Source organism: Vicia villosa, linkage group LG5, assembly GCF_029867415.1.
Source record: "Vicia villosa cultivar HV-30 ecotype Madison, WI linkage group LG5, Vvil1.0, whole genome shotgun sequence".
Lineage (NCBI taxonomy): Eukaryota > Viridiplantae > Streptophyta > Magnoliopsida > Fabales > Fabaceae > Vicia > Vicia villosa.
This window is the reverse complement of record NC_081184.1, coordinates 12,454,629-12,526,717: the sequence shown is the minus strand read 5'-3', so window position 1 is coordinate 12,526,717 and position 72,089 is coordinate 12,454,629. Positions and strand designations below refer to the sequence as shown.

Below are 72,089 nucleotides of genomic sequence, written 5' to 3'. Positions count from 1 at the left end.
AATAATAACAAGAATCCCCGGCAACGGTGCCAATTTGATCCGCTGTCGCGCACAGATCAAAAACGAGTATTTTGAAAACGTAGTTTAGCGGTAACGACAACTCGAATATCGTTCTCACAAGGATTCTTGATTTTATTAACTAACACTAAAAACGATAATGGGGGTTTGTTTTAGAATCAATTTATAAAACAGAGTAAATTAAGTGATTATCAAAATAAGCTAAACAATTAATCTACTGATTTTGGTTCCGACTTATCATTGATTATTATAATTTCAATCTCCTAATCCATTCCTATTCGACTACAAAACTCACTGACAAGCGCAACAAATTTTATGCGATTTAAGTTCCTATGATCCGAATTAAGCAAACGGATTTAAGCCCTCGCGGATTAAGCAAACGCGAATTAATCAAACACGATAACGAATTAAGCAAACGCTAACGTGATTATAGTTAAGGATCATACATCAATCGAATTAAATCAATATACTCTATGAAAATTGAATTAAGCAAACAATAATCACATAATATAATTGAACGGAATAGAAACTTGATTAAAATTATTATAACCTCAAAGTATGATGGAACCCGTAATCAGCAGATGTTGCCTTGTAATTAGTTCTCCATTACAAACGTACAAAGCTTTCCAAATTATTTCGTGAATAGTGAAAAGTGAATAGTGTTTCGGCTGCTGCCCTAGGTACTAGAGAGAACCAAACAGTTTACAACCCAACTGGGTCAAAAACACAACCCAGGCCCAAAACTAACGACCCAAAACTTAAATAAACTAGTGCTGCAACTTCAACGAATTTTTTAGCCCTGCTACAGTCCGATTTTGACTTCGACTCCAATATAAGAATTGTAGCTCTTTCTCTTAGCTTTCCGTCGATTATTAGAACGCCTCAATCGGACTCCTGGAACTCCATATATGATCGTTTCCGTGCAGACTGCTAATGCTGAAAAATTAAAACGAAAAACAATTAAGTGCAAAAATAAAATAAAATATAAAAACATATTAAAACATAAAAATAAATAAAACAAACCGAAGAAATGCTTGAGTACAAACATGGAAGAACGTGCATCAAAATGCACTGATCAATAACCAATGCCAATGCCAATGCCATAACAGAATATCATAAGCACATTATAACAGAATAGCCAATGCCAATGCCAATGATTATAACAGAATAGTTTACTAATCAGCATAATAGAATAACCAATGCCAATGCCAATGATTATAACAGAATAGTTTACTAATCAGCATAACAGAATAACCAATGCCAATGACAATGATTATAACAGAATAGTTTACTAATAAGCATAACAGAATATCATAACATTAGACAATCAATAATACCATAACAGAACACCTTGTTCAAAATATACTTAGAAATCCTAAAAGATAACATAACATTAGAAACCCAAAATATACTTGTTCATTACAATAGATAACCAAACTACATCAACATCTACTTGTTCATTGCAAAAAATAACCACACTACATCAAAATATACTTTTTCATTACAAAAATGACCACACTAATTATAGAACACTACTCCTGAGATGGTTGTGTAGATGGAGGTGCTTGTGATAAGTTTCCAATCTCAACTTGGTTTGTTTTACTCTTCTTCCCTTGTCCACCTTTGCTATTGCCTCCTTTTGGAATGGCTCTTTCAGCAGCCCTCTTTCCCTTACAGCTTCTTTTATTGTGCCCCATTGCGCCACACTTATGACAAGTAACAGTTGCCAATTTTCTAGGTAGGACATGTGGATTCTTTGGTTCATCGTTAGACTTGTTTCTCATTTTCTTGGGACGACCTATGGCCCTTCTCATAGCTGGAGGATTCATAGTGGACTCATCATCCAAAGGCCACAACTGTGGACCATTAGTAGGGTAAATTATATGGGAGTAGATGTTGTTGAAATTACTCTTCCAGTTAAATCCCATATCCTACATTTGATATTTATATATCCCTCATCCTTAATCGAAGCTTCTAAATCCATGTACGACATGTAGTCCGTATCCCATTCCCAATCCAGTTCAGACACCAAACCATTAACATACCATTTACATGGACTCTCTACTAACTGTCCCCTATGATGAAGCCTTATCTTAACGTAGTTGCTTTTAGATGGTCTGAACAAATAACAAAGGATGAACATTCAGAATACTTTACCACAGTAAACAATGTTATTTAAGCCTAACGAATAAAGAGAACAAACCTCATACAGAAACGAACATCCTCTTTGCAAGTTGATGATGGTGGAATGTTGCGCGTCGTCTTTGATGATGATGGTGGAATGCTGCTCATCTTCTCCGATGCTTGGGCGAATGGATGAGAACTGATTAGAGCGACAATGGAAGACTGCTCATCGACGAAGAGAGGTCACGAAAACGAAGACGAAATTTTTCTGGGTTACGTTACAATTTGGGGATGAAGTTCTGGGTTAGGTTAGGAATTGTTTTTGATTTATAAAAAGAGAATTAATGTTATTTAGGATATTCAGAAGTTGTTTTCTATTTAAAATTATAAATTAAATAAATGAAATGACATGGCATAAGTAATTTTAGACAGCTCAGCAAATTACATGTGCCACATATGTAATTTTGGAGGGGGACTTAAAAATTGCCAAAATAATGAATGTTTGGGGATCAAAATAACGAATTTGGTAAAAGGGGGATCAAAAGTTCATAAAACTGAAAATAGGGGGGTCAAAAGTGCATTTAAGCCTATTAATTTTAATTTCACATAGTATAAAATATAACATATCCCTTTAAGGTAGTTTTTGTTAGGTCTTTATTGAAGATATGTAATAATATTAATGGTAATCATCACGAAGTGTTCAAACAGCAAGACAAAACAAAATCCTACATGACTGTGTAATTAAAAAAAAGTATACCTATTTCAGCCTGCACATTAGTCCTATTTTATTTGTTTACTACTCATCTATGAGTAATAGACCTAAAGATAAGTCTAGCAAAAGTGACAAGACATTAAATTGGAAATGGTAAAAGTGCATTGTAAAGCAAAAGTTAAAGCATAATTGTTGACTTACCGTGTAATGAAGCACCATGCATTTAAGGTTGAAGTGACATCAATCTCTATGTTTTCCCTAAATGATGCTATATGTACAATGAAGCAGGTCATATGTCGCAGCAGCTTACACAATGGAGGCAATGGAGGCAGTTTCCAAGAAAGAAATCAGTCTAGTATAAACTGTGACAGGCCCCAGATTTCTTGACAGACTGCTTTACACAAAAGATAAAGATAAGAACCAAACAGTTTCGTAATAGGTACATTGGTAGATACTAAGTATACAGATTATAGACAATTGAAAGTCATCATGATAAATAGGTAGAGTCCTTTCAATAAGTAAAATAAAAAACATGGAAACATTGCATACGAATATTAGAAAAGTGTAATTTATAACTAATGCAATTTTGAACTTAACATTCTACCAAACATGTATATTGTTGACAATTAAGTTATGATTAAGCTAATAGTTTTTCTGGCGGGAAAAAGTTATCATCATGCATTGTAGTGTTTGAATAACTCTAGTTTTTAAAAAATTGAATCTTCACATAAACCGAATTCTATTTCAATAAAATGTAGACAATAAGCTAGAAGATTGGTTTGTATTGATTAAATATAGTGTTGCCAATGTATGATAGTTCTCCAAGTGATAAATGAATAAATAAATTTGAAGAACTTTTCAAAAAAAATAAATTCATGTGTTTGAAGTCTGATCTCATTTCAGGTGCACTATATTTCTAAATTCTTAATGAAGATATGCAGCTGTCTTAGGTCTGCCATAATTCTAGTATCACATTGAAGGCTAGGAGCTGCTACATTCTAACATAAATCATGCAAACATGCAACACATGAAAGAAATCTCAGCAGCAGGTACTAATTTCAGGCAACATGGTCTTAAAGCAGGATACTGCATTGTGTATCATTTGGAGAACTGTCTTATATAGGTATGCAGCCTTATAGACTATTCAATAACTTATGGTATGTAGCAAAGATTTTTCAATTATTTTGTCCTATTGCATGAACACATTAATCTCTTACAACATGCATTACTTTCCTGGCCTCATATAGAAACCTCATAATGCTATATGCATTAATTAGTTGGTGATAAAGCAAAAAATGTAGTGGATTATAAACAGAATGTGATACACTTAGGCATTATAAATAGAAGACTATGGACTAAATAGCAGCATACAATAGGCATTAATCAATTAAGAATCATTACAAAAGTATCTTAAATATGAGTTCAGGAGTTTAGAACCAATAGACATGGGATGTTCAAATTCAAATAGACATTGGCCAACAAAATAATGTTTTAATAGTTGGATTGTAACCTAACAAAAGATGGTATGCTGGTTAAGCATCAAAATAAGAGGAAAACTTCTGAAATAAACCCACCATATTAATCATTTTTTAGCTGCTTTGTCTTTTTTCCATTCTTGGACTTAGTGGCCGATTGTTTAGGTGTGAGCTCTTCAGCCTAGATGAGATCGTTAATTGAGGTTGACGTAGCGACCCTCTTGGCAAGAGTACTACTGCAGCTTGTAGAAGGACTCCCCTTATGGTTAGTAGCAGAGTCTGGTTGAGCAACGCTCAATTGATCGCAAGTTTGTGTGACCTAAATTATGCAATATAAAATGGAGTTACGAAGGAGTTACCAAGGAGAAGCAGATAAGGTTGTGTTTTTTTAAATGAACCAAAGTCAAATGCCATAAACCTACCTGGTCTGGATTTTGAGATGGAGAAGTTGTGTCCATTTCCAAATCAGCAGCAGTTGTTACCTTAGAAACACATAATGGTAAAGTGTACATATAAATATGATTTAAGTAATTGAATAAAAAAAAGTACATTTAAATAGAAACATATATTGGTAGGTTAACAATATGCAGGAAAAGTATTTTCATTGATAAAAGATAGGACATAGGTCTGCTTTGTATCAACAGTGGATACATTTTAGAGATTAACTGGAAATAATGATTTAAAAAATGCTGCTCACCTCATTTGTTGTGAGGTACGTGTCTGAAATTCTGGACTCAGACACGCGATGTCGAACAGGATGTCACGACATTACTATCTGAATGCTTTTAAACAAATGAACAAGGAGTAAACAGAATAACAACACAAGAAAGTTGTTAACCCAGTTCGGTGCAATCACACCTACATCTGGGGGCTACCAAGCCAGGGAGGAAGTCCACTATAAGTAATATCAATTAAAGGTAATACAGATCAAGATTACTCCTTTCACTTAATATCTACCCAATGCAACTTCAATCTAAACAACTTAGATCAGAGATCCTACTCACTCCCCCTCAATCACAGCAGTGATGAAAAACACTCAATGAATAGCAAAGAAGACACACTTCAAAGACACAACTTGATCTTGCTTAAAAGCTTTAATCAAGTACAATAGTACTCTGGCTTAAAAGCTTTGAGTACTTCTTACAACTCAAAACAAAACACCTAGACCAAGACAATCATCATGATGATTGTTTGGCTTACAAGAAGGCTAGAACGAAAACTTAAAACAAAGAACTCTTAAAGCTTCTCAAACAAAAACCCTAACATGATCAGCAGCTTCTTCGTAGAATATATAGCCTTCATAAAACACAGCAGCTGGGCCTTGGATCCAAATTAGTTTTAACCCTAATAAAACTAATTTCCATAAATCAAGGAACTAAAAATAATAACCATCAAAGACGTCCTTGAATCAGATCAGAATCCAACATTACCAAGTAAAGCGCATAGGATCTTATCAGATCACATAACCATAAATAGTAATAGAAAAGAACGTAACAGCTGCGAATGTCATGACATCGGCCTTGACATCAGGTAAAGGCCTGCATAGGAAAAATTCACAACAGTAGAATGCATGTCATGACACCAGATTTGACAAGATAGAAACACAATGAGTTTTACCAAAAATTACAGCCAATCAACAACATCTACAAACTCCCCCTTTGGCAAATTTTTTGGCTAAAACACTAATTGATGTAACCAAACAGATATCAGAGCATACACAGCAGCCAACAACAGAAAAATAAATTTTGTAAGCAAACAACAGCAGCCAACAACAGAAAAATAAATTCTGTAAGCAAACAACAGCAGCCAACAACAGAAAAATAAATTATGTAAGCAAACAACAGCATCTTGATTAATCACCAGAAAACCAGAAAACATCTACTTAATCAACTGTTACAGAAACCATTTGTCATTGTCAGGGAGAACCAGGGAACACCCAAAATAAAGAAAACAACAAAAAACAACCATGTCCATCAACCAACAAGAAAAACCAAAAGACCACCAAAACAACAAAACCACCACCATTACTCCCCCTTTTTAGCCACAAAAGGAGCCAAAACACAATCAGAATCAGAGCTAATCATCAGACCCATCACTGTCTTCATCACTAGAGCCACCAGGATTGTCATCACTTGAGCTACTAGTCTCTTCAGCAGCATCACTACTCCCACTTTCAGCACCCTCAGCCTCAGCATCCTCAGCCTCTTCCTCAGCCTCTTCCTCAGCACCTTTGTCTTCATCCATATTGTCACCATCCCTCTCACCAGCAAGGTCATCATCTGTAGACTACTCAAGACTTTGGATGAGCTTTTCAAGTTTCAGCTTCCTGTTGTCCAACTCTTGACAAGTCTCTTTCAGCTCAGCAATAAGAAGGGCTTTGTTCACAGACTTGTTGGGTTGTGATGTCCCAGCAGATGTCATGTCATCAGACCTCTGAAGCAGCTTGTAGTGAAAAGACAAAGCACTCTCCCTCTTACATACAGAATCTTTACTTTTCAGAATTCCAGGGTGTTGCTTGAGGATTATCCCACATATCAGAGATGGGAAAGCAATGGGAAGCTTGGTAGCAGAGGTACCAACATGCCTCATAGTTTGATCAAATATGTAAGTCCCATAGTCAAATTTTGTCTTGGTTCCCATAGCATATATGAATCTTCCTAGGCCAACAGCAATGGTAGAAGTGTGATTGGTAGGCACCCAGTTAGCAGCACCAATTTTGTGCAGCAATGCATACCTGACATTAAGAGAACTAGCAGACAGTTTGCTCTTTATGGGCCACTTCTTAACCTTACCACCAGTGATTACCTTGCACACCTCATTATCAGTCACTTCAAGCTCAGGTTGAGCCTCAGCATCTCTACCTAGATATAGGTTGATAACAGCAGGGGAAAAATCTATACACTTTCTTCTAACATACACCTTATGAAAATCATCAGTTCTTCCATCACCACAATCTTGAGACAAATTCACAATAAATTCCTTCACAAGCATTTCATAACATTTTGAAAAATGAGTAACAGTTTTAATCAAACCTGCAGACTTGATGAGCTTCATGACCTCTTGACATTCCAGAGCATCATTAGCTAATTCTCTTTCTAGAGCCAGCCTTCTTTGATAAACAAACTTCCACTGGATAGCATTTGAAGCATAGTGCAAGTAAATGTTGTCCAAAGGAACATCACGAACCTTTGTGGAGGATTTTGTGACAGCAATCTTCTTCTTTGATGGGATGTCAGGGACATCACTTAAGACATCATCTTCAGGGGCAGAAACACTTCTTTCCTTCCTCTTCTTCACTGCAGTCTTGCTCCCAGTGGTTGAAGGTTCAGCAGGGACCTTCTTGATCTTCTTTATAGTGACCTTCTTTTGAGGAGTAACTTGAGGAGTAGCTTGAGGTTTGGAAAAATCTTGATCACAAACCTGTTTGCCCTTACGAGTCTTGACTCTATGAGAGATGCTAGAGATGAGCTCATCATCAGCAATGTCAATAGAATCATCCAGATCATCCAGATTCACCACATCATGCACAGTAGGGCCTTCATTAAGGGTTTCTTTAGAAGGAGCAACAGGAACCTCTTCACCTTTCTCAGGTTCAAGAATCTCAGCATCTTTAGTACCAGATGTTTCAACATTGATAGCTTCAGATGTCTCAACATCTTTGGCACCAGGGGTCTTCTCATCATTGTTGTCAACAGATGTCTCAACATCACCCTGATCTTTGCTAGCATCATCTTGACCATCTTGATCATCTTTGCTGTTCTCAGAGGCAGGAATTTGGGCTAGAGGAACAGATATTCCATCAACCTGGTGCCCTTCATTCAAGATTCTTGTGACAATATCTGCGATCGCATTGTGAACATAAGCAGAGCCCTCTCTACCTTGAACAGAAAAAGTTTCTGGAACAGATCCACCAGTTGATTTTCTTGCATGCATCTTTCTTGGTGGATTACGAACAGGATCGGTAGCAGGAACAGAGTTCAATGGCACAACATTCAACACAACATCTTGATCACTTACCACATTGGGTGCCCTAGATCCTGATGCTGTTTTAGAGGAAGGAGACGATTTCTTTGAGGGAGAACTCTGAGACATGATGAGAGAAAATAGAATGCTGGGTAAAGGTTTGTGAATGCAGAGACACAGAGAGGTAGCGTGAGTGTTGAGGATAGGTTTTGGGGGAATGGAAACCGTTTGGGCAAATTGTAAAAGGGGGGGAAAATACACTTTAATGTGTAATGATAGCAAATATTTGGAGAGAGAAATAATGTTGGCCCCACACCCAATTAATTGCTATAATCCTTCACAAAGACAAATGCCTAGTTTACTTCTTAGATTTTCAAATTGATTTGCATCCAAGGCTTTTGTGAAAACATCAGCCAGTTGAAGATTTGTAGCAACATGTTCCAAGGCAATTATTTTATCCTCAACAAGATCTCTAATGTAGTGGTGCCTAATATCAATGTGCTTGGTCCTGCTGTGCTGAATGGGATTCTTTGAAATGTTAATGGCACTTAAGTTGTCACAATATAATGTCATGACATCTTGTGTGACATTGTATTCTGTTAACATTTGTTTCATCCAAACAAGCTGAGAGCAACTACTACCTGCTGCAATGTATTCTGCCTCTGCAGTGGATAAAGACACACAATTTTGTTTCTTGCTGAACCATGAAATAAGATTATTCCCCAAGAAGAAACATCCTCCTGAAGTACTTTTTCTGTCATCAGCACTTCCAGCCCAATCTGCATCACAATATCCAGTGAGAATAGGTTCACACCCATGAGAGTAGAGCATTCCATACTCACAAGTACCATTCACATATTTCAGGATCCTCTTGACTTGGTTGATATGACTGATCTTGGGATCTGCTTGATACCTAGCACACACTCCAACAGCAAAAGCAATATCAGGTCTACTGGCTGTGAGATACAGCAGGCTTCCTATCATGCTTCTGTATAAACTTTGATCAACACTGGTTCCCTTTTCATCTTTGGACAATTTTAAGTGAGTAGGAGCTGGTGTTCTTTTGTGAGTAGCATTTTCCATTCCAAACTTTTTAACAATGTTTTTAGCATACTTACTCTGAGAGAGAAAGATTGAGTCTTCCATCTGTTTAACTTGCAGCCCAAGAAAATAAGTTAATTCTCCAACTAGGCTCATTTCAAATTCTGATTGCATCTGATCAACAAAATGTCTAGTCATCTTGTCTGACATCCCACCAAACACAATATCATCCACATAGATTTGAGCAATCAGGATCTTCCCTCCTTCATCTTTAACAAAAAGAGTTTTATCTATCCCTCCTTTCCTGTACCCATTACTAGTAAGAAACTCAGTTAGTCTCTCATACCAAGCTCTAGGGGCTTGTTTCAGGCCATAAAGAGCTTTTCTTAGTTTGTACACATAGTCAGGATGGTTTGGATCAGCAAAACCTTTAGGTTGCTCCACATAAACTTCCTCATTCAAGTATCCATTCAAAAAGGCACTCTTCACATCCATCTGGTATAATTTGAATTTTAGAATACAAGCAACTCCTAGCAGTAATCTAATTGACTCAAGTCTAGCAACAGGAGCAAAGGTTTCATCAAAGTCAATTCCTTCAACTTGAGTGTATCCTTGAGCAACTAGCCTTGCTTTGTTTCGGATAACAGTTCCCAGTTCCTCTGACTTGTTCTTGTAAACCCATTTTGTTCCAATGACATTAGTACCTTTAGGTCTTGGTACCAGCTCCCATACTTCATTCCTTTCAAACTGACCTAATTCTTCCTGCATGGCATTAATCCAGAACTCATCTGTTAATGCTTCCTTAACATTCTTAGGTTCGATTTTTGACACAAAACAAGAGTTTGAAGCTAGTTCTCTTGACCTTTTAGTAACTCCACTGTTGAGATCTCCTATAATAAGTTCACTAGGATGATCTTTTTGAACTCTTATAGATGGACTCTTGTTAGGAGGTTCAGTCTCAGACTCTGTGATAGTAGGACTGCAATCATCTTCTCTTGTAGATCCTTCAGCTGTGATATCCCAGAATGTTCCGACATCTTTGTGACATCTGCTTGATTGTGGACATCATCAACCACAACATTTATGGACTCCATTATTACTTTGGTTCTTGAGTTGAACACTCTATAGGCTCTACTGTTTGTAGAGTAGCCCAGAAAGATCCCTTCATCACTCTTGGAATCCATCTTCCTTCTGTGATCTCTATCAGCAAGAATGTAACACTTACTACCAAACACATGGAAGTATTTGACAGTGGGTTTTCTTCCCTTCCAGATCTCATATAGTGTGGTAGAGGTTCCTTTTCTTAAGGTAACTCTATTATGGACATAACAAGCAGTATTCATGGCTTCAGCCCAGAAGTAGATAGGAAGATTCTTAGCATGGATCATAGCTCTGGCTGATTCTTGAATGGTTCTATTTTTTCTTCCAACAACCCCATTTTGCTGTGGAGTAATAGGTGATGAAAATTCATGATGTATTCCTTCAGAGGAGCAGAACTCAGCAAACTTTTGATTCTCAAATTCCTTTCCATGATCACTTCTAATTCTCACAACACCATTTTCTTTTTCTCTTTGAATTCTTTGACACAGGTCCTTGAAAACATCAAACACATCTGACTTTTCTCTGATGAAGTTTACCCAAGTGTATCTGGAGTAGTCATCCACAACCACATAAGCATATTTCTTTCCTCCAAGACTTTCCATTTGCATTGGTCCCATCAAGTCCATATGGAGCAGTTCAAGAACTCTGGAAGTGGTCAGATGTTTAACCTTTGGATGTGACATCCTGGTTTGTTTTCCTACCTGACATTCACCACATATTCTCCCTTCATCAATTTGTAGATTAGGAATTCCTCTCACAGCTTCCAGAGAAATAATCCTTTTCATACCTCTTAGATGAAGGTGGCCAAGTTTTTGGTGCCACAGCTTTGCTTCTTCTTCTTTAGAACATACAGTTAAGTAGCTGGATTCATGGGACACCCACAAGTAGCAGTTATATTTGGATCTGACTCCCCTCATTACTACTTCCTTTTCTTCATTAGTAACCACACACTCAGCTTTAGTGAAGTTGACTTGGTATCCTTGGTCACAGAGTTGACTGATGCTTATGAGGTTAGCAGTCAGGCCTTTGACCAACAAAACACCTTCTAAATTTGGCACTCCTGAACAGTCTAGTTTTCCAACTCCTTTGATTTCTCCTTTAGCTCCATCACCAAAGGTTACATAGCTAGTAGAATGATTCTTGATATCAACAAGCAGATTCTTGATTCCAGTCATGTGTCTGGAACATCCACTGTCAAAATACCAATCTTCTTTGGTTGAAACTCTAAGAGATGTATGGGCTATTAAAGCCATATTTTTAGGTTTTCATTGTTGCTTCTGGATGGGCATGATCTGCTTAGGTTTGTAGTAAGGAGCTTGATCTGGGTATCCATATAATCTGAAGCAAAAGGGCTTAATGTGCCCAAATCTTCCACAGTAATGACATCTCCATCTTTGAAACTTTCTCTTCATTTCACTTTTCTCGTGATGTTGAGTCACATGTTTTGACATTGGTTTCAACATCTCAGCTTCAGGTTTAGTTCTGCTACTATCTTGGGAATGTTTCTTTGCACCAACAAATCCTATACCAGACATATCTCCTGAACTTTTTCCAATCTGCAAAATCTCCTCCAACATATCCGAGCCACTGTTCAACATTTTTACAGATTTTGACATCTGATCAAGTTTGGATTGTAACATGATAATTTCATTGTTTAGTTCAGATATAGTTTTACTAAGCCCTTTGTTATCAGCTTCCAACTGAACTATGTATTTCTTCTGCTTTTCACCTTGTTGACAAACTTCAGCACTTCTGATACACAACTTTCTGTAGGAGGTTGCCAGTTCTTCAAAGGTTAGCTCATCTTCACTAGAATCTTCATCAGAATTGCAAACCCCAGTAAGGGCTGTGACATGTTTGGCTGATTCTTCTTCAAAATCACTCTCAGAATCTTCATCAGACCAGGAGACTGACAATCCTTTCTTTTGTTTCTTGAGATAAGTAGGACATTCAGCTCTAACATGTCCATACCCTTCACATCCATGACATTGAATCCCTTTGCTGTGATTGTACTTTTCTTCTAGTTTTGCTCTTCTGCCAGAGTCATAAGATCTACTGATGTCAGATGAGATGTTCTTGGCATTAGGTCTTGGCTTCTGATCCATTCTTCTCATAATTTTGTTGAATTGTTTACCAAGCATAGCTATAGATTCAGATAGATTCTCTTCTCTACTTTCCTCTGCTTCTTCTTGAGAGTTGGACACAAAAGCTATGCTTTTGTTCTTCTTTTCAGAATTTTCACTGATCCCCATCTCAAAGGTTTGAAGAGATCCAATTAACTCTTCTACCTTCATTTTGCTGATGTCCTGTGCCTCTTCTATAGCTGTAACTTTCATATCAAATCTCTTAGGTAGGGATCTAAGGATTTTTCTCACCAGCTTTTCATCAGACATTTTCTCTCCCAAAGCTCCTGAGGTATTAGCAATATCAAGTATATTCATATGAAAATCCTTAATACTTTCATCATCTCTCATCCTTAGATTTTCAAACTTCGTAGTTAGCAGTTGAAGTCTTGACATCTTCACTTTGGAGGTGCCCTCATGAGTAGTCTTGAGGGTATCCCAGACATCTTTGGCTAGTTCACACTGGTGTACTAGTCTGAATATATTTCTGTCAATTCCATTGAATAAAGCATTTAAGGCTTTAGAGTTGCCAAGCGCCAATGCCTCTTCATCTTTGTCCCATTCTTCCTCTGGTTTAAGAGTTTTCTTGCCATCTTTATCAGTAATGACAGGATGTTCCCATCCTTTGTTCACAGCTCTCCATGCTTTACTATCCACGGATTTCAGAAAAGCCACCATGCGAGGTTTCCAATAATCATAATTAGAACCATCCAGAATGGGTGGTCTAATCACAAATCCACCACCTTCTTTGTCCATAGTACCAGAAAATACTGTCCCTAGATATCACCCAGTAAAAACAGGCAAGGTGCCTGCTCTGATGCCAATTGAAATTCTGGACTCAGACACGCGATGTCGAACAGGATGTCACGACATTACTATCTGAATGCTTTTAAACAAATGAACAAGGAGTAAACAGAATAACAACACAAGAAAGTTGTTAACCCAGTTCGGTGCAATCACACCTACATCTGGGGGCTACCAAGCCAGGGAGGAAGTCCACTATAAGTAATATCAATTAAAGGTAATACAGATCAAGATTACTCCTTTCACTTAATATCTACTCAATGCAACTTCAATCTAAACAACTTAGATCAGAGATCCTACTCACTCCCCCTCAATCACAGCAGTGATGAAAAACACTCAACGAATAGCAAAGAAGACACACTTCAAAGACACAACTTGATCTTGCTTAAAAGCTTTAATCAAGTACAATAGTACTCTGGCTTAAAAGCTTTGAGTACTTCTTACAACTCAAAACAAAACACCTAGACCAAGACAATCATCATGATGATTGTTTGGCTTACAAGAAGGCTAGAACGAAAACTTAAAACAAAGAACTCTTAAAGCTTCTCAAACAAAAACCCTAACATGATCAGCAGCTTCTTCGTAGAATATATAGCCTTCATAAAACACAGCAGCTGGGCCTTGGATCCAAATTAGTTTTAACCCTAATAAAACTAATTTCCATAAATCAAGGAACTAAAAATAATAACCATCAAAGATGTCCTTGAATCAGATCAGAATCCAACATTACCAAATAAAGCGCATAGGATCTTATCAGATCACATAACCATAAATAGTAATAGAAAAGAACGTAACAGCTGCGAATGTCATGACATCGGCCTTGACATCAGGTAAAGGCCTGCATAAGAAAAACTTCACAACAGTAGAATGCATGTCATGACACCAGATTAGACAAGATAGAAACACAATGAGTTTTACCAAAAATTACAGCCAATCAACAACATCTACAGTGTCAAACTTATTGTAAAGGCCGTCTTCGTTAAGTATCTTCACAATAGAGAATCGTCGAAATTGTGATTGATATTTGATACGAAACACCATCTGTCTATTCAACAACGCATCCAGGTGAGTAGGCCAAATCTTAGGATTGTCCTCTCCAGCCTATAGTAAACAACACAACATCAGCAGAGATGTAACATTATATTAATGATATAATGTAAGACAAAAAAACTCCTAACTGAAACTCACCTTCTTCATGATTTCTCTTAATTCAGTAGCAGTGTGTTTAGTATAAGGAATAGCATCCTTATCCCAAAAAACAAATATCCCCTTATGGTTATCATATTCCACCTCAACTTCAAGTTTGAATCTAAAAGAAAGGCTAAAAATCAATTTTGATACAAAGCGACAATAGAAAGGTTAAGCATTTAATGGAAGGGCAAGGCATGGCACTCACTTAGTAACGCGTTCAGCATCCGTATTTCCATTTGATTCAAAATACCATCCAAACCTGGAGGCATTAAAACCAGTGGTAGTTCCAATGGTGGTTGCAAAACAGTCCTATTGTGGGAAAGAATATACAAAACACATTGTCATTAACAATTTAAACAATGCATTGTGATAGAAGTGTAATACAAATAGAAATAATTATTCAAACAATGTATTAAAAGTCACACCCTTCCAAATTTAGATACTGCACGGATACTCTTGACCTCAGACAATTTGGTCCAAAAATTGTTTTGCGATTGAACAGATGAATCGCAAGTCAATGATTGGGAAGCAACAGGTAGGTTGGATCCAAAACTGAAAAAACATTAGAGGAAAGCATGATTCATGTATGTAACAGATTGTACACAGTTCTTAAATAGTTGTAGGTTAAAAGCATAATACCTAGCTTTGAATTCATCAACTTGTGGATGCTCCAAGTTGATGTAAAGTTTAGAACCGCTCCATGCGTTCGAAAGACAGGGTAAACCAGAAACTAAAATATATAGTGTTGAAAATTTGGTGAATATATGAAACAGCATGGATCAAAAATGGAAACAACAAACATTCACTAAATAGCAAAAACACAAAATGTAAATTTATGAAACCTGTATTAGTCTTGCACCATGAATGTGTCAAAACAATAATAGTAGGACCGACAAAGTTATTAGGGGTAGTGTAGGCGACGAACTGTTTGGCGTAATCCTCCCATAACACCAGCTCGATCACATTGCCTTCTACATCACGCAAAGTTATATTGACGCAAGATTTTCTACCGCCACCTCCCATCTGGGTTTTCAAAACATCTTGTAATACACCAATGACATCTGTAAATGACAAAATATAAATATGCATAGTTAATCAATGAAAAAAAATAAATGTATATGCACAGAAGTAAATAACAGAAAGTGGAGAGGTGAAACTGATATCTTACCATACAACATGTCATGCTTGAAGTCTCCTTTGAGAAATCTCTCAATAGGGTGAAAAGTCTAGCTGTGAGTTGGTATTTCCGGTATCGCCACTTTTGTCATGGTAGTCCCTCCATTGAATATGAGTTTAAGTGGGTTAAAACAGACTTTGAAAGGGCCATCATTGTCAACTGGCTCTCCATTATAAAGGTAATACGTCTCATGCTCCTTGACCACTTCAATCCAATCTTGGAAGTCTCTAGCCCGAGTGGTGATATGAATCTTGTCACCCTGATAAATGCACTATTATTTTAGTAAGAACTAAGTAAATGATGAACATGAAAAAGGGCAGAAAAATCCAGGAAATGCTAAAAAAAATGGGGAAAAGGCAACCTTTACATCCACCATAACTGCTTCAAGGTGTTGTTGCCCAGTTTTCTCACTAACAACCCACAAATCAACCACCCTAATGTGCATTTTCCAGAGCTGATTTCCCTTGACCAAATCTTTAATCAAAATGGGAAGTCTTGACATTTTCGCTGCTATAGATGGAAAGTATAAGATAACAGAGATAAAAGAAAACTTTTCAGATCATAGTTTATAGACATATTTCCAGATCAGAGCATTTAAAAACATAAAATGATAGAAAAACTATATTTTGCAGACATAAAACAAAAAACATAGAGGACATAAAACATAAAGTATAACATATGTGCTGCAGCATCTGGGTGTTCCACAGAACCTAACACATAAGAAGCAGTAGCATCAACTATATGTTGTTTGGAGAAAAAATGCAGAAGAACTCAAATGTAAGTATAATGTTCTTTGGAGAAACTCTGATGAATAAACACTTTAAACAGGCAAACGAAAGCTAAGAGAAGGTGGTACATTCATACCTGAGGAAGGGAAAATGCGGAGAGTTCTAGAAACGGCGGATGAAGGAAGTGTTCAAGCCGATACTCACGGTAAACCGAGTGGAGCAGTGTTTGGTTTATGCTTTGGGTTTGTCCCTTTCTCTAAATCAAAAGTGACTTTTGCAGAGTAGTAAAATATAATTTGTTTGGGAGGGAAACGAAAATGGCGAGTTTCCAAATGTTAGTACAGATTTTTGGAATGGACCAATGAGATCAGTACAATTGGCATATTTGATTTTTTCATTTGCTAATTACCTAGATAACCTTTGTGCAGTATAAATAATTTGGGGGGGAAGGTTAAATAAGTAAATTTGGGCAACATTTTATTAATGGGTAGATAGTAGATGAAAAACCACGTAATTGATAAACGGCATGATCAATAATTGAAAAATCACTAATTGCTTTTTAAATTAAATCAATCTTCGGTGATTCAAAAAATAATAATTTTATTTGTTTATATAGTATTAGTTAGTAAACTTTAATTTTTTTTAAAGTATAGAAGTATTTATATTTAAAAAAATATGTTTTTATTTTAATTATATAAATTTTATTTCCGTCAACAATTTTTTTATAATAGACAGAGAAACAGTGTTTACAGTAATTTTTTTTATACTAAATAGTAACATATTTGATAGTTATGTTTTATTGCTTAAATTTTTATTTATTTATTTTTAGTTTATAGTTTTTATTTCATTTGAATCTATTGTGACATATTTATTTTTTATTGTAGAGCATTATTAACATTTAAGTTTAAAAGTTAAAAAATTTAAAAATAAAATAGTTGAAGTTTTTGAAGTCTGGCAATGAAGATTAAAGAATTAATAATCTATTTATCGAATCCAAAAATATTAAATGAAATCAATTGCAGTAATAAATAAATAATGTTGAGTATAAGCAAATCGACACTTTTACAACACATACCCATTTAAAAAAAGCGAAATGCTAACCAATGTCTTTAAGACACTTTTTAAGTGATTAAAGTGGGAGTAAGTTTTTATTAAAATGCGTGTATTTAATGCATTAAAATTGTATTTAAAATTGTAATGTTTACTTTTATAAAAAATATTTTTCTTATTTAGTATGCTTAAAAAGTATCTGAAGACACTGATTATAAAGACCCTTTAAAAAAAAAAAAGTAAATTTGTCTTTTAGATAATTTTAGATTTTTCATTAAATTTTTTTCTCAAAGTCACTTTAAATTTATTGATTAATAACAAAAGACAAAGATAAACTTATTTACCTGATTTACCAATTCCGCTCATACCCAAAACTGTTCCAGATCCTTAACAGTCATTGAACACTTCTCCTCATAGTTAGTGCTTGAACGGTGCTGTATTATCAACCTAGTTGCAAGACTCTCCATATTTGAAGAGTCTCATATGTCTCCTACAAAACTGAAAAGAGATAAGTATATATATACATGCTTTAAAAAAAATGGAAATGAGTGGTGGTAGTGAGAGAGAAACCTCAACGAGCTGGATGGAAGGCTACTACTTTGTTGAAGATGGAAAAAAAAGTAGTTTGAAAAGGATGATAGGAGAATCGAGGTGGTGATGAAAATCCAAAGTGTGTTAGTTTGTTTAAATAGAAAGTAAAAAAAAATGAAAATCAAAGTAAAAATTAGTAACTATGATAAAGCGAAGTTGGTGAGATGAAATAAATGAAGTTGTTGGAAAAAGACAATTGAGATTAATAAGTGAAGTGTGTGAGTGTGATAAACAAAGCTAAAAGAATTGATTTGGATTTGACCACTCTTTGCATGATACATGAGTAAATGCAGTAGATGGGTGGCTCATTTCAAGTGCCAACAAACAATCAATTATAGATAATAAAGGTTATTTCATAAATATATTAAAAGGTTTTGAACATGAAATCTAAAGAGATGTGTAGGTCTATTTAAATAGATAGTAAAATAATTAATTATTTTAGTCAGTGTTTTAAAAATTAGATTCAACCGGTCGTTCGGATTGATGAGACCGAAAATTGAAGGGGTCATCAGTTTAGTCTGATTATTGAATCAGATATGCTATTAAATCGGTGAGAACCGACTAAACCGATCAAATATAAATATAAATATATATTTTTTTTAATAAGCAATTTGTATCTAACAGGATTCAAACTTGAGACTTTGAGAGAAACACACTTAATTAATCATTAAATTATAAATATTACTAATTAATTCATTTTAATATACTTTAATTATTATTTTAATAATATAATAAAAATATAAATAATTTATTTTTAATTTTTTTCTATTAAGATACAAAAGGGGAAAATTCTTAGGTGGACACGAACCTAAGAAATTGTTTTACACACAACCAATCACATAATTTTAAATTAATTAAAAAATAAATTAAAAATTTTCTCTCTCCTTCATAATCTCAACCACCCCATGAATCCAATTAAAAACAAAATTAAAACAAAAATAAATTAAAAATTACTCTTTTCTTATTGGTTGTGCCTAAGAATATAGATTTATAACCGTGTCCATGCAAAAATTGCTCTACAAAAGGTATTAAAAATTGTGTAACTAGAAGGTATTTACACTCATTTTTTTGTACTAGTGAAGACAATTCACCAAACGATGAACGCAAGTTGGGCAAGGGGTGTCGGAACAAAAAATCTACCTGTTGTCACACTGGAACGCATTTTGACAAGTCAAAGAAAAAATATTTGTTTTTTTTTTTAAAATTGTTTATGTCTCTTAATAAAAAAAATTAAAAATAAATTGTTTATATTTTTATGGGTTAAATTTAAATAAACTTTAAATCAAGTCTAATTGCAAATAGAGTAAAATTTGTTTTAAATAAGGGTTGAATGAAGCCTAATTATAATTTAATGATATATAATTTTTAAAAATCATGAAAACGTTTTGTGTAGAAAAAATCATGCATTTGAACCAAAGTTTTCTAAAACCGTCAGTTCACCAATTTTTTTGGTTTTAACCAGTTTTCGCCGGTTCTCATAGGTTGAATAGCATACTTGATCCAACAATCAGACTAGACAGATAACTCCTCCCGTTTCCTATCTCCTCAGTCCAATCAACCGGTTCGGTCTGATTTTTAAAACACTGATTAAAATTAAATATTATTTATTAATTCAAAATAAATAAATAAATAAAACGGAAAAAAACTTTTACAGGTCGGCTAAGGATTGGCCGAACCCCAACTAAAAAAAACTTCACATGGTCGTCCAACTATTAGACGAATCTTTACTTAAAAAAAAGTGGCACATTGGAATTGTTTCTCCAACTTATGATATATTAGTACATTGTTTTCATATATGTCGCATAGTAAAAAAATCGAAAATTAAGTAAAAATTGAATGTAATAAATGAGTTTGTGGGAATATAGTAAATGAATTGTAGGTGTTTTGTGGTGAAGGTTTAAGTGTTGTAGGGGAGGTACTGATGTATTCATTTTCTAGTTATGTTATATCTGTACTGACTCTTCCTAGCATGTCTTCTCATGCTATGCTTTTAATTCAATAGAGCCATAGAGGTATTCACTTGGTTTTCAGTCTAATTGAACTTTATCATGCATAATAAAATACTAAAAATTAATAAAATAAAATTATTAGTAGTAATAAAATAGTAAGTGAAGTGAATTAGGTTGGGAGATTAACCTTAAAGTACTAGATTTTGACCAACTTTTAGAGTAAGTAGTAACTCAAACAGTATGAATTAAATAGGCTCTTCGTTCCATCAAATCAATGACTGAGTTAGAAGAAAGAAAATAAAGTATACTCCTTCCATTCTCTTTTATAGATAAATTTTCCTTTTTCAAGTTCATTCATTAAATTATGTATTTGAACTACATATAAACTAGATACATCATTTATTGAATCAAACTAAAAATTAAAATTTACTTATAAGAGAGAATGGAGGGAGTATTTATTAAATATTAAAGAAAACATATAAATAATTGAAAAACATATAAATAAAAAGATAACAAAATTTGCATTCAAATGTCTTTATCATAAATATTGTTACATTTAAATATGATACAAAATACTTCAGATAAAATGTAACACAAATAATGTAAATATAAAAATACAATTCAAAAGTTAATATGGAAAAGAATTTTTTTTTAAGTCAAATATATAGAAAGAAAAAAGAAGTACATAATATTGGGGGACAAAAACCAAAACCAGTAGAAACCACAAATACAATAAAAGTGGTATTTTAAAGAAACTAAAGCAAAAACACACATGACCGACTATCCGGCTAACCTGCTTACCGGCACGAAATCAAATAGCAAAATAAATAGTCTTGTGTGAGCACTCACTTTTTAATATGGTGTATGAATCAACTGCCAATACGAACCTACAACTTCTAGAAAAAAACCAACGAGCAATACAATTCTTTCAAGACAAACAATCCATCATCAAATAAAATGAGATGGATAAGAGATCAATCCGACAACAATCACTAAAACGGATAATACATAGTATCACGTTAGTGCATATAAACTCTTTCAATTAAATGATTTATCTCCTATCGATATGAAATTTGGATCTTTTCCAATACTTGAAAAAGACAAGACAATTGTAAAAAAATAATAATTGATAGTAACTGAAAGTAATAAGTGACGAGGTTTGTGGGTTGATAAAAATGTAGGTGGAGTGAATAAAATCCACAAACACTTTGAACCACACAGATATAGTAGGTGGGTGTGACACTCCGGCTGATTTTCTTACAAATAAAACGGTAAAAACTAGAGATTATTTCATAAATATTAAAAAATATATATAAATCAAAAGTAAAATATATTAATAAATTTTAAAAAAATATTTTACTTAAAAGTCTTTATAGGAAATATTATTTCATTTAAATAGAAAATAAAATATATCAAAATAAAAGTTACAAAAAGAAATTAATATTATGATGTTAATTTTCGAACGTACTCTGGCAGGGAAACTGTGGACGGAAAATAGCTTCAACTCCAGGGCCTTTGTCTCTACCATGATAGGAGCTTGGAGACTAAGGAGCCCCGTTGAAACACAAGAGCTAAACAAGAATTTATTCCTATTCCGCTTTAGCACAAAGAGGGATCTGGAAAATGTTCTGCGCAATGGACCATGGAGCTTCGACAGAAACCTTCTAGTTCTAGAACGAGTTTCCGGAGAGGAACAACCCTCAGATCTCAACATGCATTATGGGGTTTTCTGGGTTCGGATCTATGATCTACCATTGATGCTGCGATCTGAAACAATAGCGAAGAAGATGGGTGATATCCTGGGGGAATTCCAGGAAATGGACCACCGGGAAGCATTTAGGAACGGCAGGTTTCTCAGAGTCAAAACTAAAATAGATCTCAAGAACCCTCTCAAACGAGGAACGGTGATAAGATTCAAAAACAAGAACCTGCGAGTCTACTTCAAATATGAGCGCCTACCCACCTTTTGTTTCGTCTGCGGAAGACTGGGTCATCAAATCAAGGACTGCGAAGCGGTGGAAGATATGGGGGAGGATGGATTTGAAGATATAGAGGAAAACGAGTTATCCTACGGGACCTGGCTGCGAGCATCACCCTTACCTAGAATGTCTGATGAGCAGAAGAAGAAGGATTCCAACTCTAGTTCTTGTTGCAAGAGTCTCTTCAACGTCTCGTCAAGCCAAAGTAGATGTGAGAACAAGAATAAATCAAAGGAAGTGGAGGAGGGAGAGGTGGAACAGGAGAAGATAGGTCAAGGCTTGGGTTTGAAAGGCACCAAAGGGAGGGAGAGGGAGACAGATCACATTGGCACGGGTTTGGAGGTTGAAGCGGTAGCAGAGTCTTTGGGTGCGGTGGGAATTTCAACGAAGGACGTAGACGAAGGAACCAGCAAGGCAAACTCCCCAACAAAAAGGAAAAAGTGGATAAGAAGACAGACCAAGAGGAAGGAGGGGGCCAAGGAAATTAAGAAAAAAGTGGCAATAGAGATGGGAAAGCGGCAACTAATCGATGTTATGATAGAGGAGGGAGATCTGGGAGACAGAATGAAGGGGGAGAAAAAACTCAAAGGACAAGGAGAGGATTCTAGTGCTGCTCTTAAATTACCAGAGGTGGTGTTGGATGACCAACACCGCCTACAACAATGAAACTCTTAAGCTGGAACTGCAGGGGTTTGGGGAGCCCCCGTGCAGTTCGAGCCTTAACCAGGCTCATTAGCGTGGAAAACCCTGACTTGGTTTTTATTATGGAAACAAGGTTGAAGGTGGAAGAGGCTCAAGGGATTAGTAGCAAGTGCAGATTCGGGAGTAGCTTTGGAGTGGACTGTCGCGGAAGCGGTAAGGAGAGAGCTGGAGGGTTGTTAATCATGTGGAAGGAGGAGATTACGCTGACCACCAAATCTTTCTCACAGAACCATTATGAGGGATTAATTTTTGATGAGAGTTATAACCAGGAGTGGTCTTTTTGTGGAGTGTACGGTCACCCGGAGGAGCAGCACAAGTGGAGAACTTGGGCCCTCGTACAGGAATTGGTTAGCAGAGGAAGTAGCAACATCTTAATCTGTGGGGATTTAAATGACATCCTCTATGCTCATGAGAAGATGGGAGGGAACACCAGATCTTTTAACCAGATGGAAATGGGGAGATCAGCTTTGGACTCTACTGGCCTGAGAGATGCGGGATTCAATGGTCACCCCTTTACCTGGACAAATGGCAGAGAAGGGGAGGAGAACATTCAATGTAGATTGGATAGATGTCTTATATCCTCTGATTTTTTGAACAGGTACAATCCAATTACAGTGAATCATTTGTCTAGATTCGGATCAGACCATGCGGTCCTGAGTATGGTGCTAGAAGATGAGGACAAGGGAAACAAAAGGAAAAAGAAGCACTTGTTCAGATTCGAAGAAGCTTGGAGTAAGGATCCTAGATGTGAGGGCTATGTGCGACACCTATGGAGCGGAGCTAATCATAGGGGCTTCGAGAAACTTCAGGCAATGACACAACTAAATGATTTGTTTCAGGAGCTTAGAACTGGCAGCATAAGAAAAGAGATCACCAGAATCGAAGACTTGCTTAGAGAGGAGGCAAGATGGGATAGTAGTAGAGAGTCCATCAATGAGAACAGAGCACTTGTCCAGCAACAAAACCAACTTTTGCATACAGAGGAGATGATGTGGCGCCAGCGAAGTAGGGCCATTTGGCTTAACCACGGGGACAGAAATACTAAGTTTTTCCACGGCAAGGCTGAGCAAAGACGCAGAACAAACAAAATATCAAAGCTACAAGATGAACATGGCCATTGGTGGAGAGGTGAGTATCACTGTGAAAGAATCTTGATCTCCTATTTCTCTGATCTGTTTGAAACCTCTAACCCGCCAGATGCAGAAGAGGTGACTGATGTGGTTAAGAATAGACTTAGCCAGGATCACAAAAAACTGTGCGAGGAACCGTTTTCTGGAGAGGAAGTAAAGGAAGCTCTTTTTCAGATGTATCCGCTCAAAGCGCCCGGGCCGGATGGCTTACCTTGTCTTTTTTTCCAGAAGTATTGGAATATTGTGGGCCCGGAGGTGACCAGAATGGCTCTTGAAGTTCTAAACAATAACCAGGATCCCTCCTCCATCAATAACACCTACATCGTCCTTATTCCTAAGTGCAAACACCCCAAGAGCCCAAAGGACTTCCGGCCAATTAGTCTCTGCAATGTTATCATGAAAGTTATCACAAAAACCATAGCCAACCGTCTAAAAGCTTTTCTTCCAGATATCATAGACGAAGAGCAGAGTGCTTTCGTCAAGGGTCGACTTATTACTGATAATGCTTTGGTGGCCCTTGAATGCTTTCACTGGTTAAAGAAGAAGAAGCATGGTAAAAAAGGTTTCATGGCCCTCAAACTTGATATGTCAAAAGCTTATGATCGTGTGGAATGGAGTTTCCTATCAAAGGTTCTCTACGCTATGGGCTTTCCGGACAAGTTAGTAAAGTTGATTATGCGATGCATATCTACGGTGTCCTACAAGATCCTTGTGAATGGCCAGCCCAGTATGAGTTTTACTCCGGGACGAGGACTCCGTCAAGGAGATCCAATATCCCCCTATTTATTTATTCTGTGTGCTAACGTTTTTTCAGGTTTGCTAAAGAGAGGAGTTGCAGAGAAGCAGATCCATGGTGTTAAAATAGCCAGGAGTGCTCCAATCATTTCACATCTGTTTTTCGCGGACGACAGCCTCCTTTTTGCTAGGGCCAACCCAGCTGAAGCAAGGAAAATCTTGGATATTCTGCAGCAGTACCAGCGGGCATCCGGCCAGGTGGTGAATTTTGAGAAATCAGAAGTTTCCTTCAGCACCAACATCAAGCCAGAAGAAAGAGAAAACATCCAGAGGGTGTTGGGGGTTAATACTGTTCAAAGGCACTCGAAGTACTTAGGCGTGCCGGTGATTTTTGGAAGGTCAAAGAAGGACATTTTCAAGATGGTGGTTGATAGAGTCAGGAAGAAGGTTAAGGGATGGAAGGAGAAAGCCTTATCCAAAGCTGGGAAAGAAGTCCTCATAAAAGCTGTGGCCCAAGCTATACCAAACTACATTATGGGATGCTACAAGATGCCTGAAGGAGTTTGTCAAGAAATCGAGAGCATCGTAGCAAAATTCTGGTGGGGAAGCAAGGGTGAAGAGAGGAAGATTCATTGGATGCGATGGGAGAAAATATCCAAACCAAAAAACTCTGGGGGTCTGGGCTTTAGAGGGTTCAGCGAATTCAACATGTGTCTGTTGGGGAAGCATTTCTGGAGGCTCATGACTGAGAAAGGATCCCTGTTTGAAAGAGTCTTCAAGAGTAAGTACTATCCCAAATGTTCCATTGAGGAGAGTAAAATAGGCTTTAACCCGAGCTATGCTTGGAGGAGCATATATTCATCTAAGGAGCTGGTGCAGAGTGGAACACGGTGGTGCATTGGAAACGGAGAAAAGGTGATTGCTAGAAAGGATAATTGGATACCTACTGTGGCTGGCTTCAAGGTGTTAGGGCAGCTACGAAATGCTGAGACTAATGCATTGGTGAGTTCCTTCATTGATAAGGAGCTTGGGCAGTGGAAGAGTGACATGGTGAACAATTCGTTTGAAGCTGTGGATGCACAACATATTCTGGGGATCCCTTTGTCTAGGAGAAACATTGAGGATAAGCAAGTGTGGCACTATGAGAAGTCTGGTGATTATTCCGTGAAGTCTGCATACAACGTGAGCTGCAGGGACAAGCTGGCTAGAGTTCCTGGGCCCTCATATTGTCCTAATCAGAAACTGTGGAAGAAGCTTTGGAATGCTCCAATCCACCCAAGGATCAAACATTTCCTATGGAGGCTTGCAAAGAATATCCTCCCAACTAAAACTAACTTGAGTAGAAAAGGAATTGCCCTGGACGAAACATGCAGCCTGTGTCAAAATGGTGCAGAATCCGTGACACACTTGTTTTCTCAATGTGATTTCACAAGAAGAATGCTCTTCGCCTCAGTCACTGGTTCACATGTTAGAGAAAGTGTTGACCTAACTGTCTGGCTGTCTGATTTGCTGTCAAACAGCAATGTTTTTTTCGTGCAGGTCTCTTGTTACCTCCTCCACCAAGTGTGGAAGGCGCGGAACCTGACACTCTTCCAACAGAAGAGTTGTGATCCGATAAGAATGGCAATGGAGGCATTGGATGCAGTCGGGGAATTCAATGAGCAAAACCATCCTGGGCTGAAGGCGAAAGCTGGCGTAGCTGATGATGGCAAAACCGTGACCAATGGTGACTTTCATACGGTTAAAGTAGATGCTGGAACTGGAGAGAATGATGTTACTACTTTTGGGTGTGTGGTTAGTGACAACAACAACAACCCGATGGTATCTACCTGCAGAAGAGAGGACTTCAGGGCAAGTCCAAAGCTGGCCGAATGTCTTGCTCTTAGATGGAGCATGGAAATTGCAGCCAGTTTACAAATCCACAAGGTCATATTCCAGTCCGATGCTAAGGCCATAGTCGACTGCGTGAATGAGATAGCCAAAGATGCTAGTGTGGAGGTGGTAGCTGCTGACTGCCGTGTCTTGCTGAAAAGCTTTACTAGTTCTTGCATTATTTTTATTCCTAGGAAGTTAAATTCTACTGCTCATGCGTTAGCTCAGTTAGCAAAATCCGTAGGATCAAGAACTTGGCTGGGACCATGTCCCCTTGTGGAGGCTACTCCTTTTGTATCTCTTCCCTCTGTTTGATCAATGAATCGTTTTCCCATCAAAAAAAAAAAAAATATTATGATGTTAATTGAAAGAGTTTGAAGATATATAATAAAGATATATTTGTAAAAGTATGAGATAAATTTTTTGAGAATTTCTTAACCTACTCTATCCAACTCTCACGAACCATCGAATTGACAAAATTGACATCGTACTTTCGTAGATGCATCTCTAGAAGCACATTCTTTTTTAAAAAAATTGGTTTCTTCCGTAGATGCATTTACTAAACTCCTTAAAACATAGTGGAAACTCCTTAAAACATAGTGAAACGTTAGAATGTTCCAATTTCTCAATTAATTGAGAAAATTTCAAATTAATTAAGTTTATGAAATCTTCCCAATAAATTTGCATAATGATTACGTAGATGTAATCAAACTTAATTAATTTGAAATTTTCTCAATTAATTAGGAAAACCGCAAATTAAGTTACAAATTAATTGGGAAATAGAAAAATCTTCTGTAGTTACATCTACGGAAAGGTTTCTCAATTAATTGGGAAAAAACTTCCGTAATTACATCTACGGAAAGGTTTGATGGGTTTTGCCAATAGAGTGTTCCATAAATGCATTTACGGAACTTGAGATTTTTCCAATTAATTGAGAAAATCCCAAGTTTCACTATGTTTTATACGCTTCCGTATATGCATATACGGAAGGGAGCAAATTTTTTTAAAATATGAAATGCTTCTAGATGTGCATCTACAGAAATGGGGGACAAAATTAGAACTTTACCTAGTGTATAAGAGACCTATGGAGTTAGATGAGAAACTTTTTATTTTTTTTCATTAGGATATATTTCATCAAATTTGATTGCTGTAAAAACCTGCAACACCCAATTCAAACTATTGTAGTTACTTTTATTTTTGTTAATACTTTTATAGGCCTAAAGGAAAATATATGTATGAGCTACTACTAGATATTATTATTTTTTTCGACTTGTCTACTTTTTGAGATTTGTCAAATTACTTTATCATAGCATAGGAAAAAAGTTCGAATATTGACTTTGAAATTCTGGCACAAAACACGTGAATACTCAAAGCAAATATTTACTTTTTGGGACAAATCACTTTATAATTTGATAAGGTAATTTTTAAAAATATTTGAATTTTGAATTTCAAATTTTGACACAACGGGATTACTCAAAGCAAATACAATCACCACTTTTCATAAATATTGTTTTAAAAACTTTTAAACTCTAAAACAATTTTGTCTACCTCATATATATTTTTGGGTTAATGAATTTTTTGGTCCCTCTAAATATTGTAAATTTCGTTTTTAGTTCCTCCAAAATTTTCCTTTAAGAAATCGTCCCTTCAAAATTTTCCGTCTAAACTATTGGTCCCTAACGTCAAATTTACTAGAGATTAGCTACGACTTTAGCCACCGATTAGCTACGAAATTTGACGTTAGGGACCAATAGTCCGGAAGAAAAATTTTGAAGGGACGATTTCTTGAAGGAAAATTTTGGAAGGACTAAAAATGAAATTTGAAATATTTAAAGGGACGAAAAAGTTCATTAACCCTATATTTTTTTAAATTTTTTCATGACAAACTACTGATTTCAGTTTGTCATCTTGATACATCTCTTTTTTTTTTTTTATAAAAAAAATCATATTCTTAATTGTCATTGTATAGCAGTAAGATGGCCAACCATGTCTATCGGAAAGGGTTGTGGAAACTTGGTCTACATCTCTCGAATGGATATGTCTCTCTCGTAGTCCCTTTGACTTTTCAAACTTAAACGACGTCAATTTCTAATAGTTGTCTCATATGCAATGACAATCAATAAGTCTCAAGGACAATCTCTGGATACAGTGGGACTTTATTTACCAAGAGACGTATTCACTCATGGCCAAATCTACGTAGCACTATCGAGGGTCACAATAACCAAGCAAAGAATAAAAATATTGGTATATGATGAAAACGACAAGTTAAAATCGACTACTACAATGTAGTGTACAAAGAGGTTTTCAACAATATATAGATTGCCCTTGTTGAAGGTAATTCATTGCTTACTTTAAATGTGGTTCATATTTTTATGTTCTCAGTGCAGGCAAATTACTCCTTTGTAGTCTAAAAATTTGACTATGTAAATATGCCTCAGGTAAGCTACGGATGATATGGAAAATTTTGGCTGGTATATGTACTCTAACGTACTTTAACAATTAAGTTATGAAAAATGCTATTTGTACATCTACACCGTATGTACGGACGACACTGTTCATGTACGGTCGGTACTATTCACCGTCCGTACATGAACAGTGCAATATTATATTAATTTTTTTTTTTTACGTTTTTATTTTTATTTTTTTTAAATATTATTTTTTTTAAGAATATTTTTTTATGTTTTTTAAAAAAATATTTGACAATACCTACGGATATACCTACGAATTTGACAATACCTGCGGATTTACTTGCGAATTTAGGTAAATCCGCAGGTAATGTCAAATGCAGGTAAATCCGGAAGTAAATCTGCAGGTATTGTCAAATATTTTTTAAAAAAACATAAAAAAATATTTAAAAATAAAAACGTAAAAAAAATATATATATTAATATAAGGGTTAATACTACTTTACCCCCTGTCATATAGGCGAGATTCGGTTTACCCCCCTCTAAAAAAAAACTTATTGGACAAACCTTGCAAAATAAAGATTCCATCAAATTTGACCCTGACCAATTTTTTTGACCAAGATTCTTAGAATCTTGCCTACATGGCATTTTTGGTAGTGCTGACTGTACAGCACATAAGCAATGTGGCACAGTCAGCACTGCCCCGTGGAATTTTATATTTTTTTTAAAAAAAATTTATTGATTTTTTTTAATTTTTTTTTATAATTTTTTTTAAAAAAAATTCAATATTTTTCCAATTTTTTTTAATTATAATTTAAAATTTATTTTTATTATATATAAATTCGCAGGTATTTTCAAATCCGTAGGTAAATTCGCAGGTATTGTCAAATCCGTAGGTAAATCCGCAGGTATTGTCAAATTCGCAGGTAAATCCGCATGTATTTTTAAAGGTAAATCCGTAGGTAATTTTAAATGCGTAGGTAAATTCGCAAGTAAATCCGTATATAAATTCGCAGGTATTGTCAAATCCGTAGGTAAATCCGCAGGTATTTTTAAATCCATAGGTAAATCCGCAGGTATTGTCAAATTTGTAGGTAAATCCGCAGTGTAAATTCGCAAGTAAATCCGCAGGTATTATCAAATTCGCAGGTATTTTTAAAGGTAAATCCCCAGGTATTGTCAAATTTGTAGGTAAATCCACAGGTAAATTCACAGGTAAATCCGCAGGTATTGTCAAATTCGCAGGTATTTTTAAAGGTAAATCCCCAGGTATTGTCAAATTTGTAGGTAAATCCGCAGGTAAATTCACAGGTAAATCCGCAGGTATTGTCAAATTCGCAGGTATTTTTAAAGGTAAATCCCCAGGTATTGTCAAATTTGTAGGTAAATCCGCAGGTATTGTCAAATCCGTAGGTATTTTTAAATCCGTAGGTAAATCCGCGGGTATTGTCAAATTCGTATGTAAATCCGCAGGTACTGTCAAATATATTTTTTTTAAAAATAATAAAAAAAATAATAAAAAATCAACAAAAAAAATATTAATTTTTTTTTAAAAAAATAATAAAAAAAAATTAAAAATCAACAAAAAAAAGTTTAAAAAAATCAATAAAATTTTTTTAAAAAAAATAAAAAATAAATTCCACGTGGCAGTGCTGACTGTGCCACATTGCTTATGTGCTGTACATTCAGCACTACCAAAAATGCCATGTAGGCAAGATTCTAAGAATCTTGGTCAAAAAAATTGATCAGGGTCAAATTTGATGGAATCTTTATTTTGTAAGGTTTGTCCAATAAGTTTTTTTTAGAGGGGGGTAAACCGAATCTCGCCTATATGGCAGGGGGTAAAGTAGTATTAACCCTTAATATAATATTGCACTGTTCATGTACGGACGGTGAATAGTACCGTCCGTACATACGCTGTAAATACTTGAGGTGTAAGAATAGCATTGCTGTTAAGTTATAAGGTAGTGTCATTTCTTTGTACAATATATTTTGAATACCAAGAAATATCAAATATATATATATATATATATATATATATATATATATATATATCATAAACACTCCATTACACAACAGGGATATCATGTTTTCATGTTATCTATGTCTTACACTTATGCAACTAAATACACATAACATGTTTTGTCTAAGGAAGTAACATCTAACCTAAATCGAATTTTATCTCCGCCTTTGAAGTTGTTGGACTTGCAGAATTCGTCCCATCCATATCCTAATTTTTTGCGGCGAGGGTCTGCAATTTTTAAGGACGACGTGAATTTATTCTTCCCGTTGTCACCACACATCACAATATATTCATATCCATTATCTTTACGTACGTTCGCAAAATCCTCCTGCAATTTCTACAAAACAATGGGGAACATAAGTTCTTGATTTTACATGTTGGTAGACAAATCAAATTGAAATAGATGGCTGAATGACAACTCAACTAATTTAGGCAGATCCACGCTGAAAGGGCTCAGGTCTATATCAAAAAAATATATGTATTTGTAAAACACGTATCTACTATGAAAACACGGTAAATCCCGGGGTCTCACCACCTCCTTAAATGATAAAATGGAATAGTTGTTGTTACCATAATACCCAACGGTCAGGACTACCTCGGAAGGTAGATTGTAATACGATTCCATACAAGGTCATCCACTAATAACGAGCAGATGCATTTCAATTTGGTTATTGATCAGCTCATGGTGTACACCTTGGTTATTCATTATGGTCCAACATTTGGAAATTTGGTCTCCGTGGCTTTTCACAAATAAGGGTTGAATCTCTGGGTAGGACTGCAAAAATCAAGTATACACACAATTGGAAATGAAATAATACATATGTATATATTTAACAATCTTGTATACACACAATTGGAAATGAAATAATACATATGTATATATTTAACAATCTTGAAGCACCATTAATTTATACAAAAAAAACTAACTAAACTTGTGACGATATCTTCGTGATTATAAAATAATCTATCATGTCTGAGTGTTTGAGAATGCCGCAGAGATCCATTATGAAGATGATCTACACAGCCTGGTTTTATAAATGTTGCAGATGGAGAGGTGATGAAATATAAGTCTATGAGGTTTCACTTTGCACATTTACATACATTGTGGCCTTCTATTTATTTCTAAAATTCACTGCAACATCACATGCTGCTTTCACGCCTTACCACGAAAAAGCATAGTTATTTGCAAGAATATTTTGTCCTTATGCATCCAAAGGAAAGGAATATATTCCTCACATGTGCACAGTTAGTGTCCTTTACAAAATGTGTCACTTGCAAGCACCACTTGCAACTACATCAAGCTAAACTATTTTCCATCACAATCTTACCTATCAAAACTATTACAGCTATACCATCCTAATAACTTAGTGCATAACAGTTACACTATGGACGTCACCATCACAGCTAACGGAACCTACCACCAAAAGATTCATTTTGACGACTTTTTACGTTGCACCGTAACCAACAAGTGGTCTGCAGAAGGGACCCTCAAACTGAATCCAATCTTGTCGCCTTTTTTATCTTGCGATTCCTAACAAAAGTGTACCATTCCTTACTTATATACCGCTCTGTGCAATTTTTCCATTTTGAGACGTGCAACACACAATTGTACTCCCTTCTACGGTCTTAATTATAGAGAACAATTGACTCATGTCCGACCATTAGATGCTCTTGAACAACCTTCTAAGGCAGTTGCTGCATAGACACAAAAGTTGTTGATTTCAATGCAAGACAAAATTATATGTAGATAAGCTACTATGTTGTAGTAGACTAAGAGACTTACAAGGGCATTTCTTCTTGCAACCCTGCTGGACTTTATCTGCCTTCTCCAAACAAGGACCCTACCAAGTGAACCAAGTTCTTCTTCCCTCACCTCACGGTCATCCCATGGGTCCATGGATTGTTTGTCAACACTTACCTCATCAAAACTACAATATACATATATATATATATATATATATATATATATATATATATATATATATATTATATATATACATATATATATATATACATATATATATATATATATATATATATATATATATATATATATATACATATATATACATACATTCATATATATATATATATATATATATATATATATATATATATATATATTCACATTTTAAACATTCACTACCATTTCATAACATATGTCATACCTTGCAAATGAATTAGACAAATACTGCTACCACAATAGGTTTTTAAATCAATTTCAATAGTATCAACAAATTACAAATGATCATTCTCATATACTATCTATAGCTAACAACACGCCTGGCTCATCACATTGTAAATCATTTTCAAAACCCTAGATATACATTTCATCTTTTTTAACATGCAGACCATAATATATACGTTAACTACACTTTTTGTACAAACTTAGCCTTCACTTTCGATTGAAGCCACCGTTGCAGAAGACCTTGCAAGTGGGAAAACCTTCTCTCCCGTCCCCGGCGAAGCTTCACTAGGTCCTTTGCAATCTTGCAACCCTTACATGTCGATCTTTCCATCACGTGAACGATGGTCTAACACACCTTTGCCTTTGAGGTCTGAAGCCAGGTCAAAACGAACTCTTCTATCATCCATGCTCTTTGTTAGCCCATTAGCAGTTTCGCTCAGATATTGATAAACGTCGACTGGAAAACCACTGAAGCATGGAACCGAAATCATGGCGTCGTCATCGGAGGATATTTTGGATTTTGGCTGAAAAACGATTTTTGGAGATTTCGTAAACCCTGCCACACTATCCGTGCATCTGATGACAAAGGAGAACATTCCTTTTGCTTATCCCTAATATGTATTGGGCTTCAGTGACAACCACTTTGCAAAAATATTACTTTGTACCCCTACAGTTGCCTTTGTACCCCTACAATTTTTAAAAAATGGCAATTTTACCCTTTAAAGTTATTAACTATTTTACCATTTTACTTTTTATCATTCACTCAAAAAGTCAAAAAAAAAATGAAAACTGCACCCCAACGCGCCTCAATTTTGGAACACTTTATGCAAGTCTTCCGGTATGTAAATAAACAAATCGGAACTTATTCCCCAACTCTTCCGGTTCACAAGAAAAAACACCCGGAAGTCTTTCTAAAACTATTCCGGAAAGATGAAAACCATACCGGAACACTTTGATAAAGTGTTCTGGTACGCTTTTTTGCAAACCGGAAGAGTTCACCAATGCATTCCAGAATGTATTTCCGGAACTCTTTTCCTATGTCTTCCAGAATGCTTTTTCCATTTTTTATTTTTTTAATGTTTTTTCAGGTATGGAAATTCTGCTCCAGATTTGTCAAAAAAACGAGACAACTGTAGATACCGCTGATGCTTTCACAACTTCACAAAGATTTGTCACACGGGAAGAGGTTATCCGATGGGTTAAAGAGACCATAATCAACAATAAAGTGACCGTTATCATCACCCGTTCGGACATTGAAACAGGCAAAAGAGGAAGAAGCAACAAAGTGATATTTGGGTGCAATAAAAAGGGAAAATATAAGGATAAAAGTGAAACTCAAAGTGCTACTAAGAGACGTGGATGTCCATTCAAAATCAGGTCGACTCCGATAAAAGATGGGTCTGGATGGAAGGTTGATGTAAAATGTGGAGTTCATAATCATGGTTTACTAGATAGATTAGAAGGTCATTCCTTTGTTGGTAGGTTGACAACAGATGAGAAGCAGCATGTTGCTGATTTGACAAAGAGACATGTTCCTCCTAGACACATATTGATTTCCTTGCAAGAGCGAGATCCTGAAAATATCACTCGTATCACGCAAATATACAAGCATACGAGTGTGATAGAAGCAGAGATAAGAGGTCCAAGAAGTGAGATACAACATTTGCTTAAGCTTATAGAGGAGGCGAACTATGTTTATTGGAGTAGGAAAAGGGATGATTTGGTAGTTGTGAGAGATATTTTTTGGGCTAATCCAGATTCGGTAAAGTTGCTGAGTCTTTTTCCAAGTGTCTTGATTATGGACGCCACATATAAGACCACCAAATATAGACAACCTCTGTTTGAAATAGTTGGCATGACATCGACCGATTTGACATTTGCGGTTGTATTTGCTTATATGGAGTGTGAGCAGACAGAGAGTTATTGTTGGGTCTTGGATAAGCTGAAGCAATTGTTTATGAAGAAAGATGTGGGTCCATAAGTGATTTTGACGGATAAATATATTGCTTTGATGAAATCAGTTGAAGTTGTGTTTCCTACGAAGCATAACTTGCTATGTCGTTTTCACATTAACAAAAATGTTGGGATGAAACGCAAGGAATATGTGATGAAAGAGATGCAAGAGACGATAGACACATTGTGGAAAGATGTTGTATTTATAGTAATGGGGTTGAGTAAGGTGTACGGTTGCAATATCTTGAGTAAGCATGCTTTGCTTATAGTGACTTCCTCGATTACGTGAAAAACACTTGGTTGATCCCACATAGGCAAAGATTTGTAGGCGCATGGATTGATCGAGTGCTTCATTTTGGTAGCACCACGACTAATCGGTATGTCATAATTCTTAGTCTTTTTAGTATGTATTAATTTTTAAAGTGTTATTTTTTTTATACTTAGTTTGTTTATTTTTAGGGTTGAGTCTGCACATTGGAAGCTAAAGCAGATGTTAGGGAACAGTCTTGGTGACACGGTCAAAGTTTGGGAAGCTATGAATTCTAACTTGAAAATACAAATAGGTAACATCTGAGCTTCGTTTCAAAAAAGTTTTTATGAGGTTGAGCACGCAAATATTAGTCCATTTTATGGTAATTTGCGTGGTTCGGTATCAAGATCTGCTTTGAGACGCATTACTGAAGAGTTTTTGAGGCTTGATTATGTGTTAAATAGTAGGGGAAAATGTGGTTGTACTATGAGAACAAGTTATGGGTTACCTTGTGCTTGTGATAAGGGAAAATATATGGTTGTTGGACTCCCATTACCAATAGAAAATGTTCATCTTCAATGGAGGATACTATCTATGGAAGGTGAGTTGCCTTTAGATTAAGAAGCTGGTTCAGAGGTGGATATGAGTAATGCAATCGATGAATTGTGGAGAAGGTTTAAATCACTAGATGTTGTAGGAAAAGAGCATTGAAAAGTAGGGTTTTTGAAGTTGCATATCCCACAACAACTTCATTGTATCCACCGCCTGAGAAAATAAAAACTAAAGGAGGAGTGAAGAGGAAATGGAAGAAACCAGTTGGGTATGATGTTTATAGGGATCCTTCAGGTTTTGAGTATGGTGACCAGGCGTCTCAATCTCCACAAATACAATCACAATCATCAGAAACTTCCAAGAAGAAATCAGAGTCAAAGAAGTAATCGCAATCAAAGAACCAAGATTTCACTCTTCAGTTTCCTTGTCATATTAGGCCATATATTACCGAGATTGTTAATGTTGAATTAGATGGTAATTGTGGATTTAGAGCCACTGCATCATTTCATGGGTATAGTGAGGATGGTTGGGCAATGGTTTGTCGTAACTTGGACATGGAAATAAGAGAAAAGAAGGACTTATATGAGAGACTGTTCGGCACTCGATTATCCGAAATGAGAAGCGGATTGATGATAGATAATGTTGGTTTTCAACCACCGGAGAAATGGTTGTAACTATCAAACATGGGCTATTTGATAGCAAATCGGTATAACGTCATTCTTGTGCATTTAGGCAACTCGAGCTTGACTTTTTCCCATGACAACTATATATTCTCCAAGTGCCCCTACATACTGCATTGGACTTATCAACAATAATCATTGAATTCGGGTAACCTTTATTTATATTATTTGTGTTAATTTATATATATATATATATATATATATATATATATATATATATATATTATGATGTGACATAACTAAAAATTTTATGCAATTAGGTTAATATGAAAAAAGGCTTCCCACTGCCACCTGTCACATTAGATTGGAAGAAGTTTCGTTATCAAGTTGCAACATCTTGGATGTTAGGATTTGCAGGATGTCTTCAAAGTTGGCTACATCTTTCGCCTATGTTACCATCAAGTGTTAATTTAGACTAGGCGACTTTTATTACATGTAATATTTTAACTAAGAATTCTTAACAACATTGAGTTTTTATTATACTATTTTTTGAGTAGATAGAACTTAGAACACTAAAACTAAGAACATTAACACTTAAAACTAAGAACATATAACATTAATACTTAAAACTTAGAACAATAAAACTTAGACTCTTGCAGACGATTTAGGATGCTCCAGCATCTTCAGGACATCATCAACAAACCTTGTTAGGTTCACCTCAAACTCGATCGGCCCCTTAGTTATCTTACGCTGTTGTGATTTCCACATATCTTTCATATCAGCATCGCACTTCAACTCCACAACGTTATAACTTACCCTCCCTTCAACGTCCATGCATCAGTTTTCACGGTACGAGATTTTACTCACAGTCTGTTATCAGTTTCAGACAATTTTTCATTCAACCAAGTTGCCAATGCCTCAAGGTTCCCGCATCCGTCAGGTATGGGAAACTTCATGGGAACCTTAGTTCCAGTAAAGTAAACAACTGTGTCAACCATAAAATTATAAAGAGGCATTTTGAAAATTTGGTATTTTCTCTCAACAACATTAACCTCTATTTATAGGCCATCTTATCCACACAATCCACTATCAGTGCAATCTTATCCACGCAATCCAGTATCAGTGCAATCTTATCCACGAAAACGTGTCGGTGCAATCTTATCCACAAAAATGTGTCGGTGCAATCTTATCCATCCAAATAAAACACAAAATAAACCATAATCCATACAATCTCAAAGTGTATCAAAATAAAACACAATCCATTAAGTTTATCAAACAAAACAAAAAATAAATCATAGAATACAACAATAATCAATGCTGACGGGCGATGCGTAAAACCTCGAAAAAATCAACATACGCTATATCATCCTCCTTTGCCTCCTCCTGTCGGAGATAACGGTGAACCAATGTGGAAGCACGAGCCCAATCCGAATCAGCAGGTTATGCATCAAAGACAGGAACTAGAACCTCTCTACGCGCACGAGGTGGGGGCAACACCAATTGAGGATGCGACACACGGTAATACCACTATAAATAACCATCAACCATCTCATAGAGGTATTTGACTGGTGCGGTGTCTCTAACCACATCCGCCACGCTCTGGTCATAGCCAATCCACTCCACAGCAATGTCATCATCGCTCATCGTATCAGCAGGAGATGGAGGCAGAATATACTGACAAAGACCAAACTGACGAAGACACCTGTCAGGTAAACATGGCACATGTATGTCACCCCAAAAGAGAAAACCTCTGTAAAGAGATAGCTCGTCAAAAGGAAGGTGACATTCTTGAACCTCGAATGGGCGCCATATGATGTCTGTAGTTGTCAGCTGGTCCAAAATCGCTCTCAATTGATCCATCTTCATGGCTCCTTGCTTGTACCACCATCTCATCGCCCGAGGAAGCCCATGATTTTCAGATGGACGCCAGTTCTCTCCTATCTTTCCAAGTGTGGAAAAGTACTTATGAATCCAACACTGTTACCAAATAAGTTATATCATATAAATTAATATACATATATTAAAGAATATAAATAAAAATATATGAATTAACATCCAATGAATTAAAGGATAAAAATTAAAATAATATAAATACCTGTAGAAGAGTAGGATATCCACTAACTGTTTGTAGCTAAACATAGATGCATCTCCAATATGTCGATAGAGAGTGACCAGTGCAGCAGATGCCTAACTGTAAGCATTAAGTCTCTCTAAGTCTCTAAATAACAACAAATATCAGGCCTCGCCGAGAGTAAAGATCTTGTCCCCAAAATTCGTACAACCGACCAACATCATAAGATATGCCCTGGTCGCAAAAGCCCAGCTACTAGCAGCACGATGCTGGACAAATCTATCCTATAACCAGTGCAATGAATAATAAGCTCCCCTGCAGTCACGCACATGTCGAGCCATATCACCCCTCTCCACTCCCAAATACTGGATGCCAAGCTCAAGAGCCATCTCCTCAAGGACATGCTCCTGAGGATACCAGAACAAACCCCCAATAGGCAAGTGCAGCAGACTGGCAACATCATCCAATGTAATCGTCATCTCACCAAATTGCAAGTGAAATGACGATGTCTATATATGCCGCCTCTCCACAAATGCTGAGACAAGATTAACGTCTATCTTGGTCAAGCTAGTTCTCTGGAGATAAGTCAGTCCTGACCTAGATACCAAATCATCCATCTCTGGTGGGAGCAACTGAGGAACTCTATCCTGAAGCTTCGTCCCATGTCCTGCGATTTTGAGCTCCTTTTTAGGACCTCTTTCCTGAAAATAAATAAAAAAATCACATTATAAAATATAATAATAAATTAATTTTAAAATAATAAAAGTAGAATAAAATAGATAAATTTATTTTATTTACCTCCCCGAACGATAGACGGCGAGCAACATGGTCCTCGTATCGAACAAGTAATGACCGATCCGAAGGTCCTCCAGGATACCTAGCTGGCTTGGTGGCTGTGATGGCTCTGGAACTGGTACAGAGGGACCAGCTTCATCTGCGGTGCGGCGGCGTCGGCTAGTAGGCCTCTCATCTGATCCTAATGTCCGCATGTCGTTGCTCTTAAAAATAAAAATAAAATGTTAAAAAAAACATAAAAAATCAAAACCGGAACAGTTCAAAAATGTGTTCCGGTTTGTAATTTTGATGAACCAGAACAGTTACCAAAAGGGTTGCGGTATGTAAGCTACTGAACCGGAACAGATTCCAAAAGCGTTCTGAAATGAATCAACCGAACCAGAAGAGTTTTGGAATTTTTATCGATTTTATGTTATTTTTTATGTTAATTGTTTAAAAAAAAAATTAATTATGCTTATTATTTTATATTAAAATAAAGGTCATTCTAAAATGGAAAAAAATTTAAATAACTAAGTTTTTTTAAAAAAATCCTAATAAAACCAAGTTTTCAGTTTATTTACCAAAGTGTCTAGGTTTGGAAAGACCAATAGATGAATGCGCCAAACGAAATGGCGTAGAATCGTAGAAGAAGTTAAAATAGATGAATGCGCCATTTCATTTGGCTTGCCCTAATTTGACATACATTTGCGCCAAATGAAATGGCGCATTAGGCTATTTTTTGATTTAGCCATACCAAATTGTAATACGGTGAACTGACTTTTTTAAATGTCGCGGTAAACAAGAGTCGCCACCGACTTTTATTTTATCCAATTTATAGAAAGGCTAAAAGAACAGAAAAAACATTTTTGAAAGAGACTGAGTTCGGGGGGTAAGTTATACAAAGGGAAGGTTTAAAGCACCCTTTGTATCCATGGTTATCCATGGGCTCTTAATTGCTTAGCTCGCTTTGTTTTCAAAATGTTTGAGAAGTTTGAGAAAAATGATTTGAATAAGGACTTTAGCTTGTAAAATAAGCGTAGCCTTTTTGAAGGTTTTTTGAAAGAGGCAAGTTGAATTTAAACCAGAGCAAGCAATTAGTAGCAACTACCCTAAGTTTTAAAAATTTCTGTTCTTTTAGCTTTTCAGGGCTATCCATACCATAAGAGGGTAGGAAGTCCTTTTATTGGATGTAAAGGATCATCGGAGTTATTGTTCGCCATAAGACTGACTCTGCCATAAAAAGGGCAGGTAGTCTAAGGGAAGGATATAATAGTCATTTGATTTTTTTAGACAACAGACGAGGATACCTTAGCAATGGGGACAAATCATCATTTACCGAGGCAACATCGAGGGACAAATTTGACGATGAATGAACTGAGGGCAACATTTGCTTTAGGTATCCTCGGAATCGAGGGACTTGACTATTTTCATAAATTAAGGCAACAGGCAACAAGAGGGGTTACCCAAAAGTGTGTGTGTGTGGCACAATCAGGTGGTTCAATTCAGATATTTTATCTTATAATTAGTTATTCTAGGTTAATTAAAGGCTTGCACTCCCTAAGATTACTAACCACGCAGTTAATATAAACAAAACCAAAGGCAGAAAGAATAAAATCCTACGCTATTACTATAAACACCAGCGGGGAAGGGGAAATAAAAGGCAAAAACAATAAAGGCAAAAAGAAAAATGATTAATTTATATGTCTCGAGCCTTCATCGCATCCCTGATCAACCCTGAAAATTACAAAGAAGAGAAAAGTTAGTGCATTAGAGATCTACAACCCTAATTTACCGGAATAAATCAGGGTTAAAACCATAAGGTCTGAAAAATTAATAATTTAAATAAACATTGAAGAAAATCGAAAGTTCGATTAAATATTAAAATAATTATTGGATTAAATCCTAATTATTTATTTGATTAAAAATATGTATGAGAATAAAATTGAATTTTAAATATATAAACAATTATTAATAGAATTATAAAAAAAATCGAGTTTTTGATAAAAAAAATAAATAAGTATAAAATTATTATAAAAAAACTAATTTATTAAATAAGTAAAAATAAATAAATAAAAAGAAATATAATAAAAGAAAAAAAAAGAAAAAGAATAAACAAAAGTATTTATGTAATTAAGAAAAAAATTAAAAATAACTTAGCTTTTGATTCCATGTGGCACACTGATGGAGGTGTATGGTGGATCCTCACCCTGGCGTGTGTTAGATCTGATGTCACAACAAACGGATGGCTGAGATTGAAAGTCCATGATGTTCCTTCGCACATGAAGTGCATGGAATCCTGTGAGATAATTCATGGAAAAAATAGAAACAAAACAAAGGATCGAACCCCTGACCCTTATGTGAACAGCATCGCCCCTTTACCACCTCAACTGGATTCACTTATTTGTTTAATATACACCATTAATGAATTATAAAGGAAACATGCAAATTAATGGAAACTGGCGCGCGTAAATTTGAATTGACCAATGATGTGAGGACAACACATCGTCTTCTTCGTGACAACCTGCAAAGAAACCTTTTGCAGCGCTTTTACAAATTAACTGTAAAAACTCGTATCTACCACACTTGTTAATCACAAAAGCACTCGTACACGCATAAAAAGTAAATCCAAGACCATATTCGAGCTCGTCTTGAACATACGAATCCAATGGTACCTGTATTGAGACCTAATTCGCCCTAAATCAATTAGCCCTAATTCAAGAGCTTACGAATCCTAACATGGAGAATGGTCATATATGCAAGCAATCATCAAATTAAATATCCAGAAACAATCTAAACATCAATGCAAACATATATATGTAATCAAAACATGATGAGAATGCATCAATCATTGTAACCGAAATAAAAAAACTGGATGCAAACCGTGGCTTATTGGTGATGGTTCTCAAAGTTTTAGAGTCTTGTACGGGTTGGTACAGCTTCAGAGCGCCCTCCTAAACGTGTTTGAATCTTTAAAATGCCTTGAATCCTCCTCCAACCTTGAATCCGAACTACCACTTTTTCTTGAAACTTTAAGAACTTGTTATGGCTTCTTGAGGCAGATTTTTTCGTCCCCCAGGGTTTTTACAAGTTATGTACTTATAATAAAAGGGTTTAGGTCAACAAAACTTGGCAAAATCTTCTTGAATCTTTGATTTGCTTTTTGAGAAAATTTGATTTGCAATATGGTTCAAAATCCTTCTAAATTGGTCTCAATCATATCCAGTCCATGTATGCACGAAATTATATTGAATATGGGGGTAAATGATGATTGGATTTGATTCAAATTGATCCCTTAAACCATATCTTTGATTTTCTATTGATTTACTTAATTTTAATCGTTTTTTAAATGAATAAAAATTCATAAAAAATCAAATAAATCAACAATTTCGTGGCAATTAAATTTTGGGGCCTTGGATAACTTGAGAGTGAAGATTGGGCCAAGCAAGATTGGGTCCCTTTGCAAAAAGATTCATTTTGGAGCCTTTTATTTCACATTTTTCCCCTTAAAATTGCCCAACTTTGACAAGGCATATCTCCCTCAATGTTTAAGATATGGAGGAGTTCTAGGACTTTTTGGAAACCTCAAGATGTCCTCTACAAGCCACTTTGGAAACTTTTTTTCAATTGAGGATTTTATCCTCATGATATGGGCTTTGACAAAAAACTGCTTTTGGTTGACTTTCAAAAAGGACCTGTAATGTTTTGGTTCATATCTCTCAAATGAAGCATTTCTAGCCTTGGCATGTGAGAGACAAATTTGTAGAGAATTCAATTTCCTTTAAATTGAGCTTTGGATGGAAAATTTCTGATGTTCCATGTAAAAGTTATGGCAGGTCAAAGTTCAGTTGACTTTAGGTCAAAAAACCCTAATTTAGAAACTTTAGGTTTTGTTGATTTCTGAATTTTCCTTGATGAATCAGGATCAAATGATGAGTGATACTTCAAAATGAGGATGTTGACCAAAAATCAGGAATTTTGATTGTACTTTGACCACAATTGATTTTTAGGTCAAAATGGTCGACTGTTGTTCATATGAGCGGTTGACTGATCAAACTTGTGAATCAGAGCTCGAAACTTGGCATGAGGATCCTTTGAGGTATATGAAAGGCCATGGAGTTCACTTGAGGTTTCAGAAGTTGATTTTACTTGGAGAGAAACAAAACCCTAGTTGTGGGTTGATCGTTTAGGAGCTAGGTAACTTTGAGCAATTGGAGATCTTTGAGCATTTAAAAGTCAGATGGACTGAAATATGATGGGAAAATTTTGGGGTACACAAATGGTGCATAAGGCCATAAATATTTTTTTTATTTTTTTTTTAAAATTTTTATAATTAACATTTAGAAACACCTATTTTGACATCCGGTAATAAAAATCGAAACAACGGGTCTATATAAAAAACCGGAAATAACAAATTTTATTACTTTTAGGGTTTGGATACAACGAAAACAACTGATTATCGAAAACCTAACAAAATGCCTAATGTCTTCCATCGCCAAGACGCCCTTCTGTTCCGCAGTGAGGTTTTGTTATCACACGTCGAGGATGATCGTTGACGCCGCCGCGAACCCTAGGACCACACCTACCCCTTCGTGGTTCTTGTTGTGATTGTGTAGCTGGGCCTAGAATTGTGTTGTTCCGATGGTCGGTGTCAATGAATTCGTCAACGCCACCATAATTTTCCGGAAACCGACTGTCGTAAAGTCAGTTACCCAAGCCCTCAAAAGTGCTAAATGGTGGGGGGAGTAGGTTGGGATACGACTTCCGAAAAATAACACCCATCAGCACTTGTACTACCTTGATGAAGCTCAAATTGATTGGACGGTGTTGCAAACCCAAAGGCTGTACCGTGGTGAGATGATTTAGCATGTGGACCCTCGTCAGGACTTAGATGGAGCCTTGACCAACCAGCCTTAATGTTTTGGCCGAACGACCGTGAGTACCCTGCAAAGCCAAGTGATTGTGAATGGGTCTGGTATGGGCTAGCGTACTGGTGTTGGCTCTCATCTTGATTGTTTGGTTGAGACTGTGTTTGGAAGAGATTTAATAGGCGGTAGTTACGGTTGGAACGAGACGGAGTTTGGAACATATTTTGTTGTTCCTGGGTGTACTGATATTGTTCTTATTGATGTTTCTGTTGTGGTAGGATATAGTTGTGAAGGCGGGGTCTATCAAGTAGAACGGATCCGCCACAAATAAATTAGGGGTGGTAACCGTACGGTACCAACTCATGTACTGTGCGGACGGTATCATCTCACGGGGAAGTTGAGAACATATTGGCGACAGTTTTTCCACATCTGGCGCCATTCAGGAGCGTAATCCTTCCAATTTTGATGACACCACTGATGGTTTACTCATTTAAGGTGCCATACTCCCAAGTCAATTGGAGGATCAGGTATACCTTGATGCATCCCGAACTGGAGTTTGACCCGGTCACTATGATGCATCTCGATGATGTTGTACCTAATGAGGCAAGTTTTTGGAGTCCAAATAGCTGCATATAAACCTCTTGGTTCATGATCGCATTCCAGATACGGTCTCCAGATAAACTGCATGCATAAGACTTATACATTATTTCGGTCAAATATTTATAAAAAAGACACTTATAAAAGAGGAGAAGATTAGAGATTATACATCCTCGGGTCGTAAGTGATCAATAAGCTGGCGGTACATCGTGATATTTGACCGCGGATTTTTCGTGAAGTCCATATTTTTCACGCAAAATATAAAACACAATTTAAATGTGTCAGTTAAAGTAAATCCTAATCAATTTATTTTGCATTAAAAATATGAATTAAAAAAATACCTCATTGCATAGGGAAGGTCCAGTTGGTTCTGTTTACTGGGGTCAGTATAGGCATTCTCCACCACCCCCAAACTTGCACCAATAGAGCGCATTCATAGAATATACAAGAATCATTTTTTGCATTCTTGCAAAGGGATTGGTACAACGTAGCCAGGACAGCAGACCCCCAACTATATTGACCAACCCCAACTATATTGACCAACTCTATTAAAATCCATTAACTAGCGTAAATACATAAAATTTACGGTGTTACCGGTACTGTCCTCTCACTACATATATAAAACACAATTGAATATGTTGACATGTCCAACATATATGTAGTGAGAAGACAGTACATTAAATTTAGCAAAACTTCCATTAAATTTATCTAATAAATATATTACAGCTAAATTACAATAAGGAAAAGAATAGAGCAATATAGAACACCTAGAACAAACTTGTGTCCTACAAAATTTACACCCCTTTCTATAAGATATATCCCTGCTAACAGTATAGCTAAAGCAATTCCCACAAATAATGGATGATTTTATTGCAGCATTTACTCTGCAAAAAAATTTCACCATGAAAATATTGCTAAATCAATATGAAACCTAAGTTTGCCTTCATTGAATTTGACTACGGATGTTTCTTTATTTTGTTGCGGTTTTCCTCAGCAATTGTTTGAAACTCTTTCTCACTAGCCGCAATCAGGCGTTTGACAATGTCATATGTGGTAAGCCTGATGCTGCAAAAATATCAGGTAAACTAGTCACTATCTACTTCAAATTAAAATAAATCACCATTATTGACTGTGTGATGTTGAACAAAAAATCAATTTCAAACAGGATATTATCAGCTTATTTTTCAGCAAATTTACTGAACGTCACAAGATGTTATTTATGTATATCAACTATCAACAAACTTGGAATTTAAGGAAATGTAATCAATTAGAAATAAGGAGATCTCAAATACCTGCTGTTTGGTAGGTTTTTTAAGGCATTAGGTACAAATCCGCGATACAAGCCAATAAGTCCATCCCGTGCCACAATACCTACATCAACCAAAAAATTAATATGACAGTTATACGTGAAGATTGAAGCATTTAAACTTCAATTATTCTCCATTAGTGTGTGCTTACAACCAAAGAATATTGCAATGTTTCCACCAGTAAAGGAAATTAATTAATCTTACACATTTCTAACTATAACTCAAATTATTAAAATATAAATGTGTGCACAAATATAAGATTGTCCATGACTATAAAATGATTATGCTAAAAAAGCTGAGCAATCCCGACTAACCAGAAATGGCATCTAATACTGTCTTATAAGGTGTACCCTTCAGTTGCATCTGTCTTCGAACTGTGTCCAGAGGATAGCATGTAAGAGTGGCAAGAGACGCTGAAAGCACGGCGGTGATTAGAGATGCTTCAGTTCTCTTTTGATATTTCTCCGGCAACGACTTCTTTAGTCTATTACCCATACAAGGTTAGGATGTTATAATTTCAATGTCAACATCCAAACTCCAATGTACTTAAAAGATAAAGAGATTACTAATGAACTCACAAGTCAAAAACACAAAAGTTAACTGCAATATATGGAGCTATTCCAATAAGAGAAGGCCCAAGGCCATAGTAGAAAGATGCAAAACCTTCCTCTCTTACCATGCTCAAGGCAACCTAGAAAAGCCACAATTTGGTTCATTAAGTCAAGAAAATCTGAGGATAATGCTTAAACAGGCTAATCTTATACCTCTGTCATTGTTCGACACCCAGGTTCAACAGCTAATCGTAATCTCAGGACATCTAATGGGTAAGTTATCTACAAGGATATAAACAAATAAAGATAAATTAACATTTGAGGTATGAGAAAAATATAAAAATTTACTTTACAAAAAGAGAAAAAATATGCTCAAAAGTTTTAATACAAGCACTAAACTTTTCAATGGGAAACATGAACATTATGAAAGCACTTGTAAACCATATAGGGATAGGCGTCAAATTAACTACTTACAAAAGTTGATGTCATGCCCGCAAAAGCACCTGCTGCAAGTCTTCCCACAACAGAGAGCTCACCATTTTTTCCCTGGAATATCTTCTGTAAATCCAAAAGTATAACTTAGACCTGAGCATGCAATGTTTGGTATAAGAAACTCGTGAAAGATAGTTAGTGATTAACCTTATAAATTTCATAAGCAAAGAGCTGGACTGCACTATAAGGTATAACCCTAATAACCTGGAAAGAAACACTAAAACAAATAAAAAAGACTACACAACATTATAAGCGATATACATGAAGAAATACCTAGTGACACAAACCTGGGGTAGGTTACCCTTCCAGTAACCTCTAATGCCTTCTTCATTCCCTATCATTGTTATTGCCTGCAAATCTTGTCAACGTAAGCTCCAATAAATTTATAGGTATGTTCTAATAAGTAATCAAGGAGCCAAATCCATCTAATATGGGCAAATTATCATCAAGGGGTTTGTGGAGACTGTTAATTTACAGTACAAGAAAAATTAACATAAAATCTTGATCAAAGGAGTTTATTATTTTTTTGGAAAAAAATCAGAGTTAATTAGTGTCAAAAAGAAAATTTAAGCCAAATTGATGGCATTTTACCCTCTAGAATGCGAATTGGAATACTAATTACAAAAGTAGTGTAGATTTTAAAACAATTACTAATCAAAGGCAAGTCATACATCTAGAACATAATCATGGAATACAAGTTGTGCATGAGATGTACAACTTATTAATGTTACATGTTATCACAAGTTAAAAAGATAAAATAAACATGTGAAAATCTTATCTATGATACAAACCTTCTATTTTATTATGTATAGTAGTGTTATATATGATATTATCAACAATGCCTCATGCAATATGTGGGGTATCCTTTAGCAGTTAAGGACTTGTGTTGATAAAATTTAAACTTTCCAAGGCTGCTAGATATTAAGGTTCAGCAGAGCTCTAGTTTTGTAGACACGAGTACTCTTCGATGGAACTATCCTATGATTGTTGCAGATTATTGAGTTCCTAACTGACTTTCTTTCTTTTGCTCGTTTAGCCGACAACTCTATGATTGTTTTTCCTAGAGGCTTCTAGTTTTGCTTATTTTCTTTGTTGGGGTTTGTAAAACTTCTTGTCACCCAAAAAAAAAGAGATATACGACTAATTAATGTATTTACTTTCTTATATTCAAAGAAGTCGTAAGTGATTGTAAAGTAGAAGTCGCACTTATGTTAACTTAAAAATAAATAATAAAAAATTGTAAGAGCTATATTTCAGCAAGTTGAGGGTTTAAAAGGATTTGGCGAAAGCTCCCTAGGAATATTTCAGCATGTTGAATAACGGAACAATTCAAACTCATCTGTCAAGTAACAATTGACTCAAAAAATTCCAGTCTCTTGAGTGTTTAATATTTTAGAAGACACCACCGGGTGTTAGGTTCCAAGAGAGAAGTACTAAATGTGTACACTAGACAGTTAACTTGGAGTTACTAATATACATAACACAAGGGTCCAGCTGAGATATAAATAGACTTGGTTCTAGAACGAAAGAAATGTTTGGGATCTATTCACAATAAACTGGTTTTTTAGTTGTAGAAGGGAAAAGTTCGCTAGGCAGAGCATGTGATCTTGAGTAATAAACAGTTTTTGCTCTCTTTCTTTTCCTTTTAGGAATACTCTAGTCTACATAGGGCGTATCACAAGATCAGAGACTACAGAACTTGCAGAGGAATTAGAGACTTCATTTGAGGGGTTTTTGAAACAGGTTCCAAGTTATCTGAGGAACTCTCGGTTGTTAGATGTCAAAAATGGTAACAAAGGGGACAAAAATATACAATTCATGTATCTTAGATGTGACTTTCAAGCTACACTCCAAGGGCAAAACAGCCAATGATTTGGCAGAAAAAAAAAATAGGACAAGTTCAATCCTCTATATAGCTACTACTATGTTGAATTACACAGTTTCAATACAAAATAGTGGGAAGAGAACATGAACAATAAGAGATATGATCATAGTATGATATAGAACAACAACAATCCTACTACTCCAACAGCTACAAGTATTTACCATTTAATTTAACCTGTTTACTGCATTTTGAAGAGGCAACACCAAAACAATGTAAACAAATTCCACAACAAATTAACCAGAAATAAACCTTTTTTGATAAGCATTTAGAACATATCAACCAGAAATAAACCTGTTTTATCAAGCATTTAGAGTATATTAACCAAAAATAAATCTATTTTGTTAAGCATTTACAAAATAATAGACTTTCACGTATAACTCAACAACTGCATAAAATCTAATCACATAATCGTATTAAATTAACATAAAAACAGAACTTATTTTGAATCCTATCAATGACAAGAGCAATGCTAACAACCTACTTTATCACATCACATTTTTCATTTCTTCACTCTGTAAATACTCAATTTGGTCGCTAAAATTGTATGATTTTCAGCCTAGTCCTACACATTAACCATATTCCAAAATGATTCTTGAAACTACAATATATTAATCAGATTCATGTTTGTTGATATTTGCATTGACTATAATGACATTAAGTTACTTGTAAGTTATGCATATAAATCTAAGTCAATAATGTGAATTTGAAATATTGATAACATGAATGATTAAGTTGAATTTTTCAAAAATAAAATAAAGCATACAATATTAAAATACCTCAATAAAACCAATTGTCTTCTTCGCACTTTCTTGACCTATTCGCACTCCATGAGTCTGCAAGAACGCAATGTCGTTTCATGAACATCAAAGAAACACAATTTTTCAAAACAACAATGCCGTAGTGAGAGTACAAATGAAAGCAAAAATCACACCTGCATGAGAAGCTTGATGCGATCAAGTGGAGCAGTGACGGTCCTAGCGGCAGCACCAGCAACAGCTCCGGCGAGAAACAGAGCAGCATCTTTAGGAACAAGAGCGACAACGGCGAGCGGGTGGTTTAGAAGCTGAGCCACCGTGGGAGTGAATTCCTTGTCAGGCTTGGTTTGTGAGGCGGAGACGGTGGCGAATTTAAGACGAACGGCATTTCCGCCGGTGAAGCTGAAGACGGCGTCGTTGAAGAGGTGGTTGCGTGAAACGACGCCGTGGGAAGAGGAGTTGAGGAGGTTGGGGATGTTGCGCCACGTGGCGACGGTTTTGGTGTTTGTGTTGGTCATAGAAGGAGATCTGAGAATCAGTTACACTTTCATTTTCATTTCCACCATTTTTCTATTGCAAATATTACACTAGTGACAATTTAATGTATATTTAGTACAAATTTTAAATAAAAATTATTTTACTAATTAGAGATTAATTTTTCAATGTAAATATTAGTAAACTGTCACCCGCAAAATGCATCGGAGTATTTGAAATATATACTTACAATCTTACACCCGTCTGACGCATGCATCGGACTATTTGAAATATATACTTACATTCTTACACCCGTCTGACGCATGAATATGTGTTATTTAAAATTATTTGACTGAGATGGTAAGGATATTTTCCAGCTTAATCAGAGGTTTGTGTATTAAAATATTTTGATTTTTTTATTTGATATTTAGCATTGCGATTGACTAAGTCACTTAATTACTTCTCCCATACAAACCTCGTATTCTGGAAACTCTGACATATGATATCTTTGATAAATATTAAAGGACTCGACCCACCAACTCTCCAACATCTGAATAAGTACTTAGGTAGTAATTTGTGAGGCCAGGTGGCGGCCATATGACCTAGCCCACCCCATGTTTTTTCATAGGAAAATATATTAAACCACGGGCTAAGAAAGTGGAATAAGTCCCCCTCAATGGATAACTGAAATATTTGTTGGACTAACCTCATCCCCAACATAATAGGATGATTGACCCAAGCCACTGCTTTAACGAGTCAAATCCAAGAGACGTGTAATCCATTTTGTAGACGTAAGAACTAGTCTCCCTAGGCTCCTCCATCTGAGTTTTCATATATAAATACTCATCTAAGAAATTGAGTAAATACATTCACTTTTACAAATCAACACCCAAAAGCCTACGTGTGCTCCATATTGCGAGCATGACATATATTATTGCACACGCTACAAGTATAGTTGGAGGTCGCAGTGGGGTATGTTAAAACTAGTTTGGACCGCACTCTCACGTGAAAACATTCATCAATATGATCATCGCTCCACAATGGTGAGATCAGTTTCCAATAGCAATAATGTCGACTAAGAAACCTTATGACCATCGATAACATTCCTTGAGGTTAATGGTGCAATGATGGAAGGAGTGGAACAGATCAAGAAGGAAGTGTATAGACACTTTAGTGGCTTGTTTGAATCCAGGAACTACTTCAGACTAGTACCCCAATTATTTAACTTCAGTAGTATTGGGGAGGATGATAATTTGCGTTTGGTTGTTGAATTTTCAAAACAGGAGGTTAAAAGGGCGGTTTGGGATTGCGAGAGTGCGAAGAGCCTGATAAGTTCCAAAATATTGTTGTTTTAAGTATATAATTGTGACACTTATCGATTCTATTCTTTTGGTTTTTGTAATAAAATTCTAACTTTTATGTAAATATTTGTATTCTTGAGTTTTGATTCGTTTTGTTTAATGTATACTAGTTTTTCCTTTCTTTTATAGGTATTTATGCATATCGAAGCCTCGAGGAATAAAGTGTCGAAGGCACGACTTTGATTTCGCAATTTTGGAGCAATAAAATGAAAATCATGCAGAAGCTCGTTTAGCCACCTTCAAGCGCGCTTCCATAGGCTCAAAATAAGGATGAGAAAATTCATCAATTTGGTTCATTGTTAGATATAGCATGAATAAGGTTTCGAACACTTAGAACCGAGCACAATTGGGAATTACGGTTCTCAAGTTAGGGCGGAAACAAAATTTGATTTTTTTTCTGCTACTCGCTTAGCGAGCGAGATTTCCTGAGACAGAAGCTCGTTAAAAGGGGCAAAAATCACATTTTTTAGGTTATGTTTCGGGGTATTTGTTCCCAACTCATCAAACTATCATTTTTAAGTTAGATTAGGTTAGAAAACAACTATTGAGCTTGCATTTGGATGATTGGAGGTGGATTGTTCATCAATTGGAGCTGACAAATCGGGAGATTTTCGGTTCATTTCTCTTCATCTTTTTGTTTTCTCTTATAGTTGAATTTTGTGTATGTATTTACTTTGAACTCATGTATATTTGTCGCCCATGGCTTTATATAAAACTTGCTTTATAAATCTGTGTTGATTGTTGTCTTAGGTTTTTGCTTCGTGCTTGGGATTTGGGTTGCTTTAGAGATAAACTTCTTGAATCTTTATCTAAGATGATTATTTGTTAGTTTCTGAACTCTAGAGATAGATTTAGAGCTGACAATCACTTGTGTATCCGTTCTTAATGCTTTTATGTTTCAGTGGAGCGCGAGAGATCGCCGACGCTATCATACAGATGTTCTCGCAGCTTTGCGTTAGAGATAACCTTGGTTGTGAGTTGATCTCATAGGTGCTCCAGAGATGGACACTGATGTGAGAGATACTTGATGACATAGACGAGTATCGTAAGTTGAGTATAACTGGTCAATAAGTTTAAGTTTGTGAGAAGTAGATTATATGCAATGTTTGATAAATCTTATATTTCCTAAGAATGAATTCTTTTTGTGTTAATAATTACTTTTTCGTTTTTATATTTTTGTTCATTCAAACCCGAGCTCGAAACCATAGAAACCGTTGAATGATATTCTACAATCATCTTTGTGGACACGATAATTTCCGGATAAACACTTCTTAATCTTTTGTTTCTTGCCCTATACAGCTTCAACAGAGCCAAGGCCCGTATGGAATTAACTTCGAATTTAATAAAGATTTTTAGGAACTGATCAAAGAGGAATTTATGCGTTTTTTGGCTGAATTTCACTACAATGGCAGGTTGAGTCGCGGCATTAATAACGTGTTCATTGCACTTATTCCAAAGTTAGAAAACCCGGTAAGATTGGATGAACACCGACCTATATCGCTAGTTGGGTGCATGTATAAGGTGCTGGCCAAAGTGCTTGCAGACAGATTAAAAGCGGTGATTCAAAAACTAATTCCAGCTTCACAATTCGCATTTATTGAAAATAGGCAGATGGTCAACAACATCCTTATTGCGAACGAGTTGGTTGATGATGCAAAGAGAAAACAAAAAGAAGCTTTATTGTTCAAAGTCGACTTTGAAAAGGCATACGATTCGGTGGATTGAAAATATTTAGAATTCGTCATGATTAGAATAGGATTTCATGCTAGACGGAGAAAGTGGATTTTTGAATTTCTTCGTACATGCCAAATGTCACTTTTGGTAAACGGAAGTCCTACTTAGGAATTTAAGGTTGGTAGAGGACTTAGACAAGGCAATCCTCTATTATCGTTTCTCTTTTTAATAGTAGTAGAGGGGTTGAGTTTAATAATGTCAAAAGCAGTTCAGTTGAATAAGTTTGATGGTTATTAATTTGGTCGGGGGGACGTATCGGTTTCTCACCTGTAATACGCTGACGATACATTGATCGTGGGGGAAAGAAGCTGGAAAAATGTGTGGGCAATTAAGTTAATTTTGCAACTATTTGAATTGATGTCAGACCTGAAGGTAAACTTCCACAAAAGCCTTCTAGTTGGTATTAATATTCAGTTATCATGGTTAGAGGAGGCAACGTCTGCTCTCAACTGTAAAGTCGAGATTATACCATTTAAATACCTGGGACTACCAATAAGTAGTAATCCTAGGAGAGAAGGAACATGGAAACCACTCATAGATACGGTCAGACGAAGATTGTTCACCTGGAACAATAAACATTTATCTATCGGCGGTCGTGTCATTCTTCTAAAATCAGTCCTCTACGCTATACCAGTCTATTTCCTTTCATTCTTCAAAGCTCCGTTAGATATTATCGCTAAACTTGAATATTTATTCAAAAGTTTTCTTTGGGGTGGGAGAGAGGCTGCTAAGAAAATCAATTGGGTTCAATGGGACAAGGTTTGTCGAGAGAAGTGGGAAGGGGGGTTAGGGATAAAAAAATCTAAAAGCTTTGAATCTAGCATTATTAGGAAAATGGAAATGGCGCCTTATGGTAGAAAAAACAACACTTACTATAAGGTGTTAGCGTGTAAGTACGGGGAGACAAACGGTAGGATTGATGTAGCAGGGAGAAATTCCTCAGCATGGTGGAAGGACATTCAAAGTATCGAAAATGGAATATGGGGATTTGACCGGAATCGGATGTCAAGAAATCTTATGAGAGTGATAGGAAATGGGGATAACACATTAGTGTGAATAGATTCTTGGAGTGATAACGTTCCTCTTAAAAGATAAGTTTCCGAGTCTGTATGTGATATGTCAAGATAAAAACATAAGAGTAAAGGACTTGACAATAGGTACAGGTCAATGGAACTTCAATTGGGATAAGAAGTTGTACCGAGAAGAGTTTGCGTTAGAGGAGGAACTAAAGGAAAAAATGCAAAGGTTTGTTATTAATTATGAGAAAGTGTATACTTGGATTCAGGGGTTTATAGTGTTAAAGAGGCGTATAAGGTAATTATGGAGAATTCGATCGACTTTGAAAGGCTGGAACTCGCAGAAGTTTGGAACAAATTTGTCCCTTTAAAAGTAGCAATTCTGGTGTGGCGATTATTCCAAAACAAAATTTCATCTAAGGATAACCTTCACAATAGGAGGGCGTTGAACGACTCTCAAACGGAATGTTCATTTGTATGCAGGCTATAGAAAACGTTTCTCACATTCTTTTAGTGTGATTTAAATCTGTAGGTATGGATGGCGATCATTCGATGGTTAAACATCTCTACTGCACTACACAATTCAATTATTCCAAGCTTTCAACAATTCAGTAGAATGTACAGAGCAGGCATAATAAAGACAAAAAAATTTAATGTTATTTGGTATCCGTGTATTTGGTTAAATTGGAAAGCGCGTAACGAGATTTTTTTTAGAGAAAAAGAGATATCGACTGAGCACCTAGTTGAAGAAGCAAAAATACTGTCATGGAAATGGTTGACGAGCAAGGCGTCGGGATTTAACTACGCTCTCGTTCAGTGGCTATGCAGTCCAAGACAATGCTTGGGGTTTGGTGGTTAGAGTTTCAGATTGGTTTAGATCGATACAGTGGATGAAGACCTTCATCTTATTTGAGCATAATTCTCGTCGCTCAAATGTCGTGAAGTTTCTGTTAGGTTTGCGCTGTGTTGGAGTCTTTGATGTATCATATCACAGTTGTGTGGAATTTCATTGCGAAGTTTTTTTGCCGCCTTGTTACCATCCAGTTGTTTTAGTATATTTTAGTTTGGGTAAGCTCAAGCCTAATTAGGGTTGTATATAAATAGTCATAGTTTGTATATTTATTTGTATAATTCAAGTGATTAATATAATCCTTATTTCCTTTACTATTCTCTCTTTCTCTCCTCACTAAAAGTGCCTCACGCACTAACAAATTGGTATCCAGAGCTTCCGATTATTGTTCTAGGGAACATGAATCAATTTATGCAAAGATGATGGTACTAATGTGTAAACTCGGTTTTTTCGGCAACGAACTGACTCCTTGCTCTCTTTCTTTTTTTTGATTTTTTTTATTATTGCAAGAGTCGCCACCGACTTTTATTTTATCCAACATTTAGGAAAGGCATAAAAGAACAGGAAAGACCTTTTGACAGATTTTGGGTTCGGGGGGTTGGTTATACAAAGGGAAGGTTTTAAGCACCCTTTGTATCCATGGTTATCCATGGGCTCTTAATTGCTTAGCTCACTTTTTTAAATGCCTTGTTGATTTGAAAATAGAAGAAGTGAAGATGGACAATAGGTCACATAGGTCTTTGAAGAGTTTCACCGGGAATAATGCCCTTCAAATACCAGATGAAAGTTTTGAAAATAGATGAGAAGTTTTGAAAATACGTTGTTTGAAAATGGAAGTGTTTGAGCAAGCAATTAGGAGTTACTTACTCTCAATTTATACGATCTTTCCTGTACGTTAGCAAAATAGACAAATAGAAAATAGCAGAAACATAAATAATATGTCCAATTGGACAAAGAAAAAAAACAGAAACATAAATAATATGTCCAAATGGACAAAGAAAAAAAAATAGCATAAACATAAATAATATGTCCAAATGGACAAAGAAAAAATAACAGAAACATAAATAATATGTCCAAATGGACAAAGAAAAAATAGCGGAAACATAAATAATATGTCCAGATGGACAAAGAGAAAATAGCGGAAACATAAATAATATATCCAAATGGACAAAGAAAAAATAGCGGAAACATAAATAATATGTCCAAATGGACAAAGAAAAAATAGCAGAAACATAAATAATATGTCCAAGTGGACAAAGAAAAAATAACAGAAACATAAATAATATGTCCAAATGGACAAAGGAAAAATAACAGAAATATAAATAATATGTCCAAATGGACAAAGGAAAAATAACAGAAATATAAATAATATGTCCAAGTGGACAAAGAAAAAATAACAGAAACATAAATAATATGTCCAAATGGACAAAGGAAAAATAACAGAAATATAAATAATATGTCCAAGTGGACAAAGGAAAAATAGCAGAAATATAAATAATATGTCCAAATGGACAAAGGAAAAATAGCAGAAATATAAATAATATGTCCAAGTGGACAAAGAAAAAAAATAACAGAAACATAAATAATATGTCCAAATGGACAAAGAAAAAATAGCAGAAATATAAATAATATGTCCAAATGGACAAAGGAAAAATAGCATAAACATAAATATGATGAATGATAAAATAAAGTATAAAGCAAGAAATATAAAGAACAATATAATAAAATGCGGAACTTAAAGTTAATTGTTAGTATGTTAGCACATGAATCATCTTGAAGCTAGTCAAGTATATTCACGATGTTAGTGAAGATCGATGGTGAGTGAATGATGATCTCGGATTTAAAATTAATGAAAATTTATCAGAAGCTTGATAGAATCATAGCGACTACACGATAAATTTCCAAAAGTCTTAAAACAACTGCATACAATCTCTGCCATATTTGATCTTTTATTCTGATTCGGGACAAAGGAAAAAGATAAGAAACAATATCAAATAATATACAAAAATAAATATAAAACAAATTAAACTTAATTCATTCTTTTTGTGATTTTTTTTTTGGAATTGATTTTAAGTTAATTAACAAGCTAATTAAACAAATAATTATACAAATAATTAAACTTAACAAGAAAAATATTATTTTATATGTCAAAAATTAGATTATAAAAAAATATAAACCTAAATCTAAAAGGAAAATATTTTTGGAGTTTTTTGATTGGTTAAAAATAATTAAAAAGCAATATTTACATAATTACTAATTAATTAAGCAATATAAATTAATTATGAAAAGAAATAAAATATTTTTATGTTAAAAATTAAATAAACATTTTATCAACTTAAAACTTAAAATTAAAACTTTTTTTTTTTTTGAGAAATTGAAAATATGCATAAATATGGAGTTTTTAATTCATGAACTCCTAACACTACTACATATTAAAAATTACATTGTACTTACTCTATGATGTTCCAAGAGTGGAATAGAGTGATTGAAATTGATTGAAAGTGGCTATTTGAATGAGCCTTGATTTTTACAAGTTTCTTGAAACTTTTGAAAAATATAAAACTTATGCTATGCTTTTGGAGTGTGTTGTTATTCTTCTCTTGTTCCTCCTCCTCCTTTTTTCTATTCTTCAGTTCTGCAATCACACAAAGCAAACAAACAATAAACAAAGAATCGCTAGTTTTGATTTTCGGATCTTCTTCATATTGCTACTTTGGTGATGTCGGCGGTGATATTGATTGATGAATGGTTCTGATGGAGAACTGAGTCGAGCGTTGAAGACGTTTGCTGTGTTGTTGCGAGCGGACCGGTTTGAAGGTTGAAGGCTCGGAGTGAACTCGTGGTTGCGATTCAGATCTGTGTAGGTAATTGGTGATGATGCTGATGGGGGAGTTACGATTCTGAGATGCTTGAAGTTATTAAGTTGATGGTGTTAATGGAGGATGAGGTTCGATGAAAGGCTTTGTGTATAGTGATGATGTTCGATGACGTTTTTGGGAATTATTGCAGTTGATGGTGTTTGAAGCTGAACGATGATGTTGAAATGGTGAGTTGTTTTGCACTGAGTAATTTGTTGTGTTGTTTGAATGGAAGATGAGTTACAGGTTTATTGGTGAATGGATATTGATGCAGATTTGCGTTTTATAGTGTGAAGTGTTTGGTTTGGTGAAGAAAATGAGTGAAGGTTATGAAGTTTGGATTATTGCAGAATCAGTTCTTGAAGGCTTATGGAGGAGGATTTGAATCTGATTGAAGATTGGTTTTGATGAATTTTGGAGGAGAATTCTGGTTTCAATTCAACAGCATGACAATAGCTTTTTCTCCTCCCTTTTTTCAGTGTGATTGAAGCTGTATTTATAGGTGAGATGGGAGTGAGGGCATTAGAGGAATTATGAGGATAAGAGGATAAGAATTGTTAGAGATGCTGATTTTGTGAGATCATGAGAATATTTGTGGGAAGCACAAAATCCATGAAGAATGATGAGTTGGAGATAGTGAGCAAAAACGTGACTTTCTTCCCTTTTTTTTCTTCTGAAACCAATCAAAATAGGCTCATCTTGGCTTGGACCTTAAAACAAATGATAATGGGCTTTCAACCAAATTGAACTAAAATGGACCCCTTGCTTTATTTGCACCACCTACTAAAACATAAAGCAAACAATAATAGAAAAACTTGATTATAATTTTAATAAGAAATCAATCTAAAACAAGATTTAATCTCCATTAAAATTACAAATCAAAGATGGTTAGTACAAAATGAACATAAAATCGCACAAGATGCATAAATGAAAGTAAACATGCATATTTTTTTTTGATGATTTTAAGATGAAATGCAAATGGATACATAGAATGCGGGTCAAAAATTGGGGTGCAACATAATGGCATTATGAATTCTCTTCCAACTCTTGACGACAAGAATTGGATCCGGTGGAAGAAACAAATGCAATCTTTGTTTGGCTTCCATGAAACCCTGGAAGTGGTTACAAGCGGCGTACCTGTGTTGGTTGCAGATGCAACTGAAACACAGAAAACAGCCCACAACAAAGTCAAGAAGAAAGATTGCAAGGCTGCGTATTACATTCAGACAACAGTAGATTCAGCAAACTTCGACAGGATTTCTCATGCTGAATCGGCGAAGGAGGCATGGGATATTATGGTGAAGTATTATGAAGGAGGTGAGAAAGTCAAGGTTGTCAAGTTGCAGACCTTGCATTGACAATATGAATGATTGTCAATGAGAGAAGATGAAAAGGTTGCAGAGTATGTGTTGAAGGTGCAGAAATGCGTCCATCTCATGAAGGGTTGTGGTGAAACTCTAACTGATAAGATGATTGTTGAGAAGGTAATGCATATGTTGACCTCTCACTTTGATTATGTTATCGTAGCTATTCAAGAATCCAACAAAGTATAAGACCTAAAATTGAAGGATCTGGTTGGTTCGTTGGAGGCGCATGAGATTAGGATTGTTGAAAGGAAAGAAGTTCATGATTCGATACAGGCACTACATGCTCATTCATGGAAAAGGATGGTGGTTCCAAAAAATTCAAAGGCAAGTTCGACAATAATCAGGGCAAGAAGCCTTGGTTGAACCCCCATAAGCAGCAGGTCGAAGATAGGACTTTTGAATCCTCAAAAGGGGGAGGAGGAAACTATCGAAAGGACAAAGAAGATAAAAAGTTAAAAGTGTGCAATGCTATAACTATGAAAATTGGGGTCACATGTCCAAAAATTATTGGTATAAGAAAGATAATGGATCGACAAGAAGCAAAGACGAAGGAGCGAACCTTGCACGCCAAGATTCAGATGATTCTGAAGGTAGTTTGGTGGTCATGGCTACAATTGCAGATAACCATGTCGAATCTAAAATGTGGTTTCTTGACTCAGGCGTGGTTGGCAGATTTTGACAAGTCAAAGAATAGCAACGTAAAACTTGATGATAATAGATCATTGCAAGCAGAAGGTATGGGCAACATAGCTTTTCAGCTAAGCAATGGAGCAAAAGCCATGATCAAAGATGTGCTTTATGTACCTGGAATGAAGTTCAAATTACTAAGTGTTGGACAACTGGTCGAAAGAGGTTTCTTAGTTGTCATGAAAGATGGAGTTTGTAAATTGTTTGACACCAGAACAATTTGGTCTTAAAGTCTCCATTGTCGAAGAACAAGACATTTAAGACTATGATCAAATCGACATAAGTTCAATGTCTCAAAACTATAGTCGACCACAAAGATAGTTGGTTGTGGCATTTGAGGTTTGGACATTTGAAATTTCGATCACTTAATCAACTGATCACTCAAGATATGGTTACTGGTATTCCAAGTCTTGAGATGCCCGACAAACTCTGTGAAGGATGTCTGGTCGGAAAGCAATCAAGAAATTCTTTCGTTTCGACTATTCCAATGAGGTCATGCTACATACTTGAAGTGGTACATTCAGATGTATGTGGACCATTTGAAGAAAATACTCTTGGTAGAAACAAATATTTTGTTTCGTTTGTTGATGAGTTTAGTCGAAAGTTATGGATTTATGTGATCAAACGAAAGGATGAAGTATTCGAAATATTTAAGAGGTTCAAGATATTTGTAGAAAACCAGAGTGAGAAGAAGATCAAAGTTCTGCGAACAGATGGAGGTGGCGAATACACATTTAAGATGTTTAAAAATTTCTGTGTAGAATATGGTGCTGATCATGAGGTAACTGCTCCTTATACGCCTCAACACAATGGAATTGCAGAAATAAGAAATAGAACCATATTGGATATGGAGAGATGCATGCTAAAGCAGAAGAATTTGCCAAAATCTTTATGTGGTGAATCTGTTTCGACTGCAGTTTATATCTTGAACAGGTGTCCTACCAAGATGTTGAAGAATAAGGTTCCTGAAGAAGTGTGGAGTGGAAAACGACCATCGGTAAGTCATCTGAAGGTGTTTGGCTCTATGTGTTACAAGCATGTTCCTGATGCAAGAAGAATGAAGCTTGATGACAAGAGTGAACCTATGATTCTGGTAAGATATTACAAGACAGGTGCATACAGGTTATTCAATCCAATAGATAAGAAGATTGTGTTAAGTCGAGATATTGCGATTGATGAAAATTCTGCCTGGAATTGGAATTCTAGTAATTCAGTTAGCAAGCCATTGTTGAGCTCTGACTTCGACGAAGAAACAGTTGAAGTCGAAGTCGAAGGAATTACTAAAAATACCGTTGAAGACGCAATCGAGGTTGAAGTAGTTGCTAACATTCTCGACACAGTCGAAGTCGAAGAGGATGTAGCTGGCATAAGCCAAAGACCTCAAAGAACTATAGTTCGTCGAACAAGATTTCATGATTATGAAGTGATGGATGATGATGAAGTAACACCAGATGAAGATTTAGTTCATTTTGCTTTACTTGAAAGTGCTGAACCAATCAACTATAGCGAAGCTTTGAAAATTAATCAGTGGAAGTTAGCTATGGTCGAAGAGTTACAGGCAATCGAAAGAAACAACACATGGGAGTTAGTCGAATTGCCAGCACATAAAAAATATCGATGTAAAATGGGTGTTCAAACTGAAACACAATACTGATGGGTCGATAGAAAGACATAAAGCAAGGTTAGTAGCTCGAGGGTTTCTTAAAAGAGAAGGACTCAACTATTCTGAAGTATTTGCTCCAGTAGCAAGACTGGAGACTGTTCGACTAGTGGTAGCATTGGCATGCAACAAAGGCTGGTCGATATTCTATTTAGATGTGAAATCAACATTTCTGAATGGTCCTTTGGCGGAAGAGGTCTATGTCACACAACCTCCAGGGTTTGTGATTCAGAAGAAAGCGAGTAAAGTATATAAGTTGCACAAAGCGCTCTATGGCCTCAAGCAGGCACCTAGGGCATGGAACAAGAAGATCGACTCATACTTAGTCGACTTAGGATCTGTAAAATGCAAATCTGAGTATGGGATCTATGTTCACGTGGTAGCACAAGATATAATAATCACATACTTGTATGTTGATGACTTGTTAGTAACTGGAAATAACTTGGAGAACTTGTCGAAGTTCAAAGAGTTGATGATAAAAGAATTTGAAATGTCGGATCTAGGAAAATTGTCTTATTTCCTAGGCATGGAATTTCAAGTGTCGAAGCAAGGTATGGTGCTACACCAAAGGAAGTATATCAAAGAGATTCTCAAGAGATTCACAATGGAAGATTCGAATCTTGCCTCTTCACCCGTCGGACCAAATGTGAAGCTAGAGAAGCATGGAGAGGAAGACAAAGTAGATGCAACTTTGTTCAAAAAAATTATTGGATATTTGAGGTATGTGTGCAATAGTCGATCTGATATAGGTTTTTCTTTCGGATTAATAAGCAAATATATGAGTGAACCAATGGTGTCACATATGAAGGCTTCAAGAGGAATCCTGAGATATTTGAAAGGATCAATAAACTGTGGAATACTATTTCGACAAGACACAGAAGGAAAAGAAGCAATAGTAAATTGTTTTTCAGATGCTGATTAGCATGGAGATAAGGAAGATCGAAGAAGCACAACTGGATATTTCTTTCAAGTATTTGGTGCCCCAATCTCATGGTTTTTGAAGAAGCAACCTGTGGTGGCATTGTCTTCATGCGAAGCTGAATATATAGCAGGATCCTATGCTGCATGTCAAGCAATTTGTTGAAGTGAAGAAACCTTTTGTGTTGCAAATCGACAACAAGTTTGCTATAAATCTGGCGAAGAATCCAGTTATGCATGGAAGGAGTAAGCATATCGAAGCTAGATTTCACTTCTTAAGGGAGAAGGTGAATCGACGTGAACTTGAAGTTAAGCATTGCTCAAGTGAAGCACAGTTGGCCGACATTTTCACCAAAGGATTGAAGATCGACAGATTCCTGAATTTGAGAAAGAAATTAGGAATAGTTCAGTTCGACTATGACTAGAGTTGTTCGACAACTTGGATTATAGGGGGTGTGTTGAAATATTATTAGATTTCTTGAGATATTAGTGGGATTGATATTATTAATATAATATCAAATATAATTTAATATAATAATATCAAATATAATCTAAGTTGTGTAAGCCCAAATCCAATTAGAGTTGTATATAAATAGTCATACGTCGTATCTTTATTTATATAATTCAAATGAATAATATAATTCTTATTTTCTTTATTATTTCTCTTTCTCTCCTCACTAAAGTGCCTCACACACTAACAATTTCTTCTTACTCATTCAACAACACCATTTTCTTATTTTACCATATATTTTTCTCTTATGACATCATCAATATATAATATATATTACATAAAAAGTATTCGTGTCTACTTTAGAACATTTATTTTTCATATTACACACACATTTATTTTTATCAAGAATGATATTTATATTCAATGAGAAAATAATATTAATACTACAAACACCATATTTCTTATTTTTCTCTTATCACATCATCAATTTATAATATATATTACCTAAACATCTTTATCTCATTCTCATTTTAGATGTATTTTCCTATTTTTATTGGTTTGTATAAACATTTTGAAATGATAAAGGAACAGATATATCAATACCATATTTAACATAATTTACTTTCTTCATTTAAATTATATATAGAAATATATAAAACTAAAACTATGATGCTTCTTATAAATTGCACTACACAAATTTCTCAATACAATAACCTCTCAAACATGCATCATAGCAATTGTAATTTGTAACATATCCAAGTTCCTCCTCGTTTTTGCTCTGTTCCTCCACAAAACAAAAAACAACATAGATTTTGTTTTTCTTCACTTCAAAAATGGGTTCTCTTCACCATCAACATGATCATGATCATCAATCATCTTCATTCCAAGTAAGTATAATACACTATACTTGTTTCATGTGAATGAATCCTATATATAGTTTTAAATTGTGATCTCGGTTTCTCTACGAATTTTGATATTCTTACAAAATGCCGATGAAATTGCAGGTATGATGATATTGTTGCAGTTTTACAAAAAATTTAAATATTTTGATATTGTTGTCGTAACGAAATGCAAATTAAAACTATATTGTAAGTTACATACCAAATTAATTATTCTTTCATTTTAATTAATTTTTAACTACCAAATTAATTTTGTGCCTGTGCCTCAAGTTACAATGCTTTTTAAGTTTTAAATCGTTTGTTCGTCTAGCTTTTATGATTGGTATAAATATCCTTATGGTTGTTTTAACTATTTATAGTGTTCCTCTGTTGTAAGGGTTGCACCCCTAGAGTTCTTATATCAATTGCTTATTGAATTTTTTTTTTTTAAATCGTAGTAGGATCCAAATTCAACATATCAAAGTTTTTGAGTAGATTTGATTTGTAGAGTAAGAAGTTTTAATATTTCCCTGAGTTTGTAAAATATATCAAAGTTTATGAGTACTAAGAAGTATTAAATGAACTTTAATTTTATTTTTATTTTTCAAAAAAAAAATGATGATACATAATATTAAATGAAATTTGGGGTTCAAATATTGTAATCTCATTTCAATATTATTATCATTTCAATATACAAGACAAAAATTCATACTGTTCAAGGATTAAATAGTTTCTAGGAAGAGAAATAAAAAACAAAAATTTAGTTTTTTTTGTTACACTTTATTTCTATGAATATTTCAACACGCTTTGTTTAGCTAGATAGAAATTTGTTGACGAAGTTCTACAAGAGTTAGATTAAAAATACAGAAGCACAAGAAAAATAGTGCAGAAGAAATCACAACATTTACTTGAGGCCAGAGCAAGGAAATTCTCCTTGGATAACATTGAAAAAAATCAACTATGATATTTATGAGGAAAAAATGCTCGGTCTACATGTGCTACAAAAAATTACGATCGATTTTGTTGATGTTTACAATATTGGAACCTCAATGAGGTTTTTAATCGAGTTATTTGAGAAATGTTGTCAGTGACAAAATGGTGAAGAGATTTTGTTACTAATCGGTGAACTAGACTTGTTTGAGAAATATTTTTCAAATAACTCATGAAATACCTCACTGATGTTCCACTGTCGTAAACATCAATAAAACCAATCGTAAGTTTTCCCAGCACATGTAGATTGAGCATTTTTTTCCTCATCAATATTGGAGTTGATTTTCTTTTCAATGTTATCCAAGAAAAATTTTCTCTCTCTTGCCTCAAGTAAATATTGTGCTTTCTTATTCACCATTTCTCATTTCCTTATGTATTGAGAATCAAACTCATGTAGAACTTCGTGAACGAATTTCGGTCTAGCTAAACAAAGTGTGTTGAAATATTCGCAGAAACAAAGTATGATAAAAAATAACCAACTTTTTGTTTATTATCTCTGCTCCTGGTTACAATTTATTCCTTGAACAATATAGTATGTATTTTAATCTAGTATTGATGTTGTGATTGTTATATCTGTTGATATCAGATATCAAATACTGAGAATAAAAGTTAAAAATTAAAAATTCTAAATAGGAGATTAAAAATACATTTAAATCTTTTAAAAATAATATTTTGATTTTTTTTGATAATTTGTATTTTTTGACAAAAAGTTGTTACATAGTTTAGTGAGAGACAATATTTCAAATTATTGTCATATCTTTTGCCATTAATTTTATTTGGTCTCATAATTAGTTTCTACATCAAACATCATAAAAAATAATTGTAATGTCTCTCTTTAGCAAATCAAACACACTATATTTGTATGTTATGTATTTTTCTAGCACTATCAAAGGGAAAATGTTTCGACATCCATTTTTAAAAATAAAATTTTGTTCATACAATCGTAGATGATTAGTTCAATTAACAATCAAATTAAGGATTAATTTAACTATATAAATTAAATAAATGTATGATGTGAATCTACTCTACTATCTATTCATTAATAATAGATTGACCAAATTGCCTAAATTACCCTTTCACCAAAATTTATTTGCACTAATAAAAGGTCATTTTTGTAACTAACAAATTAAGTATTCACTCTTTCAACTTTATTGAATGAATGCCCCAAGTGTTAGCTTTTCATTGGTCCAAATTAAATAACATTCTCCCTACAACTTTATTGCATGAATGATGACATCACATGTAAGCCATGGATGATGGAAGTCATATTTAAATTTCTTTTACATTTCATTTTCCCACACTTTCTTACTTTTATTTAAATTTTTCTTAATTTATTTATTATCACAAAAAATATTAATAATATATTTTTAAATTTTAATCTTACTAAAAATTTCAAATTTCTTTCACATTTCATTTTTCCATACTTTCATTTTAATTTTTCTACAATTATCTATTATCGCAAAAAATATTAATAATCGATAATTTAATTATTATTCCCAAAAATATTTAATTATTTCACGGGCCACTATCAACTCAATATTTAATTTTTTTTAATCGATCATTACACATTTTCTCTATCTTAATTAAAATTTCAAATTTCTCTCACATTTTTTCACACTTTCTTACTTTCATTTTAATTTTTTTCTCTATTTATTTATTTATTTATTATCTCACGGGTCACTATCAACATAATGTCTATTTTATTTTAATCAATCATTGTCTTTATTTGAGAGATAATATCTTTATTTTTATTTTTTTCTCCATCTCACGATTTTTTATCATTATTTTATACAATTAAATTTCCATGATTATTGTTTATTTTACATTTGTTTTTAAATATATTTTATATCGCATCAAATTATTTTTTTATTTCACGGGTCATTATCAACATAGTAGCTATTTTATTTTAATCAACAATTACTATTAATTGAGAGATAATTTTTATTTTTAAATGTTAATATTTCATTTTTATTATCTTCATCTTATAGTATTTTTTTTATATGATTATTTAATATAATTGAATTTATATGATCATTTTTCATTTATAATTAAACCACAGTGATCTATAACATTTTCTTTTAATTGTTGTTGGACCGTCAATTATTAAATTACCTGACCCAATTTTGCTATTGTGTTCTTAACCTATCTTAAACATTTTTTTGTGGATCATTGTTTTCTATATAATTATTGTTAAATTTACAATTAAGTAAATTATTTCATATTTTTCATTTATATTTAAAATTTTACATTTGCATTTGTTAAAATTTTATTTTTTTCTCCAACTCACATGTCCTTTTTTATATGGTCATTTATTACACACAAAATTAGCACATGAATACGATAATAATGTTTAATCTTAAGGGCCACTTTTTTTTTTGGCTTTATACCACCGGTTTAGTCCGGTTCGGGGGCGAGTTCTGGCATCAAGTGGTTCCATCCCCCTCCCGATCGCAGTTGCGGGGGATCGAACTGTGGTTCTCCCTACCAAGTCCGACGCCAATCACCACTGGACCAACTAACGATTGGTTTAAGGGCCACTTTCAATACAATGCCTATTTTATTTTAAACAATAATAACTTTTATTTGAAAACTAAAGTATTTATTTTCAAATTTCAAAACGATTCCTATGGATATTCGGTTTTCAAAGAATTGAGAGTATAACAGAGCAATAAATAAAACTCTAACTCTATTCAAGTAAAACAATTCCTTTTAATTATGCATAATGCTTATAATTCCTTTTATTTATATTATTTATATCATTACAAAAATACTACACCAGAAAAAAAATCACCCGTGCAGAAGAAATCACAACATTTACTTGAGGCCAGAGCAAGGAAATTCTCCTTGGATAACATTGAAAAAAATCAACTATGATATTTATGAGGAAAAAATGCTCGGTCTACATGTGCTACAAAAAATTACGATCGATTTTGTTGATGTTTACAATATTGGAACCTCAATGAGGTTTTTAATCGAGTTATTTGAGAAATGTTGTCAGTGACAAAATGGTGAAGAGATTTTGTTACTAATCGGTGAACTAGACTTGTTTGAGAAATATTTTTCAAATAACTCATGAAATACCTCACTGATGTTCCACTGTCGTAAACATCAATAAAACCAATCGTAAGTTTTCCCAGCACATGTAGATTGAGCATTTTTTTCCTCATCAATATTGGAGTTGATTTTCTTTTCAATGTTATCCAAGAAAATTTTTCTCTCTCTTGCCTCAAGTAAATATTGTGCTTTCTTATTCACCATTTCTCATTTCCTTATGTATTGAGAATCAAACTCATGTAAAACTTCGTGAACGAATTTCGGTCTAGCTAAACAAAGTGTGTTGAAATATTCGCAGAAACAAAGTATGATAAAAAAATAACCAACTTTTTGTTTATTATCTCTGCTCCTGGTTACAATTTATTCCTTGAACAATATAGTATGTATTTTAATCTAGTATTGATGTTGTGATTGTTATATCTGTTGATATCAGATATCAAATACTGAGAATAAAAGTTAAAAATTAAAAATTCTAAATAGGAGATTAAAAATACATTTAAATCTTTTAAAAATAATATTTTGATTTTTTTTGATAATTTGTATTTTTTGACAAAAAGTTGTTACATAGTTTAGTGAGAGACAATATTTCAAATTATTGTCATATCTTTTGCCATTAATTTTATTTGGTCTCATAATTAGTTTCTACATCAAACATCATAAAAAATAATTGTAATGTCTCTCTTTAGCAAATCAAACACACTATATTTGTATGTTATGTATTTTTCTAGCACTATCAAAGGGAAAATGTTTCGACATCCATTTTTAAAAATAAAATTTTGTTCATACAATCGTAGATGATTAGTTCAATTAACAATCAAATTAAGGATTAATTTAACTATATAAATTAAATAAATGTATGATGTGAATTGAACTATATAAGTTTTGAACTTTGTTTATTGACAGGAAGATAAACATGTACTATTATAATCAATCTAGAGACTAAAATTATTTGGATTTTTTATTAGAATTAAAATTAAATTACTAATTTACCAATTTTGTAGTAATAAAAGAACAAACTTATTATTTCTATTATATTTTTGAGAAAAAGGGATATGCACTGACAGTGTAAAATATTTTTACACTGTCAACCAATCACAACCATGTATCCAATTAAAGCACAATTTTAATTTAAAAAAATTAATATGACATGGCAAGTGTAAGGATTTTGATTGGTTGTATGTGTAAAGTTAGTTTACACTGTCAGTGCACTACCTTTAAACTCTATATTTTTTATTATGATGATATGATTTGACTAAAGTTTTTTTCGATCCAGCCTTAGGTTTTTTCATTAAGCTTAGTTGGCCTTATACCTCTTGCAGAACGAGTTAGCTTCTTAACAGAGTAAAGAAATCATGACATTTACTATTTTTAATTTTTTATATTATTTTTTCAGATTTGAATGATGATTCAAATATGACGGATAGTAGGGGTGGACAAGAACCGCTCGTCCTCCCAAAATTGAATAAACGGGTGGATTATAACGGTTGACAGGTTCATAAAATGGAAAAATCAGTTTCAAAAAGATTGGAATGGGAGATTTCGATTTTATAAAAAAGATTGTCCATCACAGAAGTCGTTGTTGGGGAAGCTTTAGGGCTAGTAGCATGGATTAATTGAGTGCACGAGCTTAGTTATGATAATGTGGATTTTGAGATGGATGCTAAAAGCATAGTTGATAGTGTTAATAGTCAACATTCTAACTATACAGATTATGGTGCTATTTTTCGGGAATGTAAACGCTTATTAGGTGATTGTTATAGAAACTCTCGTGTTAAGTTCACTAGGAGACAAACTAATGAAGTTGCTCACACTTTAACTCGGACGACTCCAAATTTTGCTAGTTTCCATAATTTTAAATTTTAGTGATGTACCGACATGTATCCAGCACCTTATTACTATGGAAATGAATTAAGAGTTTTGCCGTAAAAAAAATGAAAAACTTCAAATTTATTATACGCGTGTATTATTTAAGTGATTAATGATGTATTGAATCTCTTTTATTACATTTGAAAAAACTTCAAATTTATTATATATGTGTATTATTTAAGAGACTAGTGATATATTGAATATTTGTTTTGATCAACATTAACTCAATTCATATCATTAAATAAAAATCATTCAATACGAATGACACAAATTATGAATCATACGACGAGACAATGAATTTGCTAAATTATGAGCAACACAATTGTCTTGACGTTTTACAAATTTGACCTCAAAGTCATTGTAAGAAGTAAGAATATGCTTAATGCTAGAAATAATCATACTAAACTCCGAGTTACTGTAAGAGTTAGTGTTGATAGAATGAACCACCACTAGTGAGTCACTTTCAAAAATAATATTATTTATTCTCAAATGGATGGCTTCTTAGATAGCTTCCTTCAACGCCAACGCTTCCGCTTCCATTTCCGCTTCCATAATAGAGAATCGACCAAAAACCCACAAAGTACCTGTTTGAAGGAAACTCCATTAGAGTTTCTAATACACCACCCTTTATTGGTCGTTCTAAGATTCGTTCAGCTCTATTTACATTCAAAAGTAATAGTTACAACTTACAAAGATTACAAAATTAAATATATAATTCATAAACAATATCAAATATCATGTTTTTCTCATGGAGGTGGGCTAGCAACAAGGAACTTCCTAGGATAAATTTTTATGATTGGTATAAATTGCCATGACTTTGTAACATAACTCTCTAGTGTTTTTTCATTGTAAGGGTTGCACCCCTAGTGCGATATCTTATATCAATTGCTTATTAAAAAAAAAATTTACGGTGAAGTCTAGGGTGAGGGTGCAATTAAATCCCTCACCGATGAGACCTTAAAATTACACCACATAATTTAATCAATGGTTTAAAGTCAATTTAAATAAAAAGGAGAAGATAAATACATTTTCACACCCAATCTTTATTTCCACCTCTTTTTCAACCTCCACGGATTTTTTAACAATTACTTTTCCATTCTATTACAAGAGATAGTTAATTGGATTTTTATATATTTTTTAATGATTATTAATGCACTAGTGCAAAAAGATTAATACAATTTTAAAATTTACACCCAATATATTGAAAACGGGTGTAAATGAGAAATGTGGTGACAATTTTATAAATAAAATATCATTTTAAGCATTATCATGTGACAATATACACCCTATTTTCTAAAAACAGGTTTAATTTAAATATAATCAAATCTCAATTACTCCTTTTAAACTAAAAAACGGGTGTAAATTTATATTAAAAAAATCATTTAATTATCTATGTGACATATTAATAAATAATTTAAATATTATTAACAAATTAATGAGTAATATTAATGAGTCTAAATTATTATTAGGTGAATAAAATACATTAAACATCAACTACCTACCTAAGAATATAACATGCCACCAAACACCCTATATTACCCTTTAATTCAAATTTCATTTACACTAATTAATGTACATTTACGTAATTGACTAAATACACTCTTAGTGTCCAATAAAAACTAAGGGTTTTGCCAAGTGGCAACTAAAACCCATTTACAAAACTTTCCCTCTATATTTCATTTTTCAAAAAATTTCAAATATCACTTCTCCCTCCTTCTGGTCTACCCCATTTCCATCAAACCCTAAACAGTTGTACTCATACTCATCAACAACTTCACTTTCTTCCCTTTACCAGACATAATTTTTTTTCTCTACAACCATCTTCATCTTCTTTAGACACAAGGTATTGTTGGCAAGTTCCTTCCTTTTTGTGTTTTGATTCGTTCTTGAATCTTCCGTTGGTCCCTATGGAAAAGTTCTTAGCTGTTTGTTTTTTTCATCCCTTCTCTGTTTCGAAATCTGAACCGCTAATGTTTTGGTTTTTTAAAATGTGTGTTTTTAAAGTGAGATAGAAGAGTGTGATTGGTGGCAAAGCAAAAAGTATGTAGCGTTTACGCTCATCTGGTATGTTAAAAGACCTCTACGAAAAAACATACGCATAGAGTGTGTTAGTATAAGTAATTTAAACAAATTATCGTCAAGATAATAAGAACAACCATATATGATACCTTAA

General features: G+C 34.7%; 4 protein-coding genes across 8 annotated transcripts; 2 read left to right on the top strand and 2 right to left on the bottom strand.

Annotated features, from left to right (window-relative positions):
• Nucleotides 1–13,527: 13,527 nt before the first annotated feature.
• On the bottom strand, nucleotides 13,528–18,287 carry LOC131606285 (uncharacterized). Of its 5 annotated transcripts, none has more exons than XM_058878533.1 (10): nucleotides 18,078–18,287; nucleotides 16,594–18,005; nucleotides 16,091–16,239; nucleotides 15,721–15,988; nucleotides 15,395–15,613; nucleotides 15,192–15,282; nucleotides 14,978–15,104; nucleotides 14,758–14,861; nucleotides 14,550–14,670; nucleotides 13,528–14,462 (listed from the first exon to the last, which is right to left on the bottom strand). In XM_058878533.1, the coding sequence occupies exons 4-10, from the start codon at nucleotides 15,728–15,730 to the stop codon at nucleotides 14,286–14,288; spliced, it is 849 nt and encodes a 282-aa protein (XP_058734516.1). In that variant the 5' UTR covers nucleotides 15,731–15,988; nucleotides 16,091–16,239; nucleotides 16,594–18,005; nucleotides 18,078–18,287; the 3' UTR covers nucleotides 13,528–14,285. The 5 variants fall into 5 exon arrangements, with proteins under 5 accessions (XP_058734516.1, XP_058734519.1, XP_058734520.1 ...); XM_058878536.1 differs by having other exon boundaries at nucleotides 16,091–16,236; XM_058878537.1 differs by having other exon boundaries at nucleotides 16,091–16,236; nucleotides 17,852–18,005.
• A 15,723-nt stretch (nucleotides 18,288–34,010) lies between these two features.
• On the top strand, nucleotides 34,011–35,061 carry LOC131604223 (protein FAR1-RELATED SEQUENCE 5-like). The gene is made up of 2 exons (XM_058876682.1): nucleotides 34,011–34,095; nucleotides 34,169–35,061. Exons 1-2 carry the CDS (start codon nucleotides 34,011–34,013, stop codon nucleotides 35,059–35,061), a joined length of 978 nt encoding a protein of 325 aa, XP_058732665.1.
• Nucleotides 35,062–45,412: 10,351 nt separating this feature from the next.
• On the bottom strand, nucleotides 45,413–50,310 carry LOC131606284 (probable envelope ADP,ATP carrier protein, chloroplastic). The gene is made up of 10 exons (XM_058878531.1): nucleotides 49,929–50,310; nucleotides 49,774–49,830; nucleotides 47,400–47,462; nucleotides 47,260–47,316; nucleotides 47,095–47,178; nucleotides 46,834–46,902; nucleotides 46,648–46,760; nucleotides 46,384–46,553; nucleotides 46,055–46,133; nucleotides 45,413–45,827 (listed from the first exon to the last, which is right to left on the bottom strand). The coding sequence occupies exons 1-10, from the start codon at nucleotides 50,268–50,270 to the stop codon at nucleotides 45,719–45,721; spliced, it is 1,143 nt and encodes a 380-aa protein (XP_058734514.1). The 5' UTR covers nucleotides 50,271–50,310; the 3' UTR covers nucleotides 45,413–45,718.
• Nucleotides 50,311–59,702: 9,392 nt separating this feature from the next.
• LOC131604222 (uncharacterized) lies at nucleotides 59,703–60,329 on the top strand. The gene has a single exon (XM_058876681.1). The coding sequence runs from the start codon at nucleotides 59,703–59,705 to the stop codon at nucleotides 60,327–60,329; it is 627 nt and encodes a 208-aa protein (XP_058732664.1).
• The last annotated feature ends 11,760 nt before the right edge of the window (nucleotides 60,330–72,089 follow it).

Excerpts from the sequence above, each read along its gene's own strand:
- LOC131606285 (XM_058878532.1), bottom strand. Across the intron at positions 14,862-14,977 it reads CAGTATCTAAATTTGGAAGG|GACTGTTTTGCAACCACCAT; the intron begins GTGTGACTTTTA and ends TTCCCACAATAG. Across the intron at positions 14,463-14,549 it reads TAAGAGAAATCATGAAGAAG|GCTGGAGAGGACAATCCTAA; the intron begins GTGAGTTTCAGT and ends TGTTTACTATAG.
- LOC131604223 (XM_058876682.1), top strand. The coding sequence starts at position 34,011 with ATGAAAACCATACCGGAACACTTTGATAAAGTGTTCTGGTACGCTTTT. Across the intron at positions 34,096-34,168 it reads TCACCAATGCATTCCAGAAT|GTATGGAAATTCTGCTCCAG; the intron begins GTATTTCCGGAA and ends ATGTTTTTTCAG.
- LOC131606284 (XM_058878531.1), bottom strand. The coding sequence starts at position 50,270 with ATGACCAACACAAACACCAAAACCGTCGCCACGTGGCGCAACATCCCC. Across the intron at positions 46,134-46,383 it reads AGTATTAGATGCCATTTCTG|GTATTGTGGCACGGGATGGA; the intron begins GTTAGTCGGGAT and ends TGGTTGATGTAG. Across the intron at positions 45,828-46,054 it reads AAAAACCTACCAAACAGCAG|CATCAGGCTTACCACATATG; the intron begins GTATTTGAGATC and ends ATATTTTTGCAG.
- LOC131604222 (XM_058876681.1), top strand. The coding sequence starts at position 59,703 with ATGGAAAAGGATGGTGGTTCCAAAAAATTCAAAGGCAAGTTCGACAAT.